The 71,164-nt window shown below is 50.8% G+C and overlaps 1 protein-coding gene across 4 annotated transcripts; it reads right to left on the reverse strand.

Annotated features, from left to right (window-relative positions):
• Positions 1 to 412: 412 nt before the first annotated feature.
• Positions 413 to 49,812, reverse strand: WSCD1 (WSC domain containing 1). Of its 4 annotated transcripts, none has more exons than XM_080679070.1 (9): positions 49,703 to 49,812; positions 31,392 to 32,094; positions 27,892 to 28,006; positions 26,214 to 26,398; positions 22,142 to 22,263; positions 7,372 to 7,531; positions 6,199 to 6,363; positions 3,039 to 3,239; positions 413 to 1,477 (listed from the first exon to the last, which is right to left on the reverse strand). In XM_080679070.1, exons 2-9 carry the CDS (start codon positions 31,816 to 31,818, stop codon positions 1,125 to 1,127), a joined length of 1,728 nt encoding a protein of 575 aa, XP_080535196.1. In that variant the 5' UTR covers positions 31,819 to 32,094; positions 49,703 to 49,812; the 3' UTR covers positions 413 to 1,124. The 4 variants fall into 4 exon arrangements, with proteins under 4 accessions (XP_080535196.1, XP_080535198.1, XP_080535195.1 ...); XM_080679072.1 differs by having other exon boundaries at positions 27,892 to 28,042; positions 49,703 to 49,808; XM_080679069.1 differs by lacking the exon at positions 49,703 to 49,812 and adding an exon at positions 48,380 to 48,659.
• Positions 49,813 to 71,164: the final 21,352 nt, after the last annotated feature.

Here is a 71,164-nt window from a genome sequence, read left to right on the forward strand (position 1 = left end):
GGAAGTGGTGGGTGAGTCACAGAGGGACAGAGAGGGCTCGGCCATGGCCACTGGGGGTCAGGCAGAAGCTGCGGCTATGGCCTCTCCCCAAAGGGTCCAGGGTTGTGTTGCTGATGGACGGTGCAGCACCCTCTGCTCATGACCCAAGGGCAGGACCCCCTGGAGAGCAGGGACCTGTCAAGATGGGCAGGGCCACCAGTCACAGTGACCCCAAGACACACTTCCTGGGTTTCCCCATGTCCACACAACCCCGATCCTTATGGCATATGGGGCCCTCAGGTCCAGGACTCCCCTGAGGCCCAGCCCCCTCCCCACCCCACCATCCCCTCATTCTCACACCCTGTATGTGAGGCATGGGGTGAATGCCCAGCTTCCCGGGGGACAGGTGGAGAAAGAAGCCAGGCAAGGAGGCCCCCCTCCAAGGAACACTCATGTTGGAGGAGTGGCAGGGGATGCAAAGGACTTGTGGTGGGTCCTGAGGTTGGCATGTGGCTTAGGGGTGCTCTACTCTGCCCACGGTTCTGCCAGCCCATCCACAGAGAGCGGGAGGCAGGGCTGCAGAGTTCGTGGTGCCCAGCGGTCACACCACACACATTTATGGGATGTCAGGGCCACGTGGCCCGGCAGCAACAGTCTGTGAGCCCACCTCCATGCCCAAGTCCTTGCTGCTCAGAGCAGGTGCCCGCCCAGCCCAGCCCCCGCAGTCAAGAACCCTGACCAGCAAGTCCATGCTTGGGGCTGACAAAAGGAAACCTGGGGCCTCTGAGAACCCAGGTGCACGTGTGTCTGCGAGAGACAGACTGAGCCTCTGGGAACACGTGGCCTGGAGACTGTGCGCTGGCAAGTCTGGGAATGTCTGGCACACCCTGCATGGTGACTTGTGGTTGTCAAAACAGGCACTGTAGCGTGGAGTGGCGTGTCTAAGCGTGTCTAGCTAGGAGCATGTGTCTGTCCTGTGGAATCGTGTCTGCCCGGTGGGCTAAGGGCTTGTGGCTGATCTCCCTGCACCTGAGGGAGGCGGCACTGGGCAGCCTGTGTCCCAGCGAGGCCACCACCTGAGCATCTGAGTGGGTGCAACCCCAGGGGTGGCTGGCTCTCCGCAGGGCGCGAAGAGCGGCGGCCTATCATCTGGGCACGTACTCCCTGGGCAGCCCAGCCCAGTTGTGGTCACGCAGGGCTTTGTCCACTGTCCGGATGTAGCCATTGATCAAATCCTTCATCTCCGGGGTGAAGGGCTCAGCGTCATGCGGGCGCCGGCCGTGGCGCCGGAAGCTGCCTTCCTTGTTGTTCTCCACGCAAAGCAGCCGCTCCTCACTCACGGACACGTTGAGGAAGGCCACCATCTCCCGCAGTGTGGGCACCAGGCTGCGCCGCAGCTCCTCGTAGTGCACCACCAGCAGCCGCTTGCCGTACTTGAGCCAGTCCAGCACATGCGAGGACCACCACGAGGCATAGCTGTTGACGAAGTCCGGCCACTCTGGGAGGGACAGAGGGGTGCCGTGTCAGGGCCCAGCCTGGGAGGGCTGCTGGTCCCCCTGGATGCCCAGGGAAGCGGCCAGGATTTTCCATCACCCACTGCGCAGGGCCAACCTGCCTGAACCCCTGCTGAGGAAGGTGACTTAGTGTGAATAAGGGTTAATATCAGGCTGGGCTCTGACGAGTTCTAAGCCGGGAAGATGTGACCTTGAGTCTGCCTGCCTCCTAGCAAACACATCGAGTTAAAACAAATGTAAACTGCACGGACCAAGCACTGGCGCTCTCTCTCGTGTGCTATGAATTCCTTGACCTTAGCGACTGCCCCTGGCCAGGGAGAGCTGGGCTGCACACGGTGCATGACAGCAGCGTTAAAGACAGGTGGGAATCGAGGCACCCTCCTTCACCTGGATCTTGTCTCTGGCAACTATGCACACCTGATGTGGGGGGCAGGGACCGAGCAGCATGTGTGGGGCAGCTGCTGGGCCTCCTGGTGAGAGGAAGATGCTGTGCCGGCCAGGCTTCCTCTCCTGGCCCCCCTGTCACTCTAAGCCTGTTATGAATCATAATGTAAATATCTGTGTTTTCCGATGGTCTTAGAACCATAGGAAAACACAGATATTTACATTACGATTCATTAACAGTAGCAAAATTACAGTTATGAAGTAGCAACGAAAATAATTTTATGGTTGGGGGTCACCACAACATGAGGAACTGTATTAAAGGGTCACGGCATTAGAAAGGTTGAGAACCTCTAAGGCGTGCTGCCTGACCCAGCCCAGGCTCACTGTGCAGGTGGGTGTGAGGACACCTGAACCTGGGCACAGCGGGGCGGGAGGATGCACCATGAAGCCATGAACAGGGCAGTTGCAAACTTATGCAGATGACCGATTTCACGAGATTTCTTTTCTAGTAAATTAAGGGCTTAGGTGTTTTGTTGGGGGGGTCATGCACATGTTAAGAATCACCCCAAGGAAAATAGTTTCTGTAACTGGGCTGTGGGTAGTATTTGTTTTCTCTCATCTTCAACATGACCCTCTGAGATGGGGACTACCTTGTTTTTTCAGAGGAGGACACTGAGGCTCAGAAGGTATGCAGCTTGCCAGGGTGACTGGGCTGGTAAGAGGCCCAGGAGGGATCAGAGCTTATCTGGCCTCCATCTTAAAGAGGAGTCAGCAAGGGGGTATAGATGCTGGGGGCTGGTCTAGGTGAAGGGTGATGGGGAAAGGGCGGGGGGAGACACAGGTCAGCCTCAGCTGACCCAGAGCCACGCAGGGACAGATGCACAGCCTGCCTGGCCTACAGCCCTGCATCTCATCATGCACCCACCCTGCTGAACGCAGCTTTATTTCAGAGGAACAAACTTGGCTTTATAGTACTCACCTCTGCCATTCGCTGCCTAAAGCTGACTGCATGCCTTGAGGGCAGAGAGCCTGACCCCTTTCCCTGGGCCCCCTGGCCTTGCCCAGTGCCTGGCACACAGTATACTTCGGTAAACATGTGTCAGCAGACTGACTCCGTGAATAATGTTGCAGTGAGGCCCCGCCCCCAGGCCCCTTCTCTACCTTTGCTCTTCCAGTTGCGGTCAGCTGCATAGCCCAGGTGCCCGGCGCACTTCCTGTTGAATTCGGCCACCAGGGACCTGTACGGGTTCCGGATGAGCAGGATGGCTGAGTCGAACATCTCGATCTCCCTCCTGCCACTCTCGTGGGTCTTCACACAGATGGTGCGCCGGCTCCGCCAGTGGTCCTTCTCGCCCTTAAACCCTGCCCGGGGGGAAGGAGAGAGCCGCTTTGGAGGAAGGCATTGTGGGACCCACACTGCCAGGCGGCAGACAGATCCTAATGCTCACCTGCATGCCTGAGGGAAGGCTGGCAATAGGGGCCGAGCAGAGGGCACTGGGAGGGCCTACGATGGTTGACAGGAGCAGCCTCCACAGGACTGACCCTGCCCAAGACAGCAGGAGATGTCTAAGAGTTGGAAAAGATGGCGTCTGCTAAACAAAGGAGATAAGGCACCTCCTGCAGATCCCCAGGAGTCAAGACCAGAGGGCTTGATCATGCCCTGTCTCTAAACGCTGGAGACGCATACATTTGGGTATTTTCTTGGCAATTTCACATGAACATCACAAATACCCCTGCGAGTCAACTATAGCTGCACGCATAACTGGATGATGTGACTGAGGTTCAGAGTGGGTGTGTGACTTGCCCAGGATCACACAGCACCATGGCAACAGAGCCAGGGCTCTCTCCACGTGGCTGTGTGTGTCCCCGAGAAGCCCCCCACTTTCACCTAGCTCCCCACAGTAGGAGCAGGATCCCCATCATTATACTCAAGGGCTGTGAGCAGCTGTTGCCCCTCCCTCTGACCTCACGCCATGGTCCTTTAACAGGGCCCCAGCCTTGCATCTATGGAGAGTCTCTACCTGGGACCCCAGAGCAGGTTTGGCCAATGCCTCACCCACAGTGGTTGAGCCCGGCCCTGCAGAACCCAGGGCCCAGTTTCTATGAACAGAGCCCTGCTCCCCTGGAACAGTCTCTCTGAGCTGGGGGCCTGCCTTCTTCCTGGATCCCTTGGGCCAGTCCTGGGCGTTCGAGCCCGGATCACTTCTGGCTGAGAAGGTCACTCTCTACCTGCCCACACAAAGAGTCACATATTTATCAACACTGATTATTGTGTGCTCATGCTATGTCCGATTTTATGTCAGGCATCAAGACTCAGACCCTGTCCTTATGCTTACAGTCTAGTAGGGAAATAGCCCAAGTATACTACAGAGAATAGAGGCTACGGAAACAAAGATTAGCAGGGACTAGTTAGAGGGTATAGTGGGATGTCATAGGAAAATGTCCTCTGAATCTTGTTTCCCAAACACAACCCAGCGTAGCTCTGGCAGCCAGCTCTGGGCACATTCTCCATAGATGTGCATGAGCTTATCTTGGGCTCTTTGAAACATATATAAGCCTTCACCCCTTTCATGATTGGCTGGGAAGCATCTGTATTTGCAAGTTTCTTTTGAATCTGGAATTCTGGGTTCACCTACTGAAACTCAACATGTTTCAAACTCATCTCTTTCATGGGCCAAACACTGAAAGTTTTGCGTTGATTCATTCTGTCAAGCAGCTGGGAGTTTCCGGGAAAGGAGGAGTCCAGCTCTGGGCTGTGTAAATCTGAGATGCAGTCTTTGACGCTCGACACCCTGGGTGCCTTTTGTACTGCCTCTGCCTATGCCAACAGCGGCCACTTTTCCTTACAACTCAACCACATTCACCCAGGACAGGGTTGGCATTTTGGCTTTGGAGCTGCCTTGTGAATTTCCCATCTGCACATGTCATTGCTCTGTAAGTGCTCTGAGGCAGTGGCTACATCTAACTGGTCCTGTAAGGCTCAAAGATGTCCTGGTATCTCTAAAACCATTCTGAGGCAGTCGCGCAACACTTACATGTGGCTGTTCAAACCACTGGGCCACTTAGCCATTTGTGGACCCAAATAGCCAGCTGTGAGAGGCAGGTTACTGCAGCCTGTACACCAAGCATGTCAAACTCGCGGCCCACGGGCCACATGCCTTGTTTATTTGGCCCGTGTTAGCCTTTGAGTTTGACATGCTTGCTGTACACAGTGGGTGGTTCCCAGGGGACTAGCCAGACTGGGCAGGACCACATGCTTCACCTGACCACTCACCTGTAGGTGCCCATAACCAAGGCTCCCAAGAACTAAGGGTTATATGAACAACCTTGGCTTTGTCCCAACCAGACTGAGGTTGCTGTGGGTGATTCCAGAACCCATTGCCAAGCTCAGAAGTTTCCATTTTCTCTAGGATGCTACTATAGCACCCTCTTTTCCTACACCAAACTCTAGTGATGAATCTTAGTTGTTTTGACACTTGACAACAGAGAAACGTATTTCACACATTGAGATGCCACTGGACTTACCTGAGATTCTTGGTTCTGAAACAGTGCAGACTCAAGCCATTTATGTTCACTTACACAGCCTAATAAGGCCCCTTATTTCTGCAAGATTTTAAAGCATAAAACTCTTTATGAAGATTTTAAGACCTGTTTTTAAAACATAATATTGTGAGCCTCGCCGGGGTGGCTCAGTTGGTTGAGTTTCGTCCTGTGTACCAAAAAGGTTGCCGGCTGATTCCCGGCCAGGGCACACATCTGGGTTATGGTTGGATCCCTAGTTGGGATGTGTGCGGAGGGCAACTGACGGATGCTTCTCTCTCACATGGTTATTTCTCTCTCACTCTCTTTCCCTTCCTCTCTCTAAGCATGTCCTAGGGTGAGGATTAAAATTTAAAAAAAAGCATTTTGATAAGCTACCCCTTGCCTAAAAAGAAAAAAAGGAGTTAGCAGATACTGTCTCACTTAATTATTGAGGGTTCTGAAAAGTAAGGAAAATCCAGGAAAGATTTCTAGAGAGGGAATCGAAGCTACTAGGCTTTCCCTTTGAACCCAGAGCAGAGCCCATGAGCTGTCACTCGCAGTGTGTGTGGCCCGAGGCTGGCCTGCATCGTCACGGGAGCCTGCCAGAAAGGGCAGTTCCCAGGCTCATACCAGATCAACTGAGCCAGAGTCAGAGGCGCGGCCAGGGAATCTGCTGAATTTACCAAGCCCTCGGGGAGGTTCTGACACACACGCATGGGAGAAGCACTGCTCCCGCACTCCCAGGGGGTGGTCTGGCCACGGGAGGGAGCCGCCTTCCCCACCCTCTGCCTTTGCTCACCTTTGTTGTAGAGAGTTCCGTCGAAGTAGTAGCTCCCGGTATAGAAGCCAGTGGCATGCTCGATGAGATGCCGTGCCCAGGTGTTCCCGGCACCCGGGAAGCTCGACAAAGCCACGAACACTTTTGACTTGGTGGGCAGGAACCTCCTGTCTGTGCACCGAGTGTCTGAAAGTCAGAGGTCATCTCAGGGTCACTCACCCCTGTAGTGATTCAGACTCACCACTGGACTCCCCTAGATAGAAACTGCTGATCCGAGACTCCCGCTTAATACAGGTGTGAACTGAGGGGGAGAGGTTCGCCACATGCACGTGGCTGGCCAGAGAAAGCCCCAGGGACCACGAGGCCCCAAAGCCCACGCAAGAGTGTGGTGCAAATTGGCACCTGTGGACCCGCAGTGCCTGCTTTGTCTCCATGGCCACAGCCAAGCTGTGGCTACTAGCACAGCACAGGTAACTCCAGGGGAGGTAGCGGGGGTCATAGCTGGGTGGACCAATGTCACACCCTGAGGTACAGCCAACAACAAACTTGCTGGACTAATTTCAGGCAAGTGACCTCTCTGAGCCTCCTCTTCCTCCCCCACCCCGGGGCTGCCTGAAATCTTCAGGTGGAAGCCCCAAAGCCCTGGGCTGTGCTGGGTCACAGCAGGCTCCGTAAGGGGGCATCATCCCTCCTTCTCTGCTCTTCCTCCACCAGCTCCTAGGGTCAGCCGGGCAGACCTGATGCTACCCACCACAGCCTAGGAGCCTTACTGGATCCCAGGTCCTGGGCTGCCTCAGGAAGCCTCTGAGGCCCTTGTGGCCCTAAGCTCCCATGCCACCCAGTGCCACCACCTTGCCATTGCTGTCCCTCTGGACCCTGACTCTCTGCTTTTGCTTTCTTCCTCAAACCACCTTCATCCCCAGAGAGATTCAGATTAAGGTCAGGTGCTTTTCAAACTGAGCCCTGCATCCTGGTCCGGCCTCCAGAGATGGCGGAGGCCTCCTTCATCCATTATCCCAAGATGAGACCATCCACAGTGATCCCGGTGTTTTTACACAGATGCCCTTCCTACCCCAGGACTGCACACTCCACCATGGCCAGCATTTCCAAAACCCCAGACCACATGCCACCAGCAGAGGCAGGCACGGGGAGGAGGACCCTTCAGGCCCTGCCCACCTCTGGGGCGGGGCTCACCTTGCACGGGCGTCTGGTAGACCTCGCAGTACTCCGCCAGCTTCTGTGCCTCAGACTCCTGGCCACACAGCGAGCCGTCCACAGCATCCCGCAGGTTGAACTGGGAGGTGGGGTAAGCACAGTAGCACTCCCAGCCTCTGAGGATGGCCAAGGGGAACTCCTGCCAGACAAGGAGAGGAAGAGAAGCATCGAGGTGAATGCAAAGGGCACGCCTCCCGCAGCTACAGGATGAACACGTGGACCCACTGCCGGCTGCAGGGGAGCAACAGGGATGTCTGTCCGTCCTTCTAGTGCCAGGCTTGGTGCCCAAGCCCAGGGAGACCAACTCAATGAGATGTGACTCCTGCCCTCCAGCAGCTCACAGCTGGCCAGCGACAATCCAGCAGGCACAGCGCAGTGAGAGAGGTGCTGTGGCAGGTGAGTCAGGTGTACAAGGAGGGAGCAGAGCCTGGATCTGGGCTCCTGAGACGTCCAGGAGGCAGTCAGGAGCACCGGGGTGGGAACAGGTGCTCCAGATAGTGGCATCCATGGGAGAAAATGTGTGTTGGGGTCAGAACCGGGCAGATCAGCCCACACAGGGCAGTTAGGGCTCAACGTGTCACAGGTTTAACTAACAAACCGGGAGCCCTGAGTGACATCTGGAATTCCCACTAGCTCTGCCTGGAGAGACCAAATCCAATCCTATGCCTGAAGTCCACTGCTGGGTCTTCAGGACCAAGGACAGATGCCCACACACCCACCTCTCCAAGACAGGAGGGATGGGCAAGAGTAGACTTGGATCCACTGAGGTGCTGAGCCACAGAGGGATTCCTGAGGATGGAAGGGCCCTGCCAGGGTTCAGCTCCTGGCGGTCTTTTGCATGGTTTCTTGTTCCCTGAGGGGCTACACTGGACGATGAAGAGCTGGGCCCTGGCATCTGGAAGGCCTGGATGTGAATTTGGGTTCACGGGCTGGGTAACCTCGGGCAAGGTGCTGAACCTCTCTGAATTTCACATTGAAGAAAAGTAATAAAATCCACCTTGCACCGTTATTATGGGGACTAGATGAGAAGGGTCCTAGCTGCCCAGCACTGGGCCTGGCCCAGGCTCGGTGCTCACAGAGGAGTGAGCCATCCTCTGTCTCCTAAGCCTCCGGCATCAGCCACGGCTCACTCAACACTTCCTTCACCCACCTCTCTCACAGGTAGTTTGGAGCACCTACTATGTACCTGGCACTGCATAGGCCACGTAACCCCATTTAATCTCCTCCCGTCCCTGCATCTTGCATGCAGGAGATGCAAGCCCCTGGAGTGTGGAGACGGGAGAGGAGTCTAGGAGTGTGAGTGGGAGGGAGGCTGTGGGCGGAGAAAACTTCTCATTGCTGAGAGAAGCACTGCACAAACCTCTTTCTTTCTTTCTTTTCTGCCCATGGAGAATCTCATAAATAAGTAAATAAAAGGAAATCAATCGCGTCTTCTGAGCATGGCTTGGCAAAGCTAAGGATCTCAGCGAAGACAATAGAGGTGGTGTCCCAGCCAAGGGAGGGCAGCACAGAGCCTGGGGAAGGGGAGAGGGTGCAGAGGGGGAGGGGAGAGGGTGCAGGGGCGAGAGGAGGAGATGCTGCCTGAAGCTGCCTGCATGCAGGGCTGTTGTTCCAGGCACAGGCTGAATTCTCCACTAGATGCCCAGCCTCCCTGAAAGGTCCTCCCCACCTCCCTCATCCTTCTTCAAGGCTGAAGGGCAGCTTTGCCTCTGCCAGGACTTTTACCAGGGCCCAGGCCCACGTCTGTCTCTCAGAGCTGAGCTGTCACGTAGGACAGGCAGAGGATGTTTTTACTCTTCTTCCACTACGCATGTACCCCTACCCACCTACACACACACACACACACACACACACACACACACACACACACACAATCTCACTAAACGTGCTGATCCTAGAGCTCAGAGCTCCCTTTTGCATTGGAAAAACACAACAACATTCTCTGGGACCACAAGCAAGTCACCTCCCCTTAGTCTCTCCACTTGTAAATGGACATGTTCCACAAATGGGCCTGCCTGGAAGAGCCGGAGGATCTCGTTTCTTTCTGGGCTCCTCACTAGCTTCCCCTGGCCCACCCAGAGGGCAGTGAGCCTAGGATGGCTATCCCCAAGGCTTTCCCGGGAGAGGCTTGAAATGGGGCTGGAGGATGGGGGTGGGTATCCAGGAACTTTTATGTCAGAGGGAGGAAGCACCACATAGCAGAGAAAGTACCATGTTTTTCATCTAAAAGACCTGGACTCAAGTTCCAGAGTCACAATTCCGTACCAGTGTGAACTTGGGCAAGTGCCTGCCCTTTCTGAACCTTGATTTTCTCATCTGTAATGTGGGGGTAATGACACTCTAGCTCACAGAGTGGGGGGAGAATGAAGGGAGGACCATGAGAAGGACCCAGCCCAGTGCTCAGCACATGGTAAATGCTCCCCTATTTTTCTCTCTTCAGGCCTTTAATTGTAGTAAAGGTGGGCCCCAGACCACCTGCCTCTTAGAGTATCAGGAGTTTGTTTCCTGAAGGTCCTCACTTTGGCTCCCCCTCCAAGGCCTGGAAAGCTAAGGACCAAGGGAAGGCCAGAAGCCCCTGCCCTCGTTAGCCTGCAGTCCTTTAGTTTTGATCAGACACATGCAAAAGAGGATTGCTGTGAAGACTCAGCGGCCACAATGAGGCCCTCACTTTGGAACCAACCATGCCCCAAACCACAGCTGCCCCCAATGTCAGCTGCAGTGGCAATCCAGCACCGGCAGCCAGGGCCACTGTCTCGGTGCAGGGCCAAGGTGATGGGATGTGGGAGTGAGCGGACAAAGGCTGATAAACCCCATCAACATGTCTAGCCAGATGCCACAACCCCCTGGGGGGTCCCCGGGCCCCTAACTGCACAGAAAGCAAAATCTGTGTCCATCCGGCCCCTCCATCAGAACACCACTGGCTTTCTGGAAGCAAGTTCCGCTGCCGTGAGTTGGTGAAAAGCCATCACAGGAATTGTGACCTCCAGCCCCCACCATCACCATCTATCCCCTCCCACAAACCTCCCCTCCTGCCTTCTCCCAGATCAACACCTTCACCACAGCAGCCTGGACACCCACGGCAGCGATGGGGCGAGCATGCGGCCACCTGGCTGTGCCCCATCTGTTCACACTGGCTGTTATGGGCTGAACTGTGTCCCCTAAACTTCACATGTTGAAATCCTAACCCCTTACCTTGGAACGTGACTGCTTTTGGAGGTAGGGTCTTTAAAGAGGTAATTACGTTTAAATGGGGCCATGAGGGTGGGCCCCAATCCAATCTGACTGGTGTGGTTATTAGAACACAAACACACACACACAGACCAAGGGAGGGTCCTGTGAAGACAAAGGGCCAAGGCCATGTGCAGTCTAGGGACAGAAGAAACCAACACCTGGATCTCAGACCTCTGGCCTCCAGGGCTGTAAGGAAACAAAAATCTGTTGTTGAAGCCCCCATCCATCTGCAGCACTTGCTACAGCGGCCCTGGGAAGCTAATACACCAGCTTTCCTACCAGTCCTTGGCCAGTGTAGTCACATACCCACCTCAGTGTAGTCACATAACCACCTTTGCACTTGCTGTTCTCTCTGCCTAGATTCTAGAATGTTCCTCCTCCAGACACCCACATGGCTTTCTCCCTTACTTTCTTCAACTTGCCTTCTCCCGAGGCCTTCTCTGGCTTGCCCACTTCAAGTCACCACATCCTCCCACCACCCTATTCCCCTGCTGCTGGGCCTTCTAATTTGGTTTCACTGGTGTATAACAGCGATGAGATCCTCTGACCCTAAGTGTACCCTCAGCAGTCTTGATGCATTTATATCAAGACCAGCATTTCCCTCACACCAGTTTCCTCCAACCTTTTCCAACCATCCCACCCTCCCTCACAGCAACTGCTGCTGATTTCTACTGATACAGATTCATTTTGTCACAGGGGTCCTCAAACTTTTTAAACAGGGGGCCAGTTCACTGTCCCTCAGACCGTTGGAGGGCCGGACTATAGTTTTAAAAAAAAAACTGAACAAATTCCTATGCGCACTGTGGGCCCGGGACGAGTCGGCTGCTAAGCAGGACAGGCAGCGGCACCCGGCAGGCCGCATAAATGTCCTCGGCGGGCCGCGTGTGGCCCACGGGCCGTAGTTTGAAGACATCTGGTCTAGAATACAAATGGAGTCATCCAATGTCTATTTTTGGGTGTCTGCTTTCTTTCATTCAGAAATGTATTTGTTAGACCCAGCCATGTTGTTTTATCTGTTAATAGATTGTCTTTATCCCTATTATTCTGTGTGTGAATGTACCCATCTGTTGATTTATCCACTTGAGGGACACACGGGCTGTTTCTTGTCTCCACCTATTACAGATAAAGTTGCTATGAACATTTGTGTACAAGACTTTCAGCCAATAAATATTTTCCTTTCTCGTGGGTTAATACTGATGGTTCCGGCTTCATTTTCCTCCACGTAACTTGTCGGCATTCAACATCCGCTCCGTTTTACTTGCTGACCTGCTTATTGCTTGCTTCCTTCCCCGAGGGTGTGAGCAGGGATTTCTGTGTGTCTGTGAGCTTTGCTTCATTCTCTAGAACATGGTGGATGCTTAATGACTGTTTGATGGACAAACCAATGAACAAATGAAAGAATGAATGTCCTTTACAGGTCCCAACTGCCCCCCAGATTACTGGCAATGGACTTGGGCATGACTTTTGTTGATCATTTCGCCCTGGCCATGAGGGAGGAGAAAAAAGCTGGCGCATCTAAGCAACACCCGCCCCTAACACCAGGGACCCCAGGAGGCTTGGATCTCCTGGGATTCCTGTTCAGAGAAAATTTCAGCAACATGGTAGCTCTGTTCAGGGCGCTGGCGCTGTTTCCCTCCCTGGCTATAATGCTGCTACCCATGTTGATGCCTCCTAGTCCTATATCCCAGGGCTGGGGACAGGTTGCCCCCACCAGTGACCCGAACCTTTTTGCTTCCTTGAGTGGATTAAACTGTCAAGTTTCCGGGTGTTTGCAGAGCATGGGAGAGCTGCAGACAGTAATGTGGTTTTATTTACAACATAACCACTTCAGCGACATCACTGGATTCTGAAAACACAGAACAATGTTCAGCCCCTTGGGGATTTCTAGGACATGATTTCCATAAAAATTAAATATTGGAGAATCTTATCTCTCTGCCAACTTCCCCACTCCTCCCACCCCTACCGAGAGAGAGAAAGAAAGAGAGAGAGAGAGAGAGAGAGAGAGAGAGAGAGAGAGAGAGAGAACACCAAGAGACAAAGGAGAAGATGATCAGAGAAAGCAAGGCAGAAAAAGAAAGCACAAACACAGATGTGGGACCGTTTTAATAAACAAGATGAGGGGTTGAAGAGGGAGCCACTGAGCCTGGCTGGAGGGCGGGTGGATATGCATTCTACTCTAGACACCTCACCTCCAGCCCCAGCCTGGGTGCCATCTTGGAGCCAGGTCAAGACACAGCCAGGGCTGGGCTCTCTGGGTCGTGGGGATCCACATGGCTTGATCATGGCCAAGGGGTCAAGGAGTGGACATTCCAACAGGCAAGAAGGACACCTCTAACAAACTGGTTCAGTTGGGTCTCATCTCCTCCATCATCATTCCTCCTTGAGCACCTTGCTTGGGATCTCCATGGTTATATAGAATTACAGAAATCTCATAGATCAGTGCTTCAAGTTTCCGAAGGGGAAATTGAGGCTTGGAGGCAGGGAGCGAGCAGCCCAAGATGTCAGACCATCAGGGTGAGTGGAAGAGAAGCCAGCTTCCTGGAGTCCAGTCCAGGGCTTTGCAACACCCCACACTCAACTCCTTGGAGGCAAACATATGAATGCATGGATTTTTTTTAATGAAACCTGCAAACTAGCACAGAGCTTAGTTAGCTCTGACCAATCTTTACCTCCAGGGCAGTTCCCTTCACTCCAGAGGCAAGTCTGGATACAAAAAGGGAATGCGGACAGCCACAAAGGTGGCTGCGGATATGGGGGATGAGGCCAACTTTTGCTTTTGGTGCTTTCGGGCAAATGCCAAGTTGAATGCAAACCCGTCAGCTGTTATTGTGATTGAGAGTCTGTTTGCTCCGACCCGATGCTCGTGGGGTCTGACTGCAGGGGTGGTCTGGGAGAGGTGTGTGTGGTTTGGAGAGGCAGCTATGGGGAGGTGGAGCAAGACCAAGGCTTGGTGTCAGGTGCACAGAGTCCACAAGCTAGTGAGCATCTCTGAGCCTGGGTTTGCTCACCTCTATGAAAGGGGCATAGCTTGATGATTATATGCTTGGGAGTCAGCAGGCATGAGATTAGGTTACGATGGACTGAGTCTCTTTTTAAAAAAAAAAAAAATATATATATTTTATTGATATTTTACAGAGAGGAAGGAAGAGGGATAGAGAGCTAGAAACATCGATGAGAGAGAAACATCTATCAGCTGCCTCCTGCACATCTCCCACTGGGGATGTGCCCGCAACTAATGTACATGCCCTTGACCGGAATCGAACCCGGGACCCTTCAGTCCACAGGCCGACGCTCTATCCACTGAGCCAAACCGGTTTTGGCTGGACTGAGTCTTGATTTCCGCACCTGTAAGGGGCGTTGGGGATGAAAGGAAATACTCGTGAGGTGCCTGTAAGAGAGAAGACACCCAGCAACTTGGATGGCCTGAGTCCAAGGGAGGCTGAAGGCATGGGTGAGGGCAGAGCTTCTCCATGTGGAGAGCTGACGCGCAGCCCCCTGCCTGTGTCCAGCCTCAGAAGTGATGCTTCAGGATTGTTTGGGGCAAATGTCAGTGTCTCTGGGGGCCTCTGAGTGTCCCCTTGGGCAGTGGCTCTCTGCAGACACTGGGCCCCCAGACAGTAGACCCACTCCCCCGCTCCATGTGACACCCTCCCTGTCAAAGTCAAACACGCGCCAGAAAGAAGCTCCATTCAACCCTGGGTGGCTCAGAACCACCACACCCTGGGGACCCCAGGTGCCCGGGTTTCCACTGACATGGAGAGGACCAGCCCCTCGTCTTAGGCAGTTTCTCAAACACCCCACGCACAGCAAAGGAACCAGGGAAGCCGAATAGTAACAGTCATCATCCCATTGTCTGGAGTACTCGCTATGCAAGAGACACCCACACCACAGCAAAGTCACCGAGTCCACTTCGCAGTCTGGCGAGGCATTGCTGCCGCCGCCGCCAACCCCGGTCAGCATAGGAGGACACTAAGGCTCAGGGCTATGTGACTGGCCAGGGCCACAAAGCGAGAAAGGGGCCGAGCAGGGCTGTGTACCCACGACGCCTCTAAAGCACTCTCCTTCCATTTTTAGAAGGATATATACTAGGTGTGCCAGTTAATAATGGGGATTTTTTTCAATAGATGGAGTTACACATATGTTGATATATATGCGATTTGATATGTATGCTAATTTGTTGTATTGACAACAAGCTTCAAAACATCATATGCCAAATTTGCTGAAGGTGTTAACATCATAGATATTTTTACACTTAAAAATGTTGAATTTCGTGCCAATAAAGAGCATTTGTGGGAAGTTTTAATTCATTACTTTATTTTGAAGAAAAGTGCTGCTGAATACTTCAGGAAGTTTATGGTGAACATGCTCCATCTCAAGATACTTGTGAACGCTGGTTTAAATGCTTTAAAAGTGATGATTTCGATGTGAAAGACAAAGAACGTCCAGGTTAACCGCAGAAATTTGAAGACCAACAATTACAAGCATTATTGGATGAAGACGTATGTCAAACTCAAAAACAACTTGCAGAAAGATTAAACATTGCTCAGCAAACAATTTCCAATAGTTTGCAAGCGATGGGGAAGATTTTAAAGGAAGGAAAATGGGTGCCACGTCAACTGAACAAAAGACAAATGGAAAACCGAAAAGTCATCAGTAAAATGTTGCTTCAACGGCACAAAAGAAAGTCTTTTTTGCATCGAATTGTGACTGGTGATGAAAAGTGGATTTATTTTGGAATCCCAAATGCACAAAATCACGGGTTGATCCAGGTCAACCATCAACATCGACTGCAAGGCCAAATCGCTTCAGAAAGAAGACAAGGCTCCGCATTTGGTGGGATCAGGAAGGTGTGGTGTATTATCAGCTTCTAAAACCAGGTGAAACCATTAATACTGATCGCTACCGACTACAAATAATCAATTTGAACCATGCTTTGATCATAAAAAGACCAGAATGGGCCAGAAGTCATGGCAAAGTAATTACACACTTCAAAACCAGTTAAAGACACGTTAAAAGATCTTGCCTGGGAAGTATTAACCCACCCGCCGTATTCACCAGACCTTGCTCCTTTAGATTACCACTTGTTCCGATCAATGGCACACACACTTTCTGAGCAGCACTTCAAAACATACAAAGAAGTGGAAAATTGGGTCTCTGAATGGTTTGCCTCAAAACAAGAAAAGTTCTATTGGGACGGTATCCACAAATTACCTGAAAGATGGGGGAAATGTGTAGCTAGCCATGGACATTACTTTGAATAAAGCACTTTCGATGTTTCTCTTGAAATTATCATGTTTTCTTTGATTACAAAATCCGCATTATTTACCGATACACTTAGTATATACCTCCCAAGGATACATATACACACTTTAGAAGGATATATATATATACAAAAGTATGCAAAGATGCAAAGTGTTATTAGTTGTTTTCTCTGGTGCGATAAAGTGACAAGTGAGTTTTAATTTTATGTCTGCATTTCCAAAAATTTCTAAAATTTTCTTTAAAAAAGCCTGTGTAACCTCCCCCTCAAAGAAAACAGTAAGTGTTCTTTAGAGACATACACCATAACATCAACAGGTTTACTACAGAATTTTTATAGGAAATCCAAAGCCACCCCCTATCAGTCACCTATTGAAATGACTATACAGCATTTTGACAAAGAAAAAAATTCTTAATATCCAGGTAGAAATTTACAAAATCCACACTCTTACAGACCCAACCTTGGCAGAGCGTGAAATTGCGTGCCCCATGGAGGCAGCAAGTCCACCAGCACAGACCGCGTCTACTGGGGTCCAAGTGGACTGAGCCCGCGCGGCCGCCCAGCAGCCTCCACAGTAACATGTGCTTTTCCATTTCACAGGCGGATGGGTAAGCGCTGCCATTAAACGGCCAAATAAAAAACCCTAGAAGAATGTCAATGGGAAAACACCCAGGGGGTTAATATTATCTATGAAGAACGCATGCACCAAAAGAGGCTAAAAGAGGACGAGAAGGAAGGGGAGCACCTCTCTCCCGCCTCCCCACTCCCCGCTCCATCCTGTCCCTCTGGTTGCTTTCTTGGTAGAACCAGCAGCAGTGGCCGGCAGATAAAACCTCAGATCACAAGGCATAATGCTGGGGAAGCTTCAAACGTTAGTAACCTATTTACAGATGCTGTCAGATTTCGCTCACCAGCCCACTGTGGGAACCCTTGCTCCCACAAATGGTCTATCTGTTTGCTCACAAATATCGGGCTTCAAAAATAATCACCCCCAGATCTGAACTGGTAGCAATGCAAATATCTAAGCCCCCCCTCCCCCTTCATCCTCACCTCTGTCCAAAGGAAGGAGCTGATAGGATCTTGAGTACTGAGAATAGCAGGCTTCCTCCCATCTCCAAAACGACCACAGAAAATTAGACAAGATCATTGTACTGTGTTTAAAAACACATTACATCGGTCCAGTCTCTCTTGCTGGCAGACAGTCAGATCATTAAGATGCTGCTATTCCCCCCAAATGTTCTCCTCCCTGTCAAACTACACTCTTGGAGCTCCCCAAGTTCATTGTAACTAACTAGCAAAAAACAATAGAGATTTTGATTTGGGGCTACAAATAGACCCCAGATGGTGCTCAAAATTGGGGTGCTGCAAGGAGGGCTCCCCTCTTTTCCTGTTTCCAAGCCCCAACTCTCACATCTGCTGCTGGGCCCCACAGCCCAGCCAGCCCTAATTAAGCTCCTAGTCCCCTCCCCCAGATTTAGCTCGGTCTCATTTCACATTCTGCTGTGAGCATTTTCCATCATAAAAGTCTTTGAAACCATTTTCAATGGCTGCATTATAGTCCACTGTATGGCTGTGGCTTAATGTGTAGCCATTCCCACACCATAGAACATCTGAGCTTGTCTTTCAGCCAAATTAGGATGAGATGGAGCTGCCACTGGGGCAGCCCTGCAGCCTCGGTGCTACTGGCCTTGCTGGAGAGGAAGTGCTTGGCACTTCAGACAGGAAAGCACAGCCAGACATCCCGAGTTCACCTCTTTCAGCCCCTCAGCATCCAGGACAGGAGAGGGGAAGCCATTCCTGCACACAGGTCGCTGGTCCCTGCAGGCCTGGGTCAGCTGAAACCCCAACTGACCTCACATCCCCCAGACATCAACACCAGAGGCAGAATTTGCTTCCTCATCCTCACCAAATAGTCGGATGAGACAACTGTTCTCTGGGACTCAGACTCATGGGCAATGTGGGCCGTGCCTGGGCACTGCTGAGCCAACCCGTTCAAGCTGGCCCTGGAGGGCAGTGGCTCTTGATGGGGCACGAAGAGACAATTTTGTTCTGCAGGGGGCATGTGGCCTTGTTTGGGTTGTCACAACTGAGCAGGAAGGGGCTGTTGGTATGTTATGGGTAAAGGGTAGCAATGCTGCTAAATACCCTGCAATGCACAGACCGATGCTAAAACGAAGGTGACCTGACCTGAAGTGTCAATAGTTGCAAGGCTGAGAAACCTGGCTGTAGAGTGAAGGCAGAGTCCCTGCAAAACCCTGGCCAGGAAACTGCAGAGCTCAGAGCTGCCCGATGAGGGGGCGGGGCAGGGGGGGCGGGTCTGCTCCAGAAGTCTTGAGTCCAAGTGACACCAACACCCATGAGGGAGAAGAGATGGACAGCTTGGGAACCAAAGGCTCACTCTGTTGGACAGACGGTGGTTTTCCTTGGATGAGTAACATCTGGGCCTCGTCCTCACCCTACCTAAAATCCCTAACTCCAGAGCCAGGCCACAGGCCATCTTCTATCTCAGCTTTGCCAAGGCATCTCACAAGGTGTCTCTGAGGAGGGCTGCCTCCCAAAGGGACCCACAGAGGACGCCTCCACCGCCTTCCAGAGCCCCGCCTACGGCTGTGAAGTGCCACGCTGGGCATAGCATCCTCTCCCTGCTACACCACCAGTGGCTCCCTCTTATGCACCAAAAACATCTGGGCTTTGAGGCAGGTATCCAGGGCCCATTGAAATTTGTCTCCACCCACCTTCCACACCACATCCTCTGGCTCCCACCCTTCCACACAAGTGCAGATGAGCTGCCACTGGGTCAGTCCCGCAGCCTTGGTGCTACTGGCCTCCGAGTCTCCCTCGCCCCCATTAGGCACTGACCTCACTCTGTCGCGTCCTATCTCAGCCCCTCCCCAAGGGTGGGCTCTACCTCATGAGTGGGGGCCAGGTCCCCCCCTCCACAGCTCTGCTGGCAACCCCCCCTCCCCCAGTTTGGCCACATCTCACTAAATGTGTCCTGCCAAGACCTGCTTTCAACATGAACGCTGGAAATGACGACTGTTCCTCGCAGCTGCAAACTTCTGAGCATGTAAACAATGGCCCTGGAGGAAACAGCCACCCTCCCCGGCCCATCCGACCACGCAGGGTGGCCAGGAAGAGAAACAAGCAAAGGCACCTGGAGAACCCGGGATGTCCTCTCCTCCCTGTTCTGACCTGAACAGTTCCCACCAGCACTGGCCAGAGCTGAGCCTGTGACTTGTCCTTGAAACACGTCACGAGGGGAGACGCACAAGGTGCTAACATGAAAAACGGGGGAGAGATCGGGAGCCTGCAGGTACCATTGGCACAAGCTCCAACGCGAAACTGCAGCAGCATGGATTTGTGCCAGTAAAAGCGAAGAAAGGATGAAAACAGAAGTTGGAGAGTGTAAAATCTTCAAGGTGTGTGCCTGAAATCACAGGGCGGAAATCTCTGGGTCCTCGTGGGCTGCCCCAGAGGAGGTGCCCCTAGAACAGCCGTGGGCAAACTATGGCCCGCGGGCCAGATCCGGCCCGTTCGGCTGTTCTATCCGGCCCGCGGAGCCGAAAGAGCGGAGGGTTCTCTTGCTCTCCCCTCCGCTCCTTTACTTTGAATTTATATTAGTTCACACAAACACTCCATCCATGCTTTTGTTCCGGCCCTCCGGTCCAGTTTAAGAACCTATTGTGGCCCTTGAGTCAAAAAGGTTGCCCACCCCTGCCCTAGAATACTGAGATGTCTACCTCGGATGCTGCTTTGAAGTCATCGTCCCTAAAAGAAGAGCCACAGGGTGCCTCGTTTCCCTCTCACACAGTACTGGTGGGGGTGTGAAGTTAACCTCAGCCAAGGGCAACGTGACAAGGACACGCGGCCTGGAACCCAGCATCTCCTTGGAATTCTGTCTCCCAGATCCACTGCAACAAAACGCCCCACCCACAAGGAGAGTCACTGCAGCCTTATTTGTAAAAGCAAAGGACTGGAAACAAGCTAAATGTGTAACAGCAGGAGGCTGGTTAAATAAATTATAGGACACCCTGTAAGGGAGTAAGAGGCTGGGAAAGCACGCTCCTTGCCAATAGGAAGTGATCGCTACCAGTCCCACACGGGGTAGCTGTGAGTAGCTCGTCACCACCTGTGGGTTTGTAAAGGAATCATGTCTCGGAAAGAAACAATTGCTGGAAGAGACATAGACGCTCTCTGACTGTGGACACAGGAAGTCAGGACCATGGCTGCCTCCAAGGAAGGACAGACACTGGGTGGTGAGACACCGGGCGAGAGGAAGACTCTCCTGTCCGAGCACTTTGGTGTCTTTTTATCGTGTGAGCACATTACCTACTAAAAATCATTTAACACACTGAGGACACGCAGCGGTGATGTCTGTTTCCTGTCACGAACCCCTGTTTCTTCTCTTCTCCCCTGTTGCCTCCTTTCTGCACTCACCCACTGGGGCCCCTCCCTGCAATGTCACACAAAGGGAGGAGCACAAAAGCACAGGGGGTGGCAGCAGGGTGGGCTGTAACGCCAGTGGCTCCCTGCCTGTGTGCAGACCTGCTCTGGCTCTGTTGCAGCAGCTGGGATCAGGGTACCTCCCTCAGGGAGCACTGGGAGGATGAGGCAGATCATTGGTGGGGAGGTCCCCCGCACAGCACCCAGCACACAGGACACTGCCCCAGAAGGGCAGGCGGGGGACCCTAGGAGGCTGCCCTCAGCCCGGTCTGGCCCAGCTCAGCTCCTCTGATTCCAGTGGAGGCTCCTTGGGGACCTGCTGGGACCTGCAGGTGTGCAGGCAGCCCTGGAGAGCGGCTTGTTTCCTTGTAAGCACACAAGCAGGTGTCCCTGCTGCCTCTACCCCAGTCCCTGCTCCCACGAGGGGGAGACGGGAAGTCAAGATGCCCAGGCCAGATATTTGCAAATCAACAAACTGCTCTTGGCTGGCTGCATGTGTCTGGTGATTCCCTGATGTCCTGAAAGCTTCCTCGGAGGAAGCTTTCGAAAATGCTGGACGTGCAGGAGCCTCTTCAAAGGCTGTGCGTGCGCAAGAGGAAGGCGCACATGCAAGGCTTTGTCTCCACCAGCCTCCAAGGGGAGCAAAGCAAGAGGGGGGAGGGCACGCAGCAGAGGGAGGGCAGCTCCCAGGGAGGGTGGGGCACCTGTGGAGGGCAGGCTCCTCTATGTCCAACCACACCTGCCTTCGCAGAGGCCCACTTCCTGCACCCTCAAACCACCAGCAGGTCATGGAGCTACACAGCTCAAATCCTGGCTCCCCCACCGCCCCTCCCCATTACTGGCTATGTGACCTCGGAAAGAATGCTCAAGCTCTCCCTGCTTCAGTTTCCTCACCTGCAAAATGCATAATCATAACAACTATCACATAGGGTTGCTACAGGATTAAGTTGGTTAACACATTTGGGCTTGTAACAGTAAGTAGCTGGCATGAAATAAACAAGCAATACATGTTAGCTACTGTTGATAATTACCATCATCATCATCATCGCCAAGGCCCCTCTCTCTTAGCCCCATTGTGTGGCACTGCCAGGTATCATGGTCTTATCAAGGCTACTGAACCCCCACACAGAGGAACAGCCCCAAACCCAAGCCTGCTGCCACCGAGGGCCATTTCCAGGGCTGCAGCATCCAGATCAATTTGGAGATTGCTGGATTCCAGCCCCAGATCTCAGTGCTCTTCGGACAGCTTGCTGGTTCCAGCAGCCTCACTTCACAACGCCCTCCCCCGCTTCCCGCCCCCGCACCACCCCCGTCCTGCCTTCTGCAAATCCTACCTGGCCTTGGCCAATTTCCCCACCCCAGAGCTAGCCTTGGTGCCCAGCCCAGCCCCCGCACAGTCACACCCCACTCCTCAGCCCAGGCTGAACCAAAGGTGCCCGTGGGACTCCAGCCCCTGAAGTCAGGCTGATGGCCAACACCATCAGCACACACAACAGAAAATCCGTCTGTTCTCTCCAGGTCCCAACCCAGCATCTTCGTGCCTCCAAACCAAGTCATTCTACCATCTGACACTTGTGCCAAGAGCTCATGTCGGGAAAGGCATGATCATTTCAGCTTCTACAACCTTCGCTGACAATTCCCCACCCAGCCTGGAATCGCCGGCCCCAGCAACACACTCCCTGCAGGCACCCTCAGGGATGTCTGCTGCGTGGCCTGCTGCTCCGGGCGGATGGATGTCTGCAGCCCAGCACAGCACCTGCCCCCTCTCTGAGGCCACCGCACACACTGATGTGGTAGAATTATAATTGGTCTTACTTTCTTGGAACAAAATCCCGAACACGTCTCCACTGTCACGTTGGCCTGCATCAGGGAGTCGGGGAAAGTGTGCGTGATGTTCTCCGGCAGTCTGAAGCACCCACGGTATGTGACCGACCTCCCTGGGGGAAAAATAGGATTTCGGTGAGAAACGGTGCTCCTGGCAATTGGCGCCTGTCACAAGGGAAACTGGTGGCTTCTCCGTTTCAGCATCTGAAGGGGCATCTCAGGAGGGCAGGTTTCACATCAGAGAAGGCAAACTGCCCTACATGGGGTGTGGCCAAGCCAAGATCCTGGGAGAAGCCAGGCACCAGGACCCTGGTCAGCCAGGATCAGCGACAAGGGCCGCCTGTCTGCCTTCAGGTCTCACTATTCTCACCAGCTCTCGGGGGACAGTGTCCATTCACCTACCCTTTCTTTCCTCCTCTCTCCCTCCACAAAATCCGGACTGTGTGTCCATCCTGACCCAGATTTGGCACTAGGGAACCTGTCAGGCGGATGTTCTGGAAAAGCGCATGGCTTCCCCGTGAGTGTGCAGAAAGAAAAGCAGGCCTGGAAATCGGCACCCTGCCAGGTTCCCGTCGCTGCGCCACCGAGTGACACACTGCCGTGCTTCCTCCCCAAACGTGAGCTCCCACCAAGCTCGAGGACTACTCCTTAGGCCCGTCCCAGGCAGCCTCAGGCCACGGTGTTCCTCAGACCTGGTGGAAAACTGCAGGTCCCTGGTTGGCTTCCTTGGTGCTGAACAAACCTTCTGGAATGTTCCAGCACCAACTGCTCATATTTCTTCCAGACTCATCAGAGTTTCTCTAGATGGCACCCCAGTACCCATCCCAGATCTCCCGGGGCTCAGCATCTCTCCCTGCTCCCCATCTGCTCAGCACCTGATCAGCAGCAGAAACCCTCTCCCCAGCCAGCCCCGCAGCCAGAGGGCTCTCCACGCAGGACTGCAAAGCAGGACCGAGCCCTGGTCTGGAAGCCCATGTGGTCAACCACGTCTCCAGTGGTCTGCACGTCAGGACACCAACCTGGTCGGGCACAAATGAAGGGGGGCAGCTGGTGCCGGGGAGAACCGTCCAGGCTGAGCATCTGCCTGGCCTGAGGTCAAGTCCTGGCACTGCTGATGACGCGCTCTGAAACGTGGGTGTGTCGTGGACTCAAGACCCTCTGTTTCCTCACTGACATAATGCCCAGCAGCTAGAGTTGTTTTGAGGGGCAACGTGCACCCACAAGCCAGCCCCTAATGTGGCTGCCCTGGCCTTGGTGTAAGGACCTGGGGTGATGGCTTGTGCTGGGCTCACAGAACTCCTTCCTGTCCTGTGGCACGACTGAGCCCCAAAAGGACAAAACAGCTAGATGGACTGGACTGTGGTCCTCAGCCAGCTGCTCTGGGGTGGGACAGACACCAGGGAGACAGGCTCCAGGGCACATGACAAGGAAGATGAACAGCACAGGCAGGGCACAGGGGTTATGGGCATCCCAACCAGTCCCAGGCTGCAGGCACAAACCAGAGTCCCAGGGGTGGCTGCATGTGGGTCACCCTGTGCTCAACCACACCCAGCCTTGCCTGACACAGCAGGTGCCCAGTGAGCACTGAGTAGATGAATGAACTGAACAACAGGGCACGTGAGGGCGCAGCATACACTGCGAGGCCAGCACTGCTGGGATGGCAGCATCAGCTGCCTCTGGGCATCACTGAGTAACTGTCTTTTGGGGAAGAGGCTGTGGTCCAGTGCAGTCTATCCACACCTGCCCCCCTCGCTTCCCAGGTGACAGTCCCAGGGCCACTTCAGGCAGGACACCTCTGAGATGAAGTCCTTGATGAACTGCTCTGTTCCTGCCTCTGATCCCAACCCGGGGAGCTGAATTTTAAAATGGGTGGCAACCTGGTTGCCTCTAGACAGAGATCCTGTTGACTCATCCCCTTGAGAAGGGAGCGGGCAAAGTTCAACTGTATGGGCCCCACAGGCTGACCAAAGGGCCAGCTATCACACTGTTTTCAACATGACCCACGACATCAAGTCTAGCCCCTCAAAATCTGAGGCTGAATAACTGGGCCATCTCACCCTTAACCAACAGGCTGCCTGAAGCAAATCAATGATCCCTAAAAGCCAGTGGCTGAGCAGGCGGGAGGAGCTGGCAGAGCAGCCAGAGCCCTATATGGACCTGGTCCTGCTGGGGGGTGGTGGTGGCTTTGAACCCAGGGAAATCAAAGGTCCAAGAAGCCAGTCTGGAACATTCTGGTCCTCAGGAAGCCCATTTGGACGCCCAGGTGACAGAGCAAAAGTTGACAGATCCATGCACCACGGCAACCTTTGTGCCAGGCCCTGTCCTGGCCCAGAGTAGGTATCAATCACGATTTGTTGAGTTAATGGTCTCATTAGTGAATCCACAAAGAGTGTGTTGCCAGGGTTACAACCCTGTCCCTGTCCCCCCATCTGGAGCCCTTGTGCCCAGATATATCCTCTCTGACTATAAACACTTAAGCAGCCTCAGTTGGCTGGGCCTGAGCATAAGCCACTCTCCCCATCACACTGGCCCCATAGCAGTCACCATGGCTCTCACAGCTGGGCTTCTGTACTGCGTGGCTAACACTCATTGCTAGGAGAGCTCTCGGGACACCCCTCTGCAGTCCTAGCGCCCAACCTAAGCCCTCTTTCCCTGAGCTCTGCCGGTGCCTGGACTAATGCATTAGCTGCCCTGGAGCCGTTACCAGGTGCATAGCCAGAGGCGCTGTGTCCTCGAGCCAGTGTGCCCCCATCGTCCACGGTCTCATTCCTGCCAGTGGTGGGCACGGTCTCCTGTGCCCTGACTTCTTCCCAGCCCGGCCCCTCCCAATTATGAAAAGGACGACCCCTGGCCGTGTTCTCAGCCATCTTTATTTGATAAAGGAGCCTTTTATCGTTAGATGAAGTGGATCTGGGACTCAGCATCTTGCAATCAGGACAAACCTGAGCTTCAGACACATCTAACCGGGCCCCGGTATTTAAAAGCACTTTCCATTGACATTCTTGGGGGTTCCATCTACCTGTCTGAAGCATCAGCTGCCTCCTCCTCCTGGCTGATTATTTCTCTTCTGAGTTCTGTACTTATATTGTAAGCTTACCTTCAGTGAGAGTTTACCTCTGGGAACTCTTTACACCTGGGTTGGTGGCACAGCTCTTGAGAGGTGTTGCATTTGCCTCTGCTGGCCCCTCCAGGTGGTCCAGAGCCGATGCTTATGTTGGAGTTTTCAGGATCAGGAAGATCGTATAAATCTGAACCCCAAAACTCATACGAATGCAGGTCGCCCATAATTACAAATTCTTAGGGAGAGTTTTCTTTTTGTTTGTCCCCCAGAGCTCATGTCAAACAGACAAGTTTTTTCCATCTCCCTGGACTATATTTTAGAAACTGAACTTTTATTGATTTACACTTCAGTGGAAGTGAATCCCACGTTAGGCAGAGGTTTCCATTCCATTCCCTATCCTGACCAGTTCAAAGCCTCCTTCTCTGTCCTATGTGGACACCAGAACCTCAGCCCGTGGCCACCAAGACCAGCAACTGCCCTCTGCAGAGACCAGAGCTGCACAGCCTGTTCGCAACTCGCATCGCCACTGCAACTTCGAATCCCTCTGCATTTCTGGAGCAAGGGATTCCTTACTTGCTTGCTAGTTCGACTATGCATGTAAAATAGTATCTGTTCCATTTTATCTTCCATTCCTAGAGGTTGGGTAGCTAGGAAACTTCCAGATGATCTGATCCACCCCAATGCTAGAAATCCAGGTCTGCCTCTACACTTTACAAAACAGACAGGGCAAGCGAGCTGCCAGAGGCCACACAGCACGTTTGAGACCTATCTACGCCTTGGCCCCAGGCCTCTGGATCAGCTTCTCTCTCCTTCAGGCCATCAGGAAAGATGTGCTTCAGTTATTAACTCAAGCAACCTTTGATACACTCTAGCCCCACACCCCACAGGGAAGCTGATGAGAAAGGGAGGGCAGTTTCTGTTCCAAGTGATTTGGAGGAGGGGCCACAGGCGGGGGCAGTGGAGAGAGGGGACAGACAGAGCCTAGGAAGGCTGCACACTCACTCTTCCTGGAGCTCGGCTGCAGCTCCTCCACTCGGTACACGGAGAGCCGGCCGACGCCTCCGCACGCCGAGCCCTTCTCCCCCTTGCACTCGTGCTTACACTCCTCAGGCCCGACGCTCTGCACCGGGAGCCGGTTCCCGCAGTAGCACTCTGTCCCGGCCTCCAAGCCAGCGTAGACATAGGACCTGCAGGGAAAGTGGGCCTGGGATAAAGCTGCCCTTGGCCCAGAGCCAGGCCTGGCGTCCTAACAGCTGGCTTGAAGCTGAGGTTAGGTCTGGATGAGGAGGCAGGGGCCACGGCCATCAGCGTGTGGCTGGCCTCAGGGGCCATCTGCCTGGGTTTAGGGAACAGTCTTTCCTTTGTGATAAGCTGACTGAGTCAGCCCCACTGGTTCCTCTCCTCAGCCCTGAGCTTTGTCCCCTAAGGTGCTGGCCAGGGTGCCAGGTCATGATGGGTCTACAGCAGTGGTGTGCTGGTAACTGATTCTCGGGATGGGAGGGAAGGGGCCTAATTGGTGGCATTTGCCAATTTCTGTAGATGATTTCAAGTTAGCTAGGGTTCAGCAACGGGCTTATAGCATTTCTGAAATGTAATTGCTCTCGTGAGCCATGAGCTGGTTCCAGCTCACCACTGGTCCTTTTAAAGGGCCCTCCACACGTTACAAGCAGGCCCTGCCACAAGTCTCGCTGGCCCGGAGACCTCTTCTACCTGCCTCCATCCAGCTGTAATGCCATCGGTAAAGAAAGAGAGAGAACAGAACCGATAGGGTACCACACGGGATTTTAACTATGAAAAGGGGTCAACATTTTCAAACTCCCTCCTCAGTGGACCTAGGCATAAAAACCCAACACCAGCTCCTAACCCTTGTTTGGCCCCTGCTGGCCATGTGACCCTGAATATCCCTTACTACCTCTGAGCCCCCGTTTCCTGAACTATTAGGAGAGTATAATGAGATTGTGTCCATCTCAGTTTTAGCACCCTCGACAGGGGCCCTGTCCTTTCCTTCTCTGGCCTCAGTTTCTCCACCTATAAAATGGGCATGCTTAGTTGTTACCTAGCAGAAGGTGGTAAGGATTTATGACACAACAAATATGGCGAATCGAATGGGATTGAAATAAACCAAGTGTACCATCTGCTAATTCTGTTGTACCTGTCTGCTGTGTGTGAGCGCACGCACGAACACACACACACATGCACACACAGAGTGGTCTGTGACAGCCTTGATGGCAGGGACCACTCCCTGGGATATGACTATGTCTGGTAACTAATGGGTCAGTTGGCAGCAGCAGAAAGAGTAAATCTAGTCTGAAACACAATAAATGTTCCTAGAGTGAGAAGGGTCCTCAGAGAAATCTTGGTTAAAGCCCTTGATTCTCTTTTAAACATACACGTAAACTGAGGCTGAGGAAAGGTAGAGGGTTCAGAGCTAAGTCACATGGCGAGTCCCTGGCTCAGCGGCACTAGAACCTGGTCTCTGGACACCGAGCCCAGGGCTCTAGCCACAACCCCAGCCACCTCATCAATAAACTTTTCCTCTTCTGGACAGCTGGGCCCAAATCAATCAAGCTCTAATTAGTTCCACCCTGACAGCCACTGGCAGCCGAAATATCCCCTCCCTCTGGGGAATGTCTGTTGACCTGATTTCCGGTGGCATCCGGGGTCCGGGCCCCACACTTACCGCTCAGCGCAGGCGTCCTGGCAGTGGGAGACGGTCATCTTTCTCAAGTCAAAAAACACAGTGCCCTTCAGCGTTCTCTCCTGGCCATCGTCACGGAAGCAGCCAACATAGGTGCCTGCAGGCAGAGAAGCACAGCAGAGACTCGGAGGCCCTGGGGAGGGAGGGATCCTAATGGCAGCTGAATAATTAACACATTAATAAAAGAGAGAAAGAAGTGGTTTCAAGCAGTCAGCCTCGAGTTCTTCGGAAAACAGGGTGTGGCGAACCAGTCAGCAGCTGCCCACGTCGGAACTGACCAGCCCTCGCCCGGCTGTCCCGCTCAGCATGTAGCAGGGGCCTGCGATGCAGATGGCCCACCTCGATGTTTACGAGGAGGAGGTGAACTCTTTCTTCTGGAAAAGTAACGAATGGCTTTTCTAACTCCCTGACAGAGGCAAGAATGCGCAGAAAGAAAAGTACTTCCGAGGGATACACTGGGACACATTCCGAGGCGGATTTATTACTTTCGGCTGAAATGGAGGCAATGCATTATTGTCTGTGACTCCACATCTGTTCATTTGCACATCAAAATGGACATGCTGTGAGGCTATTAATGATGGCTTTGGAGATATTGGAATGTCTTTGGAAATTACTATCAATAAAAAACAAACCGGCCATGGAGAAGTTACTATTTTTCCCCTAGTAAACGTACTGACATTTTATTCCATTATGGATGTTGTCCAAGGTATAATGAAATGCTCAGTGATTGATGGAGCCTCCTGCAGCTTCCTAGGCTTGCAGGATCCCTTTTCAGGAGGATGGCAGGCTGCCCGCGCCTCAAAGAGACACCCTCTTTGTCTGCAGCCCCAGCAGCTGTCCCGAGGGCAGGACGGTGGGCTACTCTCCACCAATGAGGCCTGCCTGGTTGTGCAGGGCCCCCAGGAGGGGAAGGGGGTCCCAGAGGGTGTTCAGGCCAGTGCCCTGCCTCTTCCCTCTTTCTCTGAAGATTTCCAGCCATATGACACCACCGTCTCACCCAGAGCACAAATCCCTCCTGAAATCTTGGGGGGATATTAAAATCTTTAATAACTTATGGAGTTACTGACCATTCAACACTAGAGTTCCTGCTGTACCAGGTGTTAACTCTTCCCTTGCTGCTGGGTCATGGGGAGGTTTTGGGGGTCACTGGGAAAGACAGCAGAGTGCATAGGGCACCCCAGGCACTCAGGATAGTCACCATTTCAATATTTTAAGAACAGATAAGGCCATAGTGGTGTATAGTGGCTGACCTAACCACAGTCCTTCAGCCTTCACTGCAGCCCCTTCTGTCACTTTTTTAAGTCACTGAAGATGAGTTAAAGGGGTACCCACTGGTTCTCTTGGACATATGCACTCAACACCCAGGGCTATAACTAGGTCACCCTGAGCCCTCCCCTCTGCTGGCCAGACACGTTGAAGTCAGGTTATAAAGAACTAGTCACTTCTGTCTAATAAGCCCAAAGCCCTTTGCACCTGCCTCCATCATGCCCTAGTCGTGCTGTGCAGTAAACATGTGGGTGCATATCTGACTGTCACCAGGCCCAGATCCTGAAGTGCACTGTGAACAGCATATATGGAGACCAGACATGAATCCTCAATAAGTGCAGATTGAGAGCAATAAAGAGAAGAATTGCAGCTAAGTTGCCCAAGGTCACAGAGCCCAGAACTGGCAATACCGAGAGAGGCACTCAGCTCTACTTTCAAAACTTGTGCTCTTTCTATGGCTTCGTCTCAAGAAATCCATGCTGACCTTGTCAGTCATCTACACTTTAGTCTAAATGAGTTATACTGGTGCAACCTGCATAGGGACCCAGTGTCTGGGTGTGTTGAAGAGAGTTTATAGAAATCATACCTGCATAAAATGAGCTGCAGAATCAGTTCCTTGTTTCTCCCCTGAAAGCCTTGCTAAGGAACCCCATGGTGAGGGCTTTGACCTAGATGATTTTAGAAGAAACTTCCTTCCATGCAGACAACAATGCAATCTTCCAGTCTACATTTTACTGAGCTACTAGGGTCACCCTCCTATGGTGAGGCAAGCCTGGGCTCCTTTCTCTTCCCTGGATCCTTCTCATTATCCTTGGAATAAAGCCAGATTCCTAGGCCTGACCCTCATAGCTCTCCCTGACTCAGGCGCCAGACCTGAACTCAAAGCCCACGCTCCAATCGCCTCACATCTTTCTGTATCCTGCCATGGAGTACTTCATTCTCCAACCACACTTTTTATAGTTAAGAGAGCAATTCCCCCTGTGACTTAGGGTGCAGGACCAAATGGGGTGGTGACAGAGATGCTGACTGAGCCATCAACACCTAACAACAGCCATGACACTTTCTGGGTGCTCATCACATGCAGGCTCCGTTACTGGGCCCCACACAGAGCCTGTATAACAGAGCACAGAGCCCCGACCTGAAGCCAGGCTGTTCCCATGTTAGGATCTCAGCAGTGTGGCTGTGGTGGGCCCACCTGGGTCTCGCTGCTTCCAAGTTGCACCTAGAGATGCTTGCCACACCCTTGTTCCGAGCCCCCACCTTCTCCACTCCATAACATACCCTTTATTGGCTGTCTTCTCTTCCCTGTCTCACTTCTCACTCCCTAACAGTGTTCCCAGGATCACAGTCCTAATCTACCATGTGCATTGGAATCCCAGTTTCAGGATTTGCTTCTTGGAACCCAAACTAAGAGAATGACCTTGGGAATTGACTTAACTTCTTTGTGCCTCAATTTCTTCATCTATAATACTGGAATATAATATAGAACCCATATATAGCACATTTACAGGAACATAGTAAATGACATATGAGTTAGCTGTTTTTATTAAGTGATAATAGCTGCCAGTTACTGAATGCCGACCACGGTACTAGGTCCTCTAGCCCAGGCGTCCTCGGCTTAGGTGTACATCAGAATCACCGGGGAGGATGGCTACATGGACTGCGGCCCCTGGCCCAGAGCTCAAAATCCCCCAAGTCTGGGAGAACTCGAGAATCTGCACTTGGAACAGGTTCCCCCGTGATGCTGAAGCTGCTGTTCTGGGACCCCACCTTCCGAGCCACTGCTCTACAAGATCACATTTAATCCCCACAATAACCCTGGGGCAGGCATCTCTATCTCCATTTCAGAGGGACTTGGAGAAGGTAAGCGCCATGTTCAAGGCTACCCAACAAGTTTGTGGCTAAGCCAAGATTCAAGACAAGGATGGTCTGAACCCAAAGCCTGAGCTCAAAGTGACCTGCTCACACGTCCTGCCCTGAGCCATGTGGAAGTCCAGCTGGTGAGTGAGCAAAACTCCAAGGGGCTTCCCATCACAGGCCCGCCCTGCACCGTGCGAGCAGGAAGGGAGGGACAACAGGTGAAGGTCTGGGTCTGCAGTGCCTTCTCCTCATACTGCGCCAGGGGCCAGAGAAAGGGGCCTCTGACCCTGTGACCCTGAGCAGGCTCCTGAGAACAGCTCCCAAATATGCCAGAGGGACCAGGGCTGAGCACCTACCTCGGCTGCTGGAGGCTGGCCTGGGGGCCACGGGGCCCAGGGCGGGCAGCGCCTGGGGGTCACCCATGAAGTGGTGGAACCAGCGGCGCCGCAGCTGGCGCAGCTCTGAGTTGCGGCTCCGGAGCCAGCGGGGCCCGGGCCGGGGCCGGGCCAGGGGGCTCTGCAGCACGTCCACGCCGAGCAGCAGCTCCGGGCTGACACGGGGCTCCTGCAGGGCTCTGCTGTCCAGCAGGCCCACGCCCAGCGCCATGGCGGCCACGGGCAAGGCCTGCTGGGAGCCAGGCGCCCTGTGCCCCTGCGGCAGGGCCACTCGGGCCCGCTGCAGCAGCAGCAGGCTGCCGGTCATCAGGTAGGCGGCCGTGAGGAAGAACAGCAGGAACTGTGTTCTGCGGAGAAACTTCTGGAGTCGGAAGAAAGGTTTGGCCATGCCCCTGGGTGGCAGGGCTCCTGGCTGGAGCCTGGGCACGGCTCCTAGCACCCGGGCGGGAGGGAGGCCGGGGCCTCCGGAGGCATTATCTCCGCATCCTGGAGCAGCCTGTGCTCTCCGGGGGCTACTGCTCCTCCTGCCCCGCTTCCGACAGGTGCTCAAATGGCACCATCACGCCTCTCCGGCCACTGAGCCCTGGGGCTGCAGCTTCTGGCTGAGTGTCACGACCTTCGCCATCCCTGAGCTCTGCCCACCTTCACCTCCTGGCTCAGAAACCTGGAAAAGCAGAGAAAAACCACATAGGTGAAATAGGAGGGGCTACCACTCCCACCGCTCCAGGCCAGGAGCCCCTCACTGCTGGCTCCGTTTACCAAAGGGAGCACTGGACAGAGAGCGGGGTTCAAGTCTCAGCTCTGCCACCAGCTGGCTGTGTGCCATCGGCAAGTTACTTCACTTCCCAGGCCTCAGCTTCCTCACCTATAAAATGGGACAACACTGTCCCCTAAGCGGTGGTGATCCAGTAACGGCAGCGACAGGGAAGAGGGAGAGAAGCAGCTCTGTACTGAGTCCTTACTGAGCGTCAGGCACTCAGCTCAACGCCTTACGTATTATCTCATTTCACCTTCCCACCAATCTGGTGAGGTGGATCCTGTAATATCCCCAATTACAGAAGAAGAAACTGTGGCCAAAGGGGGCCAAGAAGCTTTCCCAAAGTTGCACAGCTGGTCAACGGAGGAGCCAAGGTTTGGAGTACAGCTGGTATGTACTCAGAGCCTGTGCTCTGAACTACACAGATAGCCCAGCCACATACAGCGCACCCAGCCCAAGGCATGAGTATACAGCAGGTGCTCAACACAAGCATGCAAAACTCCCAGGGGCGCACTAGGACGGCAGGCAGTGCCTTGGAAATTGCTTTGCAGAGGCTGGTCAGCTTTAACACAGGAACAGGCACCAGCAAGAGGGCGGCGGGGGGGGGGGGGGGGTGGTGGGTAACAGCCCAGGGCCCCGCACCTGCGATCGGGGGCTGGGGCACCTGATGTAGAGAAGGCAGAAGGGCTCTCAGGCAGCCTCCCAGGGACCCCTCCACTCCCCAGCATCAGCTCTCCTGCTGAGCTGTGGTTCCCACTGGTGGGCCTCTGACGTGTGCTGTGAGGGGCGGCAGCGGGTTCTGCAGCTGCCTCGAGCTGGGCTGCTGCGGGAGGAAGGCCCTCACACAAGGACAGGCTTGTCCCAAGAAGAAAGGCTCCGAGGAGCGTGACTAAGCCGCTGCCCGTAACTAACATGGGCCGGGACTCCCCCCAGACTAGCGGCCCCTCAATGGCTGCTCTGTGCGCTGGGAACAGGCGGCCGGGTGTGAGAGGAAAGACAATGTTTGGGCTCTGTGGCCTAGCATTCCAGGGGCGAAGATCCGGAGGAGCCCGGGCCTGCATGACCCTTTCTGATTGAACGCTGATCGCTGCCAGTTCTGAGGCGTCTGGGGAGGGCAGGGATCTGGGAGTCCAGGCGGCTGGCCCTTTAGGCTGAGTGGGGGTGGCAGGCTGGGTAACCAGCAAATGAAGGTGGAATTAAACTCTGAGTTGGGAAGCCATGTCAGACCTTTATTTTCCCTCTAAGCTGGTGTGTGCCAGGCCCACCCCAGCCAGCCTCGTCAGATTTGTAAAACCACAGAGAAAATCCCGAGAAATCCTGACTGATCTCCCCGTCTCCAGCTCCGATCCACCTCCACAGGGCTGCCGGGGTGATCCTCCTAACACGCAAATCTGATCACAGCACTCCCCTGCTTAAAACCCCTTTCAATAGCTCTCCATGGCTTTTGGGATAAACTCCAAGCTCCTTAGCACAACATACAAGGCCCCTTCATGATCCGGCCCATAGCTCATCTCTTGCCAGGCCCTTTCCTTTGGCTTCGCCATCATGCATTCATGCACATGTGCACACACACACACACACACACACACGCACAGACACACACACAGACACACACGCCCACCACGCTCCAGCACAACTACCCAGCACAGCTGTCTTGATGCCTTTGTACACAGTGCCCTTTATGTCTTTTCCCCCCTTTGCCCAATGCAGGGGTGGGGAACCTTTTTTTCTGCCCAGGGCCATGTGGATATTTATAACATTATTTTCGGGCCATACAAAATGATCAACTTAAAAATTAGCCTGCTATATTTGGTCAAACATTCAATTAACTCACCCCTAATGGCTCGGCAGGGCCAGACCAAATGATTTCTTGGGCCTTATACTGCCCACAGGCCGGGCGTTCCCCACCCCTGGCCCTGTGCTCCCTCCAAGGCTCAGCCCAGGTGCTACTTCCTCCAAGAAGCTTTCCTCGACCACTGCCCACCCACAGGGAAAGCTTCCTCAGTTTCCCATAGCCCACAGCTGGCCCCTCCCCCAGCACTCACGTCCTGGGATGATTTTAATCGTCCAGCTACTTGTCAATCATCCTGGTAGGACTGTGATCGCCTCAAGGCTAGAGGTCCTACCCTTTTCGTTTTGGTAACTCGGGCCCCCAGCATGAGGCCTGGCGGTGCAGATGCTCAGTGATCTTTGGTTCTGAATACATTTTTTAAGTGAATGATGAGATAAATTGACAGGTGGATCCCGGTATTAGGAACCTGCTCCGGAGCTGTGGGAGCCTAGCCTGAAGAGCAGAGGACACGGTGCGTGAGCGCACTTCACGAAGGCAGCTTAGCACAGGGAGGTCTTCTAGACCCCGGAAGCCGACGAGGTGCCTGAGGTTTATGCTATCCTTTCTCTGCTCTAAGTCCATGAAGAGGTGTTTCCAGCTCTGCTCACAAAGGACTTCTGGTTACAAGACCAGGATTCTACCAGCAAAAATAACCCTGTAAGATGAAGCTAAAAGGGGAGAAGGAAGGACTCCCGCTATGGAAAGAAAGGTCCTGACAAGACAGAGCAGAACTGTGGGCAGCGGGTTAACAGTTCGGGACCTGGAAGATGCGGTGTGGCTCCCATACACACGTTACATACAGGCTGTGGGTACGAGTCGGGTGGTGTACAGTGGGTGGGCATTGTCAGGGCTACAATCAGGATCCTACTGATCACACCCAAGTTTCCCCAGGTCTTCCAAAGTCCTCTCTGGAGCTCCCCCCGCCCGGAGGGGCTGCCCCTGCTCTGAGGAGGGGGACACTGGGCGTGAAGGCAGGGGTCAGGCCGGAGCTCAATGACCCAGGCCTGCTATAAAGCAGGCTGCCAGTCCAAAGCTGGGGGCCTCTCCACGAAAGCAAACCCAGTTTGGGAAAATCACTGCCAGGCCAGAGCCTCAGGCTCCTCATCTGTTAAATGGGCGTAAATCAGCATTGTTGTGGGGTCAGAGTAAAACTTCTGCTACCCACCAACCATGGTAAACACTGGTTATGAATTCAAAGAGGCAAACGAGGAAACGCTGGAGGGGAGGCCTGTGGCGGCTGTGCCATGGGTGAAATCAGTCACTTCGCCTCTTCTTAGCCCCTCACGCCCTGGGGTGGGCCTAGTATCCCATTCCTACGTGAAGCTGGTCCCATGCTAAGATGGCTGTTAGCAGTCGCCTTATTTTTCCACACCACATTTATTAAGTACTCGTGATGTTAATACACAGGCTAGGCTGCGTCGGAGGCTTTACCTGCGCCGCCTCATTCACTGGATACCTCCCACCGAGGCAGATGCCCTGGTTACCCCCATTGAGAGCCCAAGTCTCTGAAGCTCAGCCGGGTGAAGTCCATTGCCCAAAGTCAGACACACCAGGCTGGCGCTCAGACCCAGCTTCAGAGCCCGCCCCGTGCCCTCTAAGCTTCCTGCTCCCCCAAACCAGCTCCGGCTTCACACAGGGCAAGATTTATTCTGGAAAATGTTAGGTGTGCCTCCGTCAGCACCTTTCTGAAAGCATGCCAGGCCAGAGCTCCTGGAGAAAGTCCTGCACATGGCGTCCCCGAGCCAAACCTCCTGGACACTGCCATGTGGGTCAGTGTGCCGGCCTGCTGGGCCCTCCCCTTCCGAAGTCTGGGTCATTTCCCCTAAGCCATGCTTCCCATGTGGCACCTCCCTCCTCAGAACCACGCAAAATGCTTCAGGGGGCAACGGGGGGCTTCACCCTGCCTGAGGCTCAGGCCTCATCGGGAGGGGCGCCAGGGCTGAGGACCAAGCTGGACACCTCTGTCATGCCCAGTGGCCTTCTAGAGGCCGGTTGTCACCCCGGAGAAGGTCAGGGCCTGGGGGACAGAGACCTGGAGTTCCCTCAGGAATGAGGAGAAATAATAGGACAAAGGGGCTCCCGGGTCTCAGGAAGGGAGCAGGAGCCTAGCTCAGGTGGGCACTCAGGCAACCTGAGCCCTCCTCTGTTGTTAGCTGGGTCCCAGGTAGATGCTGGACATGAAGGAGGTTGGGGGGTGGGGGAGTTTGGGCAGATGGCACCTGCCTCTCACCTAGGTTTGGGGCCTGAGAAACTCAGCAGGGAGGGGTGGCAGCAGCAGGGAGAGAAGGGGAGAGGAGAGGAGAGGGGAGGAAAGAGAGGGAAGGTGTAAAGTAAAGACAAAGGAACAGGGCCTAGCATGTTGCTCTCCAGACAGGGAGATGGGCACTCTGAGCCCCAGCCTCTATGACTGGCAGCCAGGGGTAGGAGGGGTGGGCGGTCTCAGCAAAGCCACACCAGGGAGCCTCCAGCTGGGCTCTGAGCTCTGAGCTGCCCCTCCCTGTCTTCTCCTACCTCATCAAAGCCTGCCTCTGCCCTGCTCTGGCTCAGTGCCTGTCATCTGGACCCTCCCCTCCCAGTAGCCTAAGCTGATCTTTCTAAGAAGAACTAATGCTACAGCCTGCAATGGATCCCCAGGACTCAGGTGGCCAAGTTTAAGCTCAGCCTGGCATTCAATGGCCCTTCTTGATTCAGTCTCCCAGCCCCTTCCTTTTACTATTTCTTCCAGAATGCAATCTCCCAACCAGTGTCCCCTGGCCAGCATGAGGCACTCTGCGCCCCTCAGACATGTTCTTCCACTGGCCATGGATGTCCGTGCCCCGTCTCATGGCTCTGCAATGCATTGTGGCCACCAGTCAAGGTGACATCAGCTCCAATGCCACCTCTTCCATGATGCCTTCCTGATCCCTGGAACAGAGCCACCCACCCCGGCCCTGCAGAGCTAGATGGCAAAGTTGGATGCTCTGTGAACCGCACCTGGTCCTACCTGGAGTCAGGACTCTGCTACTCTGCCTATTCCTCCTCCCAGCCTGTGAGCCCCTTGCAGACATAGTCAGTGCCTCTGCACACCTCTGAGTGGAACACAGGACAGGCTCCCAGGAAATCTGTGCCCGCTGGCCACCCTCCAGTGCTCCGGGCCATGCTGCCCTCACCCTGGGCTCCCACGCCTCTGGGTCTTGGAGACTCAGAAAGAGAGCCAAGGACCCATCTATATATATATAAAAGCCTAAGCGACCGTCTCACCGTCCGACTGGTAGCTATGATGCACACTGACCACCAGGGGGCAGACACTCAACGCACAGGCATGGAAACATGGAACAGACTGATGAATCTCAGAGGAAAGTGGGGAGGGTGGGAAGAGATTAACCAAGTATCTTATATGCATACTAAAGGTCCGGTGCACAAATTCGTGCACCGGTGGGGTCCCTACGCCTGGCCTGCTGGGATCGCCAAAACCAGCAGTCCGACATCCCCCGAGGGGTCCTGGATTGCGAGAGGGTGCAGCCCAGGCCGAGGGACCCCACCAGTGCGTGAATCTGTGCACTGGGCCTCTAGTTAAATATAAATGTGCTGGCCTTTGGGTGGGACATGGTCTGGGAAATGGGAATGGAGTGGGAATCCCTAACTTTGAAGAGACAAATCATTGGTATATGTGCTGCCAGAATGAGCACAAAGAGGCAAATCCTTGAACTTCCGAACTTTTGAAGAAAGCCCCAAAGTAGGAAATGTTGCTAAAAAGTTATAAAACATTTAATAGTAAGGTGGAACCTCCAGTCAATGCAAAAGCAAGGGGATCCTCCATCAAAACTACTGCTGAAGTTCATGTAAATAAAAATAAATTTTTCTTTTTTAAATTATTTTTAATTTTATTATTATTATTTTTAATTTCTTTATTGATTAAGGTATTACATATGGGTCCTTATTCCCCCATTACCCCCCACCTCCCATTCATGACCCCACCCCCCTGTTGTCTGTGTCCATTGATTAGGCTTATATGCATGCATATAAGTCCTTTGGTTGATCTCTCCCCCTCACCCCCACCCTCCCCTACCTTCCCTGAGGTTTGACATTCTGATGGATGTTTCTCTGTCTCTGGAACTATTTTTGTTCATCAGTTTATGTTGTTCATTATATTCCACAAATGAGTAAGATCATGTGATATTTACCTTTCTCTGCCTGGCTTATTTCACTTAGCATAATGATCTCCATCTCCATCCATGTTGTTGCAAATGGTAAGAACTCCTTCCTTTTTACCACAGCATAGTATTCCATTGTGTAGATGTACCACAGTTTTTTAATCCACTCATCTGCTGATGGGCACTTAGGCTGTTTCCAAATCTTAGCTATGGTGAATTGTGCTGCTATGAACATAGGGGTGCATGTATCCTTTCTGATTCGTGTTTCTAGTTTCTTGGGAAATATTCCTACAGGTGGGATCACTGGGTCATATGGGAGTTCCATTTTTAGTTTTTTGAGGAAACTCCATACTGTTCTCCACAGGGGCTGCACCAGTCTGAATTCCCACCAGCAGTGCACGAGGGTTCCTTTTTCTCCACATCCTCTCCAGCACTTGTCATTTGTTGATTTGTTGATAATAGCCATTCTGACAGGTGTGAGATGGTACCACATTGTTGTTTTGATTTGCATCTCTCTGATGATTAGTGACTTTGAGCAGGTTTTCATATGTCTCTTGGCCTTCCTTCTGTCTTCTTTTGAAAAGTGTCTATTTAGATCAGTTGCCCATTTTTTGATTGGATTGTTTATCTTCTTTTTGTTAAGCTGCATGAGTTCCTTATAAATGTTGGAGATTAAACCCTTATCGTTGATATCATTGAAAATATGTTCTCCCATACAGTGGGCTTTCTTGTTGTTTTATTGATGGTCTCCTTTGCTGTGCAAAAGCTTTTTATTTTGATGTAGTCCCATTTGTTAATTTTCTCTTTAGTTTCCATTGCCCTAGGAGCAGTATCAGTGAAGAAATTGCTTTGGCATATGTCAGAGATGTTTCTGGCTGTGGATTCCTCTAGTATTTTTATGGTTTCTTGTCATATGCTTAAGTCCTTGATCCATTTTGAGTTTATTTTTGTGTATGGTGTAAGTTGGTGGTCTAGTTTCATTTTTTGCATGTATCTGTCCAATTTTCCCAACACCATTTATTGAAGAGACTGTCTTGACTCTATTGTATGTTCATGCCTCCTTTGTCAAATATTAATTGAGCATAGTGATTTGGGTCCATTTCTGGGTTCTCTATTCTATTCCATTGATCTATATGTCTGTTCTTGTGCCAGTACCAGGCAGTTTTGAGAACAGTGACTTTGTAATACCGCTTGAAATCAGGTATTGAGATCCCACCTACTTTGTTCTTCTTTCTCAGGATTGCTGTGGCTATTCAGGGTCTTTTTTTATTCCAGATGAATTTTTGGAGAGTTCTTTCTAGGTCTGTGAAATATGCCGTTGGTATTTTAATGGGGGAGTGCACTGAATCTATAGATTGCTTTGGGTAGTATGAACATTTTAATAATGTTGATTCTCCCAATCCATGAACATGATATATTCTTCCATCTGTTTACGTCTTCCTCTATCTCTCTTTTCAGTGTCCTGTAGTTTTCTGCATATAGATCTTTTACCTCCTTAGTTAAGTTTATTCCTAGGTATCTTAATTTTTTTGGTGCAATGGAAAATGGGATTGCTTTTTTAGTCTCTCTTTCTGTAAGTTCACTATTGGTGTATAGAAATGCATTGATTTCTTGGCGTTAATTTTGCATCCTGCTACATTGCCGAATTCATTTATTAAGTCTATTAGTTTTTTGATGGAGTCTTTCGGGTTTTTTATGTACAATATCATGTCATCTGCAAATAGGACAGCTTTACTTCTTCTTTTCCAATTTGGATACCTTTTATTTCTTCTTCTTGTCTAATTGCAATGGCTAATACTTCCAGTACTATGTCGAACAGGAGTGGAAAGAGTGGGCTTCCCTGTCTTGTTCCTGTTCTCAGGGGAAATGGTTTTAGTTTTTGCCCATTGATTATGATGTTAGCTGTGGGTTTATCATATATAGCTTTTATTATGTTGAGGTATGATCCTTCTATTCCCACATTGTTGAGAGTTTTTATCGAGAAAGGGTGTTGGATTTTGTCAAATGCTTTTTCTGCATCAATTTATATGACTATGTGATTTTTATCTCTCAGTTTGTTTATGTGATGTATCACGTTTATTGATTTGCGGATATTGTACCATCCTTGCATTCCTGGGATAAATCCTACTTGGTCATGGTGTATGATCTTTCTGATGTAGTGCTGGATCTGATTTGCCAGAATTTTGTTGAGGATTTTGGCATCTATGTTCATGAGGGATATTGGCCTGTAATTCTCTTTCATTGTGTTGTCTTTATCTGGCTTTGGTATTAGGGTGATGCTGGCTTCATAGAATGAGCTTGGAAGTGTTCCTTCCTCTTGGATTTTTTAGAATAGTCTGAGGAGGATAGGTTTTAGTTCTTCCTTGAATGTTTGGTGTAACTCCCCTGTGTAGCCGTCTGGCCCTGGGCTTTTGTTTGCCGGAAGCTTTTTGATGACTGCTTCAATTTTTCCATAGTTATTGGCCTATTGAGATGTTTAGATTCTTCCTGATTGAGTTTTGGAAGGTTATATTTTTCTAGGAATATGTCCATTTCCTCCAGGTTGTCCAGTTTGTTGGAATAGAGTTGTTCATAGTATTTTTTAACAATCCTTTGTATTTCAGTGGGGTCTGTTGTTATTTCACCTCTTTCACTTCTGATTTTGTTTATTTGGGTCCTCTCTCTTTGCTTCTTGGTGAGCCTGGCTAGAGGTTCATTAATCTTGTTTATCCTTTCAAAGAACCAGCTCTTGGTTTGTTGATCTTTTGTATTGTTTTTTTTTTTTTTTTTTTTTTTTTTTTTTTTTTTTTTTTTTGGTCTCAATGTCATTTATCTCCACTCTAATCTTTATTATTTCCTTCCTTCCGCTTACACTGGGTTTTTCTTGTTGCTCTCTTTCTAACTCATCGAGTTGTATGGTTAGGTAATTTATTACCATTGTTTCTTGTTTTTTGTAGTAGGCTTGTAGAGCTATGAACTTCCCACTCAAGACGGCTTTCACTGTGTCTCATAGATTTTGGATTGTTGTGTTTTCATTGTTATTTGTTGCCATGATGTTTTTTATTTCTTCCTTGATCTCTCTGGTAACCCAGTCATTGTTTAATAGCATGCTGTTTAGTCTCCATGTGTTTGGGGTTTTTTTGATTGTTTTTGTTGTAGTTGATTTCCAGTTTTAGGCCACTGTGATCTGAGAAGATGCTTGACATGATTTCTATCTTCTTGAATTTGAAGAGACTTTGCCTATGATCCAACATATGGTCTATCTTTGAAAATGACCCATGTGCACTTGAGAAGAATGTATATTCTGTGGCTTTGGGGTGAAATGTTCTGAAGATGTCAATTAATTCCATCTGGTCTAGCAAGTCATTTAGGATTGATGTTTCTTTGCTGATTTTTTGTTTAGAGGATTTGTCCAATGGTGATAGTGGTGTATTAAAGTCTCCTACTATGATTGTATTGCTGTCAATCTCTCCTTTGATATCCTCCAGGAGTTTTTTATGTATTTGGGTGCTCCTGTATTGGGTGCGTATATGTTTACCAGAGTTATTTCTTCTTGTTGGATTGCTCCCTTTAGTATTACAAAGTGGCCTTCCTTATCTCTTGTTATGTCCTTCACTTTAAGATCTAATTTGTCAGATATAAGTATTGCTACCCCAGCTTTTTTTTCATTTCCATTCACCTGAAAAACCTTTTTCCATCCCTTCACCCTCAGTCTGTGTGCATCTTTTTTTCTGAGGTGGGTTTCTGGTAGACAGCAGATATATGGGTTGTGTTTTCTTATCCAATCCGTTACTCTATGTCTTTTGATTGGGGCATTTAATCCATTTACATTTAAAGTTATTATTATTTGTCGCCATTTTTATTCTTTACCCCTGTATTCCTTCTTCGCTTCCTATTTCTTATTCTTTTTTTACAGCAGACCCTTTAGCATTTCTTGCATTGCTGGTTTGGTGGTAATAAATTCCCTTAGTCCTTTTTTGTCTGTGAAGCTCCTGATTTCACCTTCAATTTTGATTGATAGCCTTGCTGGGTACAGCATTCTTGGATTCAGACCCTTCCTTTGCATAACTTTGTATACTTCATTCCATTCCCTTCTGGCCTGATGAGTTTCTGTTGAGAAATCAGTTGCTAGTCTGATGGGGGTTCCTTTGTAGGTAACTTTCTGTCTCTCTCTGGCTGCTTTTAAGGTTCTTACCTTGTCATTGGCGTTTGCCAATTTAATTATAATGTGCCTTGGCGTCGGTCTTTTGGGGTTCATTTTGCTTGGGACTCTGTGAGCTTCTTGGATTTGTGTGGGTTTTTTCTTCCCTATATCAGGGAAGTTTTCTGTCATTATTTCTTCCAACAGGTTTTCTATTCCTTGCTCAGTTTCCTCTCCTTCTGGAACCCCTATTATGCAGATGTTGTTTCGTTTTGTGTTGTCCCAAAGTTCCCTTAGGCTCTCCTCCTGCTTTTTAATTTTTTTTTCTATAGAAGCTGCTCTACTTGGGTATTTTTTCCTACCTTGTCTTCTAGCTCACTGATGTGGTCCTCTGCTTCTTCTAGTCTACTCTTGATGCTTTCTATTGAGTTCTTTACAGCAGCAATGTCATTTTTCATTTCTTCTTGGTTCTTCTTCATTTCCTCTTGGTTCTTACTCATATTGTCGAATTTGTCTTCCATTCTTTTCAGCCACCTTATGACCATTTCTCTGAATTCTTTCTCTGACAGGTTGCTTGCCTCCATTTTGTTTACTTCCTTTTCTGGTGATGCCTGCTTTTCTTTCATATGCAGGCTGTTTCTTTGTCTCCCCATGGTCTCTGCTTCTCTGGATGTCTGGTTATGTAGTTCTCTCTCTCCTGTGTTGATTTAAAGGCACAAAATACAACACAACGAGGTATAACACACAAGGCACTGACAGAAATGTATTCACAATAGTAATAACCCAGAATAAAGATGACCACCAGAGAAAAGCAAATTAGGGGATAGGAGAGAAAGAAGAGGAAAAAAAAAGAAAGGAGTGCCAAAATGAAATTGGGAAAAGGAAAAAAAAGTAAGAGAGAAAAGAAAGAGAATAAGAAAGAAAAGGGGAACAAACTATATATATGGGGAGAAAAGGCGAGGGAAAACAGAAGCAAAAAACAAAGCAACAGGCCCAAACAAAAAAATAAAACAACAAAAAAATAAGCAAACCAATCTCACAAACAAGCATAAAAAATCGATATAATCAACATTCAAGCAAATAATAACAAAACGACAGAGAGAAAAACAATTTTTTGGATAGTGACAACAGAGAAGAGAGAGGTGTGTATGAACTCGGAGCAGGGGATTGGAAATTAGATATATAAGTAGGGTGAAATTTTGACAGGGGGTAAAAAGAAAGAATAGGGAAAATCTAAAGCAGGAGAAGGGTAAGAGAAACAGAACAACAAAAGGGGAAAAATTAGGAAGAGAGTGATGGCCTAAAGGTAGAGTTGAGATAGAGTAGAATGATGCTAATGGAAAGATGAAAATAGAATGTAGAACACTAATCTCAAAGTCAAATAAAGAGAAAATAAAATGACACTTTTTTAAAAAAAAGGTAAAATAGTAGTAGTACTAATACTGATTGAAAATAAAAATGTAATAATTAAAAAGGTAAAATGAGGAAAAAAGAAAAAAATTAGTTTCTTAAGTAAAAGATTAATAAATAAATAAATAAATAAATAAATAAATAAATAAATAAAAAAGTGCAGTAGTGAAGGTCATTCACTTCCTCTATTGTTCTGTTTGGCACACCTGTTTCCCAGTCAGGACAGTATTGCAGTTCCCTGCGTTCCACTGCACCTCAGTGTTGTAAGCCAGTCCTGATTTTTAAGCAGGCAGTGTGTCTTATTTTCTTGTGTTCCTTTATTTGTGATTACAGAAGAGTCAATTTGTGATTCAACCCCTGGGTGGCAGTGTTTCTGGATTGACCTCCGGGTCTATAGGTCCTCTCTAGCCTGTGCTTAGATCCTGCTTTCCCTGTGGCATTCAATACTGGTTTGTGGGCGTGGGCTGCCCCAGAGCTGGTTCTCCAATGGTCACTCCCTGCTCCGATCCCTAGGTTCCAGAAAAATAACTTTCCCCTGCAGTCTCCTAGAGTGTCCCCAACTGGATGATCCCATGCACTGGGCTCAGCAATCAGAAGCAAGGATTTAAAGAGGAGAAAGCGCAAGTGTGCGAACTCCGGGGCTGTGCGCAAGTCTGCACAGTCCTTCCTTCCCCTCCCCTCCGATCACCGTGTCCAAGCAGCTGGCACACTTTTAAAATTTGTAGGCTGTCCTTCTGCATCAGATCAAAATGGGTTGTTTTTTAGAGATCCCCTCTGTTAGCAGCACTGAGGACCCCCTTCCACATTCACGGATCACGCCAGCCCCAACAGCCATGGATTTTTCTAGGAGCAGACTTGCCCCGGTCCTCCAGCTCCCGCAGTGTGCGCATTTCTCTGTCCTGCCAGGACCAGAGACCTCACCTTATCCCAGGCAAAATCTGACCTTTCCATGGTGGAGTGTAGAGATCCTCTGAATCCACGTGTTTGCGCCAATTGGGGACCGGTGCTCTGGGGTTCTCAGCTGTTCGGTGGGTGCCGCAGTTGTAGATTTTCAGGCTTCCGATAACATCCACTTTCCCCTTCAAGATGGCGCGGTCTCCACGTCCGAGCTGGTGGCTCTGGGAGGGAACCCAGCAGCAGGGGGGGCTGCCCGGTCAGGGGAGCCCCATCCAGCAGTCCCCCACTTTCTCCTGGAGTATAGCTGTCCCTTAATTCACCAAAAGACACTCCCCATGCGACCCTCAGCTGTTCTTTCTATCTGCTCCGGGACAAGGTTCAGGACACGTCTGTCTATTCCGCCGCCATTTTTTTTCTCAAGAATAAATTATTCTATGCTACATTAGAGATTGCAAGGTAGTCAGTCTCACACACTATCAATTGTGTTGAATGCACAGATCAACAAACCAAACAAATGATTGATCGTTCCATAAACTTGTAAAGTCAAAATCATTATCATCCCCATTTTATACTTGCAGAATTTGAGACAGAAAGAGGGCCCGTTAATGTGGGCAAAGATAAATAGCTATTGCTAGACTGGACTCTAAGTTTTCTGATTTTAAATTTGTAGTTTCATCTATCATATCACATGGCCTTCATTTGTTCAACACCAGAGATGTAGGTTCTTCCAGGCACCATGCTAGGGGCCAGGGCTGCAAAGAAAGACAGAATCCCACTGGGGGGCTGGTGTGTTCCCTTTTTAGTTAATTGATCTGGAGCCCAACCCACTCTTGAAACAGCCAAGCACAATGTCTTCTGGACTATCTCTGGGTCACCTCTTTCATAGAACCCTATTTTGTTCATTTGTTCATACGTTTCTCCTACTCAGTGGTGCACTTTTGCGAGTTGCCTAGATCCCATTGAGCGATCAGGACAAATCTTGGCAAGTGAGTGATGTACCACCCAAAGTCAGCCTGTCCCTTCTCTGGCTCTCTGCCTGCTGTGCCCACAGTCACTGGGACGAGGGGCTCATGCTATAGGAGGAGGCTCAAGACACCTTTGGCATGCCTATCATCAGAACCCTCCCTCTAGGCCCCCTCATGCCAAGACAGCCACCCTCTGGTTTCCAGTACCAAGAGAAGAGAAGCAAAATGGAAGGGAGAGACCTTAACAGCCACCAATAGGCACACTGCATTTTATAGCTTACAAAATTAATTTAATCCACTCTTTCCTCCACTTCTCAATCCACACTGGGAAGGCAGAGTTCCTCCCTAACCACGTTCTCCAAAAGCAGCACATTTCTGATAATTTTCTGATAATTATTATCTGATATGTCAACATGGATAATTAGAGCCACGAGGAGGGATTAGAAGAAACAGTGTAAACAAGACATTGAGCCCAAGGAGAAGGTAGTCAAAGGCCAGGTTCATGCATTCACTCCCCAGAGGAGCAGGGCCTGCCTCTAGCCCAGCTCTGCCCCTGCTGGCGGGTTTGATTATCATTCATATCTAATAGGTAAAGACCCTGAAGGCCTAAACACTCAGCTGCCCCAAAACCCTTGGCCTTGACCTCAGTGTAGCACCCGAGGGAGAGTCAGATAATGGGTCTCACCAAAAGTGACCAGGATCTGAGCCAGATGGGAGCACAAGCCAGGAGTGTCTACAAAGAGAAGCACCCATTCCCCAGAGGCCCTGCTCAGACATGATTTCATCTGGCCTGGAGGCTCTGTGCAGCCTGAAGACTCTATAGCAGTGGTTCTCAACCTTTTTAATGCCGCGACCCTTTAATACAGTTCCTCATGTCGTGGTGACCCTCAACCATAAAATTATTTTCGTTGCTACTTCATAACTGTAATTTTGCTACTGTTATGAATCACGACCCACAGGTTGAGAACCGCTAGCAGGGTCGCCTAAGACCATCGGAAAGCACAGATATTTACATTACGAGTCATAACAGTAGCAAAATTACAGTTATGAAGTAGCAACGAAAATAATTTTATGGTTGAGGGTCACCACGACATGAGGAACTGTATTAAAGGGTTGCGGCATTAAAAAGGTTGAGAACCACTGCTCTACAGGGAACCAGCTCTGTGACTTACTCCCCAGTGCTGGGCCTTACCTGACTTGGCTGGAGGCTCGGGCTTCAGCAGCCGACCAACTGGTGGCCCAGAATACCCACTTCTGCCTGGTTAGGCAGACAGGAGGGAAGGGACAGGGATCTGGCCTCATGCCTAATCCAGGCTTCTCTTCGCTTCCAGCCAGATAGGCTGCAGGCCACAGAACAGCACTCCACAGGCTCTGACACCCACTAACCCTCCGAATAATCCCTCTTCCTTCCAGAGGAGCTGTGAGGACAGGAGGATGCAGCAGCAAGTGAGGACCCCAGCATCCTCCTGGGGAAGGTGAACTGCCAGCTCAGCCCACCAGCCCGTTGCCCAGCTCACCAAGCTCCTTTAGCGAGGGGGCTTGGGAGACCAACATACACTCCCACAAACCAGCACCGCTGGCTCCTCCTTGTAGAACCCCTGGTCTGTGGTGACCCACCAGGGCACCTTCTCCATGGGACTTCCGAGGGCCAAGCTAAGTGTGTATGAGGTAGTGAGAGGCGTAATTGAGAGACACCTCCCCCTGGCCCTCTCTCCAGCCCCTACAAGCATCAGGTAGGGGCCTCCACAGACAGGGCAGGGCCAGCCAGCTTTCCACCTCCTCTGTTCCACTCCCCACAAGCCCTCACTTTCTGAACTTAGTGACCTAGGCAATGCAGAGGAGAAAAGGCCCCCCATCTCCTCATCACATCCATGGCATGGAGTCCCAAGCTGGGACAACCCATGTGCCTCCATAAACTGCATGCTGTTTCGGCGACAAGAGGGAATACACGGAGGACCACAGCATCTAATGTTGTTAGAAAAGTAGTGGAGTTCCGAGCCTGTCCATCTTGGGAGCAGCAGGCAGAAGCTGGATCCCAGGGCAGGATTATGGGGGGCGGGGGGCTGGAACCCTTACAGGCATCCTCCCCAGGACGCGGGCTCAGCAAAGCAGCAGAAGTCCCAGCTCTGCGCTCTGCGCTGCCTCCTCAGGGCGAGCCTGCACGGAACAGGCATTATCCGAGGGCGCAGATGCTCAGGAAAAGACAACCCCCAGGTTACCCAGAGGCAGGGTACTCCTGGAGGCGTCTCGATACAAAAGAAAAACGCAATTAGCAGCCACCAGGCGTGAGTTTCCGTCCACACCTGTGAAGACGCAAAGCTCTACTTGGGGTAGATACCGGGACAAAATATATACATTTCGCTTTAGCCTCAGCCTCTGCTCAAGTTCACCAAGCTAGAGGAAACCCTCTGCTGACCGGAAGCCTGGCTTGGTAGCAGAACGAGGGGGAGCTGCCGCTGGGTGACCCGTCTCCTCCTAAAAGAGGCGGTGCGCACCCCAAAGCGTGTCCTCGCCCCGCTCCGGGTACCAGATCCGCGGCTCATCCGGGGAAACGGACAGTGTCTCAGTAAACGAAGAGGGGGATGAGCTTCAGCAACTGCCTTGCGCCCCCGCCCCAGCCCCAGCCCCTCATTCCTGAGCGCTCCCCGCCATGCGCACACTCACACTCGCTGCCCCCCAAAGGCGCCCCTGCCAGCGCGCCCGGAAGCCGGGGCAGGTGCAGTCCCACCGCGTCCCCAGCCGCGTCTACACAAACTTGTTCGCCGGCCCGACCAGGGGAACCCTGCCCGCAGCCTGCGCGGGTGTCCTGGCTGGGCACCCGGGGAACAGGACTCACCCGCGATCGCGGCCGGCTGGGGCGCCCGCTCCGGCGGCCACGCGCGCGCCTCCCTGGGGCGGCGAGCCCGCATCCCCGCAGTGCCCGAACCCAGCGCCCTGGCGCCCGCACGCCCCCGGGCTGTCCGGGGTCCGCCGCGAGCAGCCTGACGCGGCCAGGTACTGGGCGCTGCTGCCGGCTCGCCCGGGCTGCGGACAGACCTCTGCACTGAGCCCAGCGGCAGAGCCAGCGGGCGCCGAGCGGGCGGCGGGCGGGTGGCGGGCTAGCGGGCACCGGCTCTGCACATGCTCACTCGCGCGGCCGGGGGACAGCGGCCGGCCGCCGCCGGGTCCTAGAGGCGCCGGCGCCGCCGCCCTCTCGCCGGCCAGTGGGAGGGGTCGCAGCTTGCAGGGCAGAGGCCCACACCTGCACTGGCCCGCCAGACCAAACCACTGCGGGCCCCGTGCCAAACAAGGACGCTGACACCCAGTCCCATACACATACACACATGCACACAGTCCCACTCTCTGTGATACACACACCAGGAGGCTGCGTTGGCGCTCACACCCAGACACACTTAGACACAAGCACACTGGGCTCTGCCGCACAGGGAGCGCGTGGCCACACTCGGATACAAACACACAGGGCAGATGCACACTGCCTGATACAAACACACTGAATCACTGCTTCATAAACTTCACACACACACACACACTGAGCGCTGTCCCACACACTCAGAAACAACCTGGGACACTGTGACAGGCACACATACACACTGCCACACAGTTGGTAGCACTCTGATACCAACACACAGCCAGACACACTTGGATCACTGTCCCATAAGGAGCTGGACACTGACACCCATGTCCTAATACACACACACTGTGGGAAATAGTCATACACGGAATCACTACCCCACAAATACGCTGACACTAGCTCCTTGCCCACACTAGGGCTCTGCCACCAGCTGCTCCACTGCTCCACACCAACCCAGTGACAGACCCAGGCCTTGATATAGACCTCCACAGAAGCAGTGCCACACATGAGTCCACTAACACACACTCTTATACAGAGAGTCATCCTGGGCATGGCCCACGCGCGCGTGCGCACAGACACACACACACACACACACACACACACACACACACACACACTGAGATGGACAGGTACTGGTACAGATACACAGGTATACAATCACAGGCTATACACAGTCCCCTTCTTTAAATAAGGGTTAGATCCAATCCTAAGGATTTCCCCTCCACGCCCCACCCCTGCTTCTCAGCAATCCCCAAGCCACAGTGCTACCCCTGCCCTCCCAGGTGTCTCAGTGGGCCCTGTCCTCACCTGTGGCTGACTGTGAGATGCTCCGGGAGGCTGAGGACCGCAGAGGCTATGGGAGCAGGTGGCGTGGCTCTAATCCTGGCTTCCCGAAAGCAAGTTTCATGCCTCTGACTCCCGCTAGGGGCAGAGCTGCTTGCTAAGGCTCAGAGGAGCCTTTCAACAGGTGCTAGGCTGTGGAGAGAGGATTAGCCTGGGGACCAGTCAGAGCCCTGCTTTCCTGTGGGTCAGCCAAGTGGCACCCAGAGAGAAGAGGGACTTGCTGGTCCGACCAAGCACCAAAGTTAGAGCAGTCAGCTCCCTCCAGGTGAACGTTGTGAGCTCCAGAACTAGCAGGGGCACAGGCATAAGAGACACATCCTGTTGGGCCCCAGCACTCCTGGCTTGCAGAAAAGCCCCATAGGCATCCCTTACCGAATGTGAATGTGTGTGTTGCTATAATTGTCAACAACAATAACCACTGCACATTTTACAGTGCATTTGGGGTTCAAGGCCCTCTCCAGGACCTGCTACATAATTTGCAGGGCCCAATGCAAAGTGAAAATGTGAGCCCTTTGTTCAAGAATTATCAAGACTATCAGGAGATAAGAACATTAATGCAAGTATGGAGCCCTTCTGAGCAGGGGCCCTGTACCCTACACTTGTCTCATCCTGTGAAGCTGGCCTTGGCTTTCACATGCCCATTGCCTCACTTCAGACTCACAATGGGTGGTGGGTGCCTTCATGGACCCACTTTACAGATGAAGCTGCCGAGGACCAAAGGTGAATGAATGCCTCAGGTTCACAGCAAGCCCCAGGGAAATTCAAGCCCAGCTCCTCTGGGAGGCCTGGCATTGCCCTGCAGCTACCATTTGGGATAGAGGATTCAAGCTGAGGAGTGATGTGGCTGCCACAAGGGAGGAGAGTTGTCTCAAGAAAAGAAAAAAAGGGCTGCCAGGCATCTGTGCCATTTCTGTGGGCAATGCCACACTGCATTGCTTTGCAAGGCCCTCTAGGGGTGCACCGCAGGGCCTCTGAGTGGGAGATAGGTAGGAAGGTGCACCTGCTGACTCTGGGGAGTGATGTTGAGAAAGGAGGTGCATAAAAGCATCCAGGAAGTAGTGGAGAAGGGCTTGGGACATGTTGCTTGAGCCACTGACAGTATTCAAATGGCCAGGAGTATTTCAGAGTTGGGATGGAGCCCTCCTCTGTGTCAGTGGAGATAGATAAGAGGGTACCAGGAGGCCCTGGACTACACCTGATAGTGGAATCACTCTCAAACCCTGTACAACTCTCTGCCACAGCTCTTCTCTCTCTGTAGCTGGGACTGTCTGATGTGAGTTGGAATAGCATCTCTGTCTCTATCCCAGAAGCCACTGTGGGAAGCTATCTTAACATCACAGGGCTATGGAGGTCCCATGACGGTGCTGACACATGTCCAGGTCCTGCTGAGTTATGCACTCTTCTACCTCCTCTGCAAGCCTGGGACTTCAATTCCATCTCCCTGTGTTTGGCTCTTGACTCCAACTCCCCTCTCGTGGCTTCCAATGACTGGATCCCAAATATTTAAATTGCCTCTTAGCCTCATGCTATATGGTGGTTTCTCCTTCCCTCAACCATCCTTCCATCTATCCATCTTTTCATTGATTCACTGGGCAAGGCATCCATTGATTTTGTGTTCAACATTGGAAACCCTTTGAAAAAAAAAAAAAAAGAACCATCGATGAGTTTCCAGTGTGGAGAACTGGGCAAAGAAACAGACCCAAAGTGACACCATACTACAAAGGAGAAGCTCTGCTATACCTGTTAGGATGCTTGCCGCTTCAGGCACGTGACCACCTGCTCAAATAGTTCCTCTGTTTGCAAAGAAGGGTGTGATGGCTGATGGGAAGACTTCTAGCTGTGTGTGCATGGTGCATTGGAAATCAAAAGATCTGCAACGTCATTTTGGAAAAGTTCAGGGAAGACTTCATGGACTGCCATCTCCCAAGAGAGGCCTGCCCTGACACCCTCCCCTATTCAGAAAACACATCACCCCGTCATGACCTTGTGTCTTTATTTGTTTAGTGTCTGTCTTTTTTTCCCCGACCCTCACTGCCAGAATTTCAGCCCCCACACAGCCAGGAACCTTTCTGTCCCATTCACAACTATACCCTTAGGGGCAGGCTTAATTCTTGGGTACAGCTATGCTCACTAAATATTTATTAAATATTTGGGTTGGTTTTTTTTTTCCCAATGCAATGTGAACCCAAGCAGGCTTCCAATTGTCGCCATGTCTCTTCCCAAGAACTCAGAGACTGCTCAGGTCAAGGACTGATCCGTGTCCAGCTACAATAATCGTCCCTCGGATTCTACCAGCCACCAGGGAGACTGGAGGGAGAGTGTGTGCGTCTCACTGCACTGAATGCCCCCTGCCCATGCTTGAGGAACCAGGTGCCCACCCACACCCGGAGCACCTGGATCCAAGCACTCTCCTCCTTGGACATGTAGCTCTTAGCTGCTGCTCCACGGACACCCTGGCCTTCACAGGTTGCCTTTGCTCCCTCAGAGGACCGCGTCGCTGGGGCACGCAGTGTTCAGAGACCCAGAACCTTAGGCAACATCTCAAAATGGGGATGGGGAGAGAAGTGCGCCTGGTGTCTGGGAGGGTGGAAAAGCAGGGCTGGGATTGGATGGGGAGGGGATCGGGGCACGTGGAGGTGTCTGTATCATTCAGGTGGGCCCTCCAAACCTGCTTCACCTGTTTGGGCAGCTCAGAAGAGCAAGACATCTGCTTTAAAGGAATAGAAGTAGAGGTTGAAGAGAACACTTCCAAAAATGATATGGGTTGATGGAGTGGGTGGGTGGAGGAGAAGAATATTCCAGGACCAAGAGGGGGCTATGCTAGTCCATCAAGACTAAGGCAGCAAACATACTAGGAATGCCCAGGGAAGGTGGGCCATTCTCTGGTTTGCTTTTCCTTCGTGCTGTGAACTCTTTGGTTCCCTCTCCATGCAGGCAGACCTGAGGCTGGGTTCAATGATTTGCTGGGCTGCTATTTAGTTGTCTCTCCTTGAGTACTAGCAACTTAAATATGCCTCTGAGCCAGCGACAGATGGTTATTGCACCCCCTGCTGAACTATGCCTGCCAACTCCCCAAGGGCCCCGTGCTGCCTTTCCGGGACCCCCCCCCCCCTCTGCCTTTCCGGGCCCCCCTGTCTGCCTTTCCGGGACCCCCCCCCCCGTCTGCCTTTCCTGGCCCCCCGTCTGCCTTTCCGGGCCCCCACCCCGTCTGCCTTTCCAGGTCCCCATCTGCCTTTCCGGCCCCCTGGGCTGCCTTTATGGGCCCGGGCTGCCTTTCTGAGAAATGGGCGTGTTGTCTGGCTGACGTTGAAGGGCTTTCTTTAAGTGAGACAGGGAATGAAATGAAAGTGCTTTGGGATCCCTTCTGCTTCTCTAGTTGGGCATATCAAATCATTTCTCCCAATAGTTTTTAATTTTTATTTATTTATTTGTTTTAATCCTCACTCTGGGATAATTTTTTCCATTGATTTTTAGAGAGAGTGGAAGGGAGGGAGGGGAGAGAGACACACACATATGGATTGGTTGCCTCCTGCACTTACTGCATGCACCCTGACTAGGGCCTGGGAGCGAATCCTCAACCCAGGTATGTGCCCTTGACCAGGAATCAAACCTGAGACCCTTCAGTGCGCGGGTTGATGCTCTAACCACTGAGCGAAACACTGGCTAGGGCTTCTCCCAATAGTTTTTTTATCTGCAAAATGGGGAAAGTGTTTTCTTTCTAGGGCATAATTCCTGGCAGAGGTGTATATTTAATATGAGGATTCTTCCAGCTGGTGGGAGTTATGATGATAACTCTCACCAGACCTGCCTGGGGTCTGATTGGCAGGTGCTGGAATAAGATCTGTTGGATTGGGTTTGTAACTGCCTGACCCACCACCCATCCTACCTGCACAAAGACAGCAATGGGGTGGGGCTGAGTGCAGAAGTCAATTGGTTGGGTTTGATGCAGAGCATATGGGACCAGTTATCAGCTAGAAGGTGTGAGGGTCCTTGGGTGGTAAGTGGGCCCTGGTGCTAGAGAGGGGCAGAGTACATGCCCTGCTTTGTTCCTCCCGGTGCCTGGTCACCAGCGGGCACACAATGTGCTTAGCAGAGGAAGCACCTCGTCTTTGTTCCATTTTTACAAACTTCCCTGTAAGTCACTCATCAAAGGCCTTGAACTTCTGAGTTAAGCTGTGGAGCACCTCAAGCTCATCGCATTGATAAAAGAGGAGGTGGGTTTACTTTTGTACACAGATTTTGTAATAATTTTGGATTTACTGTAAAGTTGCAAAGATGGCAGAGTTCTCCTGGGCCCCTCACTCAGCTTTCCCCGTTGTGAACATCTCATATCATAGGGCACCTTTGTCAAAGCTGAGAAACTTGCATTGGCACATTGCGATTAACCAAACTCCAGACTTTATTTGGATCTCACCAACTTCTTCTTTAATGTCTCCTTTCTGCTCCAGGATCCAATCCAGGCGACTACATTGCATTTAGCTGTCGCTTCTCTCCAGTCTCTTTTGTTCCGTGGCACTTTCTCAACCTTTCCTTGTCTTTCCTGACTTTGACAGTTTTGAGAGGTACTGGTCAGGTATCCTGTAGAATGTCCAGTGGGCTCCTTTCCAATAACTAGACAGCTCAGACTAGCGAAGTTTGGAAGCTAGAGGCATCATATGACTATGGATGTGCATGAGGCAAGGCCAGGCTCAAGTTCATGAACGCTGCTTCCCCAGAACCAAGGACAGGGCCTGCCTTGGGCAGGACTCTGTAAGGATGTGTGCAATGGACGGTGTGCGAGCTCCCTCATGCTTCTTCCACCTCCACCTGGGATTATGTGTGAGGCAGAGATGTGTGCCTGGTGTCTGGGAAGGTGGAAAACTGAGGGCTGGTGTGGGTCAGGGATCTGGGGGCATGGAGGTGTCTGTATAATTCAGGTAGGCCCTTCAGACCCTGATTTCACCAGTCTGGGCAGCTCAGAAGAGCAAGGAATCCATTTTGGAGGAATAGAAATAGAGGTTGAGGAGAACACTTAAAAAAAAAAAGATATGGGTTGATGGAGTGGGTGGGTGGAGGAGAAAAATATTCCAGAACCAAGAGGAGGTGATGCAAGTCTGTCAAGACTAAGGCAGCAAACATACTTGAATGCCCAGGGAAGGTGAGACATTCTCTATGGTTGGCAAGCAGGTGGGGGCACAAGGCTAGAAGTATATTAGGAAACGTAGGGAATTCGGCCTTCATCCTGGAGCTGGGCGCTGGAGAGCTACTGGAAGTTTTTCACCAATAGGTGGAAACAGTGATGTGGGGAAGGGAGAGGGATGGTGGGTCCTGACCATCCTGACCACCGTTTCTAGGCCTGTGGTTGCCATGGCAACCAGAACCAGGGAGAGTGGAGCAGGATCTTTTTGTTTCTATGTGTATGAGTTTGACCCTCAGAATGTTGGCCTGAGTTTAAGACAAATAGCTGGGGCCACCTATTCCCCTGAAGTCAGTCCCCAGGTGAGTAGGCAGTTTCAGCACCATCCCAGCAAAGCCAAGGCCTGGTTTGTGGGGCCAGTGACCCTCCCGACCCCTCCCCACCTGAGAGATGACAGAAGTCAGGTATGTGTCAGGCTCTCTGACCAGACTCCACCCAGTTTAGACCAAGCACCCAGGAACAGGGAAATGGGAAGGGACAGCCAGTGTCAGCAGTCATCAGGTGTCTGTCACCTGCATTTCCAGGCAGATGGAGGTGGCTGCCAGTGAATGTGGCACTTCAGAGGCACCCTTGCCCCTGAAGGAGCCACTGAGACACACTAAGGCCTGGCCCTAAGTTGCAGTTCCCCCTCCGTGAGCCTGTGCCACCTCTACCTCCTTCAGCCTGCCTCCCTCCTCCCAGATCAGCCTCCTGGAACCCTGCATCATCACAGCCTGGCCCCTGCCTCCCAGAACCACCCTTTATAAAGACAGATCTGGCTCCTCCACACCCAGCCGCAAGCACCTCCTGACCCATCATTATGACTGTCTCCTGAAAAGAAATCACTTCTTCAGTGCTTTTTAAAGATAACCTTGCAAAGATTTGCTTACAGTAACACCAAACAGTTCTGGGGTCAGTCCCAGCAATAATTAATCTGCCTATGCTCAATTTCTTTATCTCCTTTAATTTCCACTGACTGATCAAGGGGGTTCAGGCTACCATGTCTGTCCCCAAATAGCCCTGCTCTTCAAAACAATCTAGACAGTGACCTGTTGGTTACATGAGAGATTTTGGAAGAAATCTTTCTGGAGGGAAAATTGGAGAAAAATAATCTCATCCTATATGTGGGAATTTACAGTTTCTAAAATGCAAATCTACCTTGGCCGGTGAGCCTCAGTTGGTTGAGTGTTGTCTGGTGCACCGAGAGGTTGCAGGTTGGATTTCCAGTTAGGGCACATGCCCAGGTTGTGGGTTTGATCCCCAGTAGGGGGTGTGTAGGAGGCAGCCTATTAATGTTTCTCCTTCTCCCTTCTTCTCTCTCTCTAAAATCAATAAAAACATATTTAAAAAATAAAATGCAGATGTGGCCAAGTCACACCTCCTTGTGATCCTTCAAGGTCCTACCAGATTAGGTATAAACTCCATCAATAAAGGTCTGATGCAGCCAAACTCATCATTCATGTTTTGCCAGCCTTGCCCAAGACTTGACCTCAGATCCAGGATTACAGTATCTGACTCCCCCAGGCTGGGTTAGGCACCCCCAACCTCAACATAGACACACACACATGCACACCTGAGTGTGTGCACTAACACACTTTATGCATTCACATATATATACACACATGTGAACGTGTGTACACACATGTACAATATGTGCACACACCTGAATACACATGCACCACAACACACCATGCCCATGCACATACAAATACATGCATTCATACATACATGTACACATGGACATGCAGGTGTGCGTGCACACACACAAATACTTTTTTATATGTGTTTGTTTTCATCATAGCTCTGGTTCTTCTTAGAACATTTATGAGTCTTGCACTGGTCTAGCTCTCCTCCACACTGCCCTCTGCTGGCCCTCCCACAGAGGGCAGTCCCAGCCCCTAGTGAGAGATTAATGGCACTGAGCCGTTAGGAGGCTGGGCTCTGGAACTCGCTCTGCCACTGTCCTTCTGTGGGACCCTGGCGTGGTCCCTGCCCTTCCCTGGGGCTCCAGCTCCCTCAAGGATGATGGGTGGGGCCTACGTGGACCAGGTTAGAGCCGATCCCCTACCCAGGTGGGGACACGAGGAGCCCAGCCAATGACTCCCAGTTGCAGCCAGCACGGCCACCCCACCCAGCTTACTTACAATGCTTTCAGTTCCAAGAGGACCCATTTCCAAACTCCTCTGCAAGATATAAATTATCTTAAAGGGCTGCTTTGTATCGTGGTGGTTGCACAGTGCCTAACCAGAAAGCTCTCCTGCCTTTCAGCAGGTTCAATCCAAGGAGAGTTATGGATTTTTTTTTTCCATCCTAATTGAGCACTTCAGAAAGGGGGGTTGGAAACCTTCAATAGGTTTCATTTTTAGGGAAAGCAATTTTGACTTATTAGGCACCGTTGGCTTCAGAAATATGCTCACTAATGACTTCTATTTAAATATTTTCCTCCAGCTGAGACTTTGAAGAGAAATACTGTGTGCATGGAGTCAGCGTCCCCCAAATGAGCATTTCCCACCTTGGCCTCTGACCTTTCTCAGTCAGATTCTCTCAAGAATTCAAGAGACCCGGCGCAGGCTGAGTTCAGAAAGCCCCTGCTGGAATCACCTATAGGCTGGTGGCTTCCCTGCCCTCTCACAGCGATCTGGTATGTATAAAGCACAAACTTGGATGGAACCGCTGGTCTCTCAGAATCTGTCCCTGGCTCCCCAGCCCTTACAGGGTCAGACCCCAAACCTCTAGTCTTGCACAAAAGGCCCACCCTGCCCTCATCCGGGACCACAATGCCCACTGTGCTCCCCCTTGAGCCCCAGGCAGGAAATGGTGGAGGTGGTGCCCAAACCCCTGGCCCGTTTCGTGTGCGAGTGACCTGTACAGGCCAAAGGGCTCAGCATCCAGAGGGCCTGGTTTAATGCTCTGACATTGCTGCCCCGATGTTTTTTCTTTATTCTTTTTTTCTTTTTTTTGCTTGTTCATTTCCTTTTAAATTTATTTGTCTTTATTGTTGAGGGTATCACAAATGTCCCCCATTGCTCCCCTCACCCAGTTCCCACCCCACCCCCGGCCTTCACTGCATTAACGCCTGTGCCCATGGGTTATGCATATAAATTCTTTGGTAATCTCTGTCTCTCCCCCCCGCCCCCCCCCCCTCCCACTTCCCTCTGAGATTTCACAGTCTGTTCCATGCTTCCATGTCTCTGGGCCTATTTTGTCCATCAATTTATTTTGTTCATTAGATTCCACATATAAGTGAGATCATATGGTACTTGTCTTTCTCTGACTGACTTATTTCACTTAGCATGATACTCTCCAGGTCCCTCCATGCTGCCTCAAAGGGAGAGCTGCATAGTATTCCATTGTGTTAATGTACCACAGCTTTTGTATCCACTCACCTACTGATGGGCACTTGGGCTGTTTCCAGATCTTAGCTACTGTAAATCACGCTGCACACATTCTCATTTTGCTCCGGGCCCTGCAAATTGTGGTGCTGATCACCACGCCCTCCTATAACTCTCTACTTTTCATTGTACCCACTGTTTCCTCTACACAAGGCATCAGCTTCAGCCCTGCCTGTTCTTGTCCATGTGAGAAGCCCTGGGGAGGAGTCCGTGGGCCGGGGAGCAGTGCAGCCCAGTGGCAGAACAGAGGGGAGGGGGGCAGGGGGCAAATCTCAGCTCTGAGTTACATGATCTGGGGTGAGAGATTTAGCCTCTCCAAACCTTAGTTTTCCCATCTGAAAAATAGGATCATCCTCACCCCTGCTTCCTAGTTTGCTGCCAAGACTAAGTTCGAGATAAGCATGGAGTAGAAGAGTGTCTGGGACAAGTGACTGTTACCCATGTTCTTCCCTGTTACGATTTCTGTGTGACTGTGACTTAGTACTGACCCTCCAGGAAGCCTTCCCCAGCTGGCCTGACTCCTTCACCTGCAGTGAGACGGCCCTCGTCCGCGCTCTGCCACCTCCTCTCTTGCCTGTGTGATGGCTATGCAGTGCATTGCAGCTGTCTGTCACACTTATGAATGCTCAGTCAGGAACTCACTCAAGCCAGCTTACGTCAACAGAGGGGCTGTTTATAAGAATATGGAGGTGTCTGTCCCACAGAACCCCAAGAGCAAGAAAGTAGGTGAACCTCAGTAAGGCCTGGAATAGAAACCTGGAAAGCCTCTGGGAACACAGGGAATAGCCACTTTCCCCCTTGTATTTCTGCTTTTATCTGAGTACTGACCTCATGCCCCTACCTCTCCCTCTCCCTTTCTGTTTCTCCGTCTTTCTATCTGTCTGTCCCTCCCTGTCCCTCCGTCCTTCTGTCCCCCACCCCCTCTGCAGACCAGCATCTTCTTCAACTCAGCCACAAGGTAGAAACGCAGGGCCTTTCAGTAACTTCTCCTGACGGCTCTAGCCCCTGGAATATTGAGCAGTTTCTGACTCAGTTTCCAAGTTCCACAGACAGAGGCCTGACTGGCTCTCCAGGGTCAAGTGCACCAGACCCCAAATTACGGAATTGACCTTACGCTCCAGAGTGGCTTCATCCTTTGTACCTGTCTACCGTGCATGTCTATCTTCCCCTGAAGGTCCACAAAGGGCCCCTCAAGGACCACATGTTTCCCATCTTTGCCTCCTCCAGTTCCCAATCCATGCCTAGAACATACATTGTTGTTGAATAAAGGGAGGCATGAATAATGAAGGAGGGGCTTGCATTTCTAACTTCTAACATCATGCAATCTTACAGCTATTCTGTTCCCTGAGGGACCCAGTGAAGGAGCTGTTTCTAGCACCATAACCTTCCCAGGAAGTCACTCATCTGAGGGGTGCTGGAGAGCCCGCCCCCATCCCCATTCACCCAGCAGGGCGTGGCCTGCTCCCCCAGCCTCCCTGTGGAGCCACTCCTGCTTACCTGTTCTGCTTGCACCCAAAACAACTCAGCGCTCAGCCTTCCTGAATATGCAGAGTGCAGCTTCAGGATTTAAGTTGATTTCTGCAGGAGCCAACCTGCTCACTCAACATAATCTCCACTCCCAGAAATTATTAAAGGAGCTGAATTAAATTCGCTGGGGTCAGAGGCGAGGGAACACTGGAAACGAGGCAATCCCAGCAGAAGCGGAGCTAATTGCCGCAGTCGAACACGTTGCAGGAGTGGGAATGCTGCCGAATAATTTACTTGGATCCTAATATCAAAGCAAATAACAGAGAATCTGCTCCTTGGCCGGTGACCCTGTGAGCTCAGGGCTGCAGGTGGTCAGGGGCTCAGGGCTCAGTCTGTGTTTGCAGAACTGGCCCCCACTGACCCCTGCCAGGTGAGATGTGCAGGAAAGAAAAGGGTGTGCCTGGTCAGGGTTCCCTTAGCTGAGCAGACCCGACATACTGACTGTGGAATTTACAGCTTTTACAAACTTGCTATCAGTAGACTCCCTCAATGAAGCCAGCTTACTGCTCCGCTTCCTAGGTCCCCATCTTGAATGGTGTCAGAGGGAATGACTTCCCCCTCGCCTGGTTTCCAGGAGGAAGTCATTTCCAAAACTTCCTTCCGTCACTCTTTGTCTCTTCATCCTCCTGGGGGTGAGCTGGCCACAGGGAGCTGGACTGTGCTGCTCTGTCCCTGCAGGGAGGTGACCAGCCTTGGTCCAGCCAGCAGACCTAGAGTCGTGCCCTTCAGCCTGGCTGGATGCATTGGTGAAAGACTTGTGAGTCCCCGCCCTTATTGTTTGTTTGCTCAACTTGTTCAAAACCCAGGTGGGTTTTTACTGGAGGGCGCTCGGAGGCTCCCATTTTAGTTACATGCATCCAAATTCACCCAGCAGCCTGGCCAGTGTGACTTAGTTGATTGGGCATCATCCCATGCATGGAAAGGATTGTCTGTTTGATTCCTGGTCAGAGCACATGCCCAGTTTTCGGGCTCCATCTCTGGTAGGAGGTGTGTGGGAGGCAGCTGATAGATGTTTTGCTCTCATCTGGATGTTTCTCTTTCTCTCTTTCTCTCTCTCTCTCTCTCTCTCTCTCTCTCTCTCTCTCTCTCCCTCTTCCTTCCTCTCTCTCTAAAAATCAATACAAATATTTTTTAAAATGTGCCCACTAAAGCCAATACCCCATTTGGTCTCGGGCACAACCTTCCTGCCCACACCAGGACTATTAACAGACAACCACACAACTGTCAACAAACAAACAGAAAACACCATGTAGCCTCATCCAGACTTCTAGAAACTAGCAGGATCAAAACACAGGAGCCCGGGTCACAGCCACAGCTCTGGCTGGCTGTATATTTGGCTTCCTGACTCCCAGTCTTTTTTTTATTTTTTATTCCCCAATGCACCAAATATCAAGGATCTTTGAGGAAACCCTTAATAGTACCCCTGCCCCCAGGTTTTGAACAAGTTGTGAAATAAAATAAAAAGTAAAGCTAGAGGCCAAAATATCAGGTTTATTACTGCTGGAGGTCAGGTGGGAAGTGTGGCTTTGGCTAGTACTAAACTGCTAGATGTACCCACCCAGGCTCAGGTAGCAGCAGACTGGCACAGGCTTCCCACAAGGAGACTTATGTCTTGGAGGAGCAGAAGGCTTTTTTTAAAAAAAATAGACTTGCCCTAGACAGTTTGGCTCAGTGGATAGAGCGTTGGCCTGAGGACTGAAGGGTCCCAGGTTCAATTCCAGTCAAGGGCACATACTGGGTTGCAGGCTTGATCCCTGGTCCTGGTTGGGACACAGGCAGGAGGCAACCAATCGGTGTGTCTCTCTTACATCAATGTATCGATGTTTCTCTCTGTCTGTCTGTCCCCCTCCCTTCCACTCTCTCTAACAAAAAATAAAAATCAATGGAAAAATATCCTGGGGTGAAGATTAACAACAACAAAAATAGACTTTATTTTTTAAGAGCAGTTTTAGGGGCACAGCAAAATTAAGCAAAAGGTACAGAGTACCCAAATGCTCCCTGCCCCTGTCCATATTCACAGTCTCAGAGCCACCGTCAACATCCCCATCTGAGTGGAACATTTGTCACAGCCCATGAACCTATATTGCCATGTCATTACCCAGAGTCTGTTGTTTACATTAGGGTTCACTCTTGGTGTTTCGCATTCTATGGGTTTGGACAAATGTAAATGACATGTATCCACCACTGTAGTATCATACAGAATAGTCTCACTGTCCTAAAAATCCTGTGCTCTACCTAGTCATCCACCACCCCCAAGTGCGAGGAACCACTGGTCTTTTTATTATCTCTGTAGTTTTGCCTTTTCTGGAATGTCATAACCATGAAGTCATACGGTATGCAGCCTTCTCAGATTGGCTTCTTTCACTTATTGAAATGCATTTAAGGTTCTGTGTCTTCTCATGGTGTGATAATATTTTTAGCACTGAATAATATTCAATTGTCTGGATGTACCACAGTTAGTTTATCCATTCACCTACTAAAGGACATTTTGGCTACTTTCAGGTTTTGGCAATTACAAATAAAGCTGCTGTAACATCCAGGTGCAGGTATTTTTGTGCACATAAATTTTCAACTCCTTTGGTAAATACCAAGAAACATGATTGCTGGACTGTATGTCAGGAACACGTTTAGTTGTGTAAGAAATCACTACACTGTCTTCCAAACTGGTTGTACATTTTGAATTCCCACCAACAATGAATGGGAGTTCCTGTTACTCCACATCCTCGCCAGTATTTGGTGTCATATATATTCTAATGGCGTCATATTTTGGCCATTCTAATCAGTGAAGAACGTTTGCTCTTTGAAGTTGGATTTGACCCCCAAAGGAAGGACAAAGCCTAGCATATTGCAGAGTTATGCTTCCCCGTTCACTAGTAGGAAGGGTCTGTGGGTGAGAAGGTAGGGAAAGACCACCTGTGCACAGGAAAAAAATCTTCCTCCTGGAAATCAGGAGAGAAGAAAAGGGGGTCCCTTCTAACAAATAGCAACTCTTCACTCAGTCACCTAAATCAGAAACTAGGGCATTGTCCTTATGTCCTACCAGTTTTTTACTGCCCACGTACAAACAGTCACCAAGTCCTATTGATTCAATATTACTTTCTAAATAAATTTCAATTCTGTCCCCTTCTCTTCATTGCTGCTGCTGACACATTGGTCTACGCCTTCTCTCTCCTAGGCAATAGTAATAGCTTCCCTACTTGCCTTCTTGCTTCTCTACTCTTACTCATCCCCATGTCCATTCTGAGTCAGAACCGTCCTAATATAATGAAAGTCTGGTCATACCAATCCCCATCTTAGACTCCTTCAGCTCCCCACAGCCCTGTCTTTATCTACAAACTCACCTCTCCATCTCTCACCCGGTGCCCCAGTGATGTTGAGCATCTTCTGTGTCTCCAACATGTCCTACCCTGTCCGGCCCCAGGACCTTTACACATGTTGTTTGTTCTGCTGGTTTGTTCTCCTGATCCTCCTTTACTATTTCCTTGGATAAATTTTAATAATCTTTTAAGTCAAAAGATATGATTAGAAATAACATTCGTGGATAAGAAGTGTTAATATCATAACGATGCCCAGATACAGTAAAACTCAAATCAAAATTCCAAAGTGCTAAAATATCAATGACACTTTACAAAATGACTCTAAATTTGTATGTCAGAGCAAAGTGCCTAGAATAGCCAGGATGCTTCAGATAAAGAAAACTGACTTGCCCAACCAAATATGAAGATTTATTTTAATGTTAGAGCAATTAAGTCAGTTATGAAACTTGTGTAAGGATAGACAAGTACATGCTACAACATAGATGACCCTTGAAAACACGCTATGTGAAATAAGCCAGACACAAAAGAACAAATTTTGGGTGATTCCACTTATATAAGGTGCTTTGACTAGGCAAATACATACAGACAGAAATTAGATTGGAGTTTACAAGGGGCTGGGAAGTGGGAAGAAGGGGAGGGAAAGTTATGAATGGGTACAGGGTTTCAATTTGGGAAGATGGAAAAGTTTTGGAAATAGATATTGGTGATGGTTACACAATACTGTGAATGTAATTAATGTTATAGAATTGTATACTTAAAATGGTTAGAATAACAAATTTTATATTATATATATATTCATATAAATCGTATATTTATACATATTGCCACAATAAAAATAAATAACTAAAGAGACCAGGCAGGTCCTTGGCGTAGGCTGTGGTAGCACCTGCACATCTTCAGAGCACTTATCCCGTTGTCCCTTCTTGTTTGTCTGACTTCATGTCTGGCTTATGCATACTAAGTGCTCAATAAATTAATAAATAATCATTAAATGATTAAATGAATAAAAGATAGGAACCACATCAGTCTTGTCTTCTGCTGCATCTACAACTTCTAGCAGGGTGATTTACATAAATATTTCTTAAATCAATGAATTAACATTGATGCATGAATGAATCAATGAAGGGTGTGTGTCGGGGTGGGGGGTCATATCTATTGTTGGGTTCATCACTGTATCCTTGTTCCCAGCCAAGCGCCTTATACCTGGTAGGGACTCTGAAGTATCAGCTAAGTGAACAAATGTGTGAATGAATGAGTGTCTAAGGTGCAGAATGAGAGAGAGGTGAGAGTCTTGTCTGCCCAGAGATGGTTAGAACTAACTCAAGAGTTAGGTCCACGTATAACAGCAAGTCCAGAAGAAGTGATCATTAGGTCAACGATTTCTGTAAATGTTGAAGAAACTGGAGTTACTGTGTCACTCTGTCTTTAAATGTCTTCAAACATCTGCCAGTCTGTCACAGTGAGGAGGAAGCAGACATATTCTGGAATCCCCAAGGAACCAGCAGAGGAAGCTTCAATAAGATAGATTTTAGAACAATTTAAAAATGGAAAGAACCTGTATGCTTTGGGCACCAACCACGTACAAGACATTCTGCAGGTTGTTTCACATACATTCAACTACATTTCACACCTTCCTGAAGCAGGCATGATTTCGGCCATGCTTTATACACAAGTGATGATGTGGCTTGCCCCAAATCACACTGTTATAGCAGGATAAGCCAGGAGGAAAACTCAAGGCCAGCTGATTTCATAGCCTACACTCTTTAGAGCTGACAAAAAACTGTGTAGGCTGCCTCGTAAGGTAGTGAGTTCCCCCATCACTGGAGCTGGAGAAGTACAGGCGTGGCTGATCACTTCCTTCCGCTAAGAGAGAGCACGAGGTACAGCTGGAAGTGTTGCCAGTGGAAACAGAGTTCTTCCACAGACTCATGAGAAAAAGCATTTCAGGGACCCATGCATAGTAGGATGAGGTGTAGTGGCAAGATTTGCTGGAGCAAAAATAAAGGCCTGTCCCCAGGTGCTCAGGGTCTCATCTCGACCAGATAGCTCAGCTCTGTCCTGCTGTGGAAGAAGTCCACCCTCTGGGGCTGCCAGCCTGCACCCGTGACCACCAGGCCCAGGAAGGCCAGGGCCCAGAGATGCAGAACTTCTCTGTCTCGTTTTCCCATCTGCACATCCGCCGCCAAGGCTGTGCTTGGGCTGAAACCGGTGCTGCACGAGGGCCTGTTCTTGAAATGCCGGGCCTGCACCGCTGCTAGGGAGAGAGCACGCAGGAACGGGCCAGCGAATGAAGGACCTCATGCTGTCCAGAAGGGCCTTTTTTGGGCTTTGATTATATTACCTCGGGCTTGGGAAAGAGCAGATGTTCTTGCAAACTAACCAATCTTCTTCCTAATCTTTCGTAGGCTTGTGCTGGGTCCTCCCCCTCTCCAATCCCTTTTCTGGATCTTCTGGGGTTTTGGGACACTTTTCCAATCTGACCCTTTTCCCAGGCACCTCCCACTTATGTCTCCATTTTGGCTCCTACTGCGCATGCCTCAAAGTTTTGCCTCGTCATGTGGTTTCTACTGCACATGCGCTTACCTCCCCCTGCACCATCTTGGTTTCTACTGTGCATGTGCCCAGCAAAGGAATTGCCCCCACAGTTTTATTCCCCACCCCACTCCCATCCCACAATAATCCTGCTACCAGGCTGGTTGTTTTCCGGGGAGATTATTCCTGCTCACTCGACGATTGCTCGGGGATTAAGTCCCTTCAGTGGAGGTGTGACAGTCTCCTGGGAAGCCCGTGAATGCTGCAACTTCCCAGTGAGTCAGGATTCGTGTCCAATTCAGCTCCCTCATTTATTAGGCTTAGAGTCTGATTCCGGTTGCTCCCTTCCTTTATTAATCACTAGCTAGATACTTATGCTAACAGAAGGACAGACTGGACTGGAGTCTCTCTGGTGGCCTGGCTGTGGGCTCCTCCACTCTTGGATTGGGCCTACCCTAGCATCTTAATGGTTTTTTAAACAATGGATTTGGTCTAGTGAGCTTATTGTAAATAAAAGCAACCTGTCCTCTGGACCACACCTAAGAGGCTTACAGAGCACCCTTGACATTAAGTGTAAGAATGGTACATAGATTTTATGCTTCAAATTGAATTCCCTGGTAAGTGGCCACCTGGAGTGCTGCTCAGTTCTAAAGCTTTGTTTAGCCTCCAAACAAAGGGTGCTTTGATTGATTAGTGATGTCTGTCATGGGTATGGGGTAGTAAATGGCAGACATTGGCCACACATTTGCCATCCTTGCTCCAGGACCTGCATTTTAAATCTAAGAGCCCAATTAGATAATAGTGGGAAAGCCACGTTCATCTAAAAACGTACCCAAGTCCATCGCCTTACAGCCAGAAAGAGGATTAACTCTCAACATGGAGATTTGCAGCAGTCCATATTCCAATTCCTGAACATCACTTGACTTGCTTCCTTGTGGGCCTGTCCTTTAATTAGGAAGCTCAGCCAACACTTCAAAGCTGAGCAGCCCAGGGCCATCCCAGCCCAGTGGCTGTCCCTGCCAGCTCCCTAGCCACCCCCACTCCCCTCAGTCTCCCAGAGCACACCAGACTGGGTTTTGATCAAGCAAATAGAAATGGATGTTTCTCACTGTACCGTAAATAGCCTGGCCCCATGCTCAAACACAGCTTTATCCCTGAAGTCATGCAGAACTGGGAGAACCAGTCTGTTCTTTTGCTTCTTGGATGTTTGGGGGATCCTCTGCTCCCCCACTGCAACCTGTGCAGGCCACCAGAAAAATCTGAGAGCCTCCTTTGGACAAGTGACCGAAGGAGGTGTCTGCCATCCCTGCCTGTTTAGTGTCACTCACCTTACCACATGCCTCAGTGGTTAAGAATGTGGGGTTTGCTGCCTGACAGTTTGGATTTGGGTCCAAATCTTAGTTCAGTCTTTCACGTACATGCTCTGTTACTTTGGGCAAGTCACTTAACCTCCCTGGGCTCCCCCTTTTTTATTTCTAAAATGGGGACAATACTATAAACCTCATGATACTTTTGGCAGGAGGGTTTCCCCTCCTTGATTTATTCCACTGACATCAGGAATACCCATCATGTGCATCTCTTCCTGGCCACCACCATGGTTCACACTCAGGCCTCATCAGCTCTGCTCTGTCTAGAGATGTGCCTGGTGAGACAGGATTTCCTTAAAAGCCAGAGGAGCTGCTGTTTGGATGTCAGCCTCTTCACCTGTGAAGGGACATGAAGTCACCTCAGAGATTTCCTTCATCCTGGGAAGAATTCCTGACAGGAGCCCCTTAGTAATGGAACCAGGGGTGAAGGTGCTCACTCTCCTAAAAGAAAGAAACAAGGGGACCTTTTCTGAGGCTTGATGGAAGCTAAACCTACCAATATCCCAGAGCTGGTGACTGGGAGGGAAGTGGGAAAATTAGGGGCCTCCTTGGAAAAAAAGTTGCAAGAACCCAACTTCTTCCTCACATCTGAGGCTCAATTATACAGTTTGAGGTTGTCCTGATCCAGTGTCCTGGCAAAAAAGGACACCAAAACCCTAGAGAAGTCACCTTCAGGGAAGGTAGTGAGCTGGGTGCAATGCCGGGCATGGGCTGGGGGTTTCTCTGGCCCAGAGTGGCTGTGGCTTGAGGCCTCTCTTTCTCAGGCACGCTTCCCAGAGGATGTGGTCTGGAAGGATCCTGGCGCAGGAGAATGTGAACTAAGGAGACTGTCCTCGGGAACTGCAGTGATATTGACATGACCTCTGTGACTCAGGGGATCCTCGTGACTCGTCACCGGCACTTCCTCTGCATCGTCACACTTCCCACGCCCATGGCCTCTGAATAGTACCCAGTCCATCGCAGGCCCTGCAAAAGAATCACTGCAGCCTGCTAGCCTGTGAATCTGCTCTGTTCAATTGAGTAGCCATTAGCCTCATGTGACTGCTTAAGATTAAAATTAAATTAATTAAAATGAAATAAAATTGAAAGTAGCTCTTCAGCCACAACCAGACACATTTCAAGAGTTCAATGGCCACATGTGGGTTAGTGATTGCATTAGACTGTGCTGAATTATAGAGCGTTTCCATCGCTGCAGAAAGTTCAATTGGATGGTGCTAATCTATGGGAGCATTTGTCAACATAGGCACTGCTGACATGTGGGGCCTGGTGACTTTGTTGTAGGGCTGTCCCGTGCATTGTAGGATGTTGAGCAGCTTCTATGGCATCTTTTCACTAAATTCCAGGTGTACCCATCCCACTACCAGCTGTGACAACCAAAATTATTCCAGATATTGCCAAATGTCCCTTTGTGGAGGGTTGGGAGGAAAATTGCTCCCGGCTGAGTACCACTGGGCTAGCCCATGTAGACCATCATGGGTCACCAGGGATGCAGACAAAGATACAACGGGCTGGACCAGTTTTCCTCAGGGCCTTGGGATGGTAGCAGCAGGGTACACAGATGCCCTATCGGAATGGACTGGGCACTGTCCAGAGTCCTTGGACAATAGGAAGAGTGGGAATGGAGAGGGCGGGTAGGCAAGGAGTTGTAAGGATCCCCTGGGTCTGCATCGCTACAGTTGCCTCCTGCGTGGCCTCTGAGTCTCCTACTTCCTCCTCGATGATTAACTTGTTTCCTCTGAACTTTTTCAGGTTCATCAACACTTCCTTATAATTTCCCACAGACCACACTGTTCCCTGCCCAAGCCACACCTTTGTATGCTCCTGTGAATTTGTACATGCTGTTCCCTGTACCTGGAACGCCCTTTCTCTCTGCTCTGCCCATTAAAATTTCACTCATCTTTCCTGTTTAATCTTAAGACCACCCACATGCTCACCGATTTGCCAGAAGAACTCATGGGATTCAGCATATAGTTGTCTTTGTGGCTATACGTTATTATAGTGAAAAGATGCACAATAAGACCAACCAGGATAAAGACACCAGACGAAGTCTAGAGAGATTCATGCACAGCCTCCTATGCTCACCCTCCTACGAGTGGCCACACTGGGCATGCTCCATTCTCCAGCAGGGAGAAGGCAGCCACATGTGTGCAGTGTTTCTGCCCAGGCAAGCATGTTTGAGACTCAAAGGTTAAGGTTTTTACTGGGGGCTGCTCATATGGGCATTCTTTGCCTAGAAACTACCAAAATTTCAGACTTCCCCGGCCCCCCCAAAAAAGCAAGTTATGTTCCACATAAAACACATTGTTTGTACTGTCTAGTCACAAGACAGCAGCTTTATCAGTTAGGAGATGTTTCAAAAACCAAGTTCCAAGACTCCAGTCTAGGACAAACCTTGCAAGCAAGCCCTTCTAGCAATAACAGCTTCAAGCTGGCTATGTTAATAATTCTGTTCGGCCCATTCATTGTAAATCCTTCCTTACCTCCCCTCCCCCCTCCCCCTGGTAAAGCTAGTTCCTGGTCTCTGGTCTCTGTGGCTTCCTCTGACTCCTTGTGTCACAAAAAAAGCCATTAGGGCCTTGTCATTGCCTGTGTGTTTCTCCTCCAGACTATAGCACCTTGTAGGCAGGGACTTGCATTTTGTCTTGGTGTTTGCAGGGCCTGATACCCATCAAGGACTTGACATGTGTTTGCTGAATAAATGGGCAACTTAAAAGCACTCACATGCAAGAGACTGAGGAAGCAGAGGCTACATCTGGAAAATACATGGCCCTTGCACAGGGGAGCGTGTGAATGCCCAGCATATGCTGTTCCCTGTACCTGGAACGCCCTCTCTCTCTGCTCTGCCCATTGAGATGGAATAGGCGAGCACACCTGGACAGAGCTCCCATCCATCCATGTCCACCCTGGCCACCCCCCACAGGCAGACCTGGTGGTCCATCAGATGGAAGGACCAACAGAAGCCCGAGCTTATATTCCTCTGGTGCCAGTCAAAGAGACCACACCGTCTCTAGGTGGCAGCTCATTGTCTGGGAACATCAGGTTTGGAGCACTGAGATCCCTGCTGGGCATTTGACAAGCATCTCTAGGTACCCATGTCCACTAGGTAAGGGGAAGAGATGTCACTGGCCAGAGAAGAATGCTAAGCATCCCTTTAAGAGAAGGGCACTAGTAGCATGCTACCAGGGAGGAACGAGGCAGAAGGAGAAGCTGTCCTCCAAGTTCCAGGTTCCTTTAATTGAAAAATGGAGTCTACCCCCACCCCCTGGACTTTGGGGTTCAGGTCCCCTGAGTTGGAATATTCCAGCTCCACTGTTTGCTGTAAGATCTGGCAAGTGCCTTAGCTTCCCTGACCCTCAGTTGCCTCATCTGTCACATGGGAATGACACTCCTTCAAGGCTGCTGTGAGGGTCAAATGAAATAAGTCATTTGGCACAGTGCCTGGCCAGTGCCCAGGGTGGATCTGGTTGTGACCACTACCATCATGGCATTGCATGCTCCCTGTGGGGCTCAGTTGGCTCTGCTCCCTTGAGTGACGAGTGGAAGAAAGCCCAGCTTGGCCGGTGCTTGGGATAGTGGCTCCAGTTGCCACAAGGGTGTGTGGGCCCCAGAGCTCACCACATGCTGCTGTCCAATGTGATCAGCCAGGCTTGCCCTGGGCAAGCATCTACTATCTCTTGCCAAAATAAAAAACAACCTCGAGACTTGGGGTAACCATGGCAACTGCCTTCGGAGCGGGATTATTGCGACTATATCAGAAAGCTCTCTTTTCCATCAGCTTCCCGGTGCTCCAAAGTTCACTGAATGCTGAAGTGGGGTTTTATTGTATCGTGGAGCTAAACCTTTCTGCAGCAGAAACCCTTCCCTAACTCAGCAATGCAAGCCAAGAGTCTAGACATCCGCTCCAATGACAACTGTCTTTCCCAAGGTACCCAACCACCATCCATTTTGACCCCTGGTAACTAGAACCGGGCAAGGTGACACGTCTGTCAGGTTGCCTTTCTGTGGACGCCGTTTTCCTCTCCTGGGTCTTTTCCAAGCCTCGCCACCCCTGCGGCCCAGCGGGCACAGGGAGCTGTGGGCTTCTCCGCAAGGACTCTGGCAGACCCAGGTCTTTGGTGAGCTCCTGGGGCACCTAG

Source organism: Plecotus auritus (genome assembly GCF_963455305.1).
Source record: "Plecotus auritus genome assembly, chromosome: 7".
NCBI classification, from domain to species: Eukaryota; Metazoa; Chordata; class Mammalia; order Chiroptera; family Vespertilionidae; genus Plecotus; species Plecotus auritus.

Coding starts and splice junctions, on each gene's coding strand:
- WSCD1 (XM_080679072.1), bottom strand. CDS start 31,818: ATGGCCAAACCTTTCTTCCGACTCCAGAAGTTTCTCCGCAGAACACAG. Junction 7,532..22,141: donor CGGGATTTTGTTCCAAGAAA/GTAAGACCAATT, acceptor CTTGTCTGGCAG/GAGTTCCCCTTGGCCATCCT. Junction 1,478..3,038: donor CCGCAACTGGAAGAGCAAAG/GTAGAGAAGGGG, acceptor TGTCCCTCCCAG/AGTGGCCGGACTTCGTCAAC.